Genomic DNA, 72,089 nt, shown 5'->3' on the forward strand with positions numbered 1-72,089 from the left:
TGCCTTCATCCCTCTCTGCTGGAAATTGTGAAGTGCCGGAATCTTCGAGATTTATTTTCTCTAATGTCACACTATCATCTCAGGATGAAGAAGCAAGGAGTCTTTCCTTAATTTGTTTCCAGGAAAATTAATTCAGTTCGAAGTATACGGATTAGTCATAGTTCTTAACACTATGCATGCTTTTTACCATTTTAAAGTCCTTTGGATATTTTACTCATTAATTACTAGGTGATTGAGAATGTTAAGTTGGAAAAGGGACTAGATATATCATTGCTCAAGCCATTTGCTTATCTGGTAGTCATCACCAATAGCTTATTATTCACAAACATAAACCCTCATCGATTTTTATTTGACATGCAGCAGGAAATTTAATGGAGTTTTTATACATTGATTTCAAGTGCTCTCTGCTTTCACCTAAAAAATAGATAAATGCATTCCCTAATGTTTTACCCTTAGTTCTATTTTTCCCTATAGTTTCTATATCCAATCTCATCCGCTGTCTCTCTGTAGAGCACCCCCCACTTTCTTTCCTCGAGGTGCATACTCTTGCTCTCTTTTCTAAGCTCCAATGGCCTTCTTTTGCCTCTATGACTTGTTTCCTAAATCCACTCTGCCCTGCTGGCTGACTTCTACCTCTGTGATTTTCTAGATAAATTCTGCTTATATTTGAGTTCTTGCCTCAGAATTCTTTTATAACCAAACTCATGGACCAGGGTCTAATTTCACTGGTAACATCTGGTGCCATTCACTGTTAGCAGTTAGTGTTCTTAAGTGATCCTACTCATACGATTATTCTGTACTAAGAATTGCTATTCTATTTAAATATGCAGCAACTCAGCCAATCATTAGGTTAAGGTTAATTTCTTCAATTTAGAAGTGTCTGCCAACTTATTTTGATGAATAATTTAAGGCACATATGTTTTACTCGGAGACTATTTCTTTCACTAGGTGTTTATACTAGGAAACTTCAGTGAATTAGATCAAGTGTTGAGCCTAATGGATCAATTTATGGTTTCTTTACTTTTTTAAGTATAATATTAATGTAGGCTTTTTAAACAAATGCAAAATATTCTTCAGTATATATATATATAACTTAACAACTGAAGCCCCAGTTCCCAGAAATAGCCACTATTCAAAGTGTTTGGTATGTTTATTTCTTAAAATTTGTTCTATAGGCACACATGTTTATTTTTTGTTGTTGCTGATGTTGTTCTCTGTCTCTGCCTCTGTCCCTCTGTCTCTTTCCTTACCCCTGCGTTTGTGTGTATGCATGTGTATATGCATGTATATATACACAAAATAATCTGTGTAAATATATTACATGTGCATGTGGATATATGGTAGGCAGAATAATGGGCCCCCAAAGGTGTCCACATCCTATTCCTCAGATCCTATAAATATGGTACTCTACATGACAAAAGGAACTTGGCAGATGCAACTAAGGTTAAGGATTCTGAGATGGGGACATTATCATGAATTATTCACTTGGGTCCAATAAAATCTCATGAATTCTAAAAAGTGGAAGAGGAATGCAGAAGAGTGAGTCAGATGAATGTGACATTAGAAGGACGTGACCTGCCCTCACTGGCTTTAACAACGAAGAAAGAGAGCCATAAGCCAAATAATGTCATGACCTCATGAAACTGGAAATTGGTCTCAGTTTACAGCCAGCATGAAAATGCAGACACCCAACATGCACCTGAAAGGCGATGAATTCTGCCAGTAAATGAATAAACAAGGAAACATTATCTCCTTTAGAGCCTCAAGTAAGGAAGGAAGCCCTGCTGACACCTAGATTTTAGCCTAAAGATACCCAAGTTTGACTTCCAAACTACCAAACCGTGAGATAAGCTATTTGTGTTGGTTAAGCCACTAAAGTTGTGGTAATCTGATAGGACAGTGATAGAAAACTAATACAGATATAAACATATTTTTATAGTTATGAACATAGTTTTACAACTTCATTAAAAACTAAATTCATGTGTATACCTGAAATTTATGTTATTAATTAAGGCTACCCAATAAATTTAACAAAAAATACATACGAATTACAAAGAAAAATCACTTGTGTGCACAGCATTGCACATCCTATAAAATAGAGGTAATATGCAAATTGACCTTCATTCCAACACACAAGATGGCCAGCAGGGGAGGGCAGTTGTGGGTGATCAGGCCAACAGAGGAGGGCAGTTAGGGGTGACTGAGATGACAGAGGAGGGCAGTTGGAGGGACCAGGCCTGCAGAAAAGGGCAATTAGGGGGAGGTATCAGACCTGCAGGGGAGGGAAGTTGCTGGTGATTGGGCCAGCAGGGGAGCAGTTATTCGTTGATCAGGCTGGCAAGGGAGTGGTTAGGGGGTGATCAGGCTGGCAGGCAGAAGCAGTTAGGGGTAGTCAGGCAGGGGGCCGGCAAGCAGTTGGGAGCCAGCAGTCCCAGATTGTAAAAGGCATCTCAGATTGGAGAGGGTGCAGGCTGGGCTGAGGGACACACACTCCTATGCACAAATTTTGGGCACCAGGCCTCTAGATACAGATATAATTTTGTAGAAGTTTTTAAAAATAGAGTAGCTCACACAAAGAGTAGTTTTATCAGATGCAGACAATTACCCTTTAAAAGGTTCTACCAATTAATATTTACACCAATAATATATGGGAGAGTTTATATTCCATATCCTTGCTAAAACTAGATATTTTTGTTATTTTAATGCCATGGCCTTTGCCTTTTCCAGGAATCAAAATTGCTTTTACAACTATCTAGTACCATTATTTATTTTTTATCTGAATCTCACATGTATTCTAATGTGACACTTTAGAGACGCACACATGATTGCATAAGAATGTCCTTTTGACCTTGTATATTTTCTTAGTGTCTATGATGAATTGGCAGTATAAAATTAATTATTAACTCAAAATAAGTTAATAATTATTAACACAAATAATTATTAACACAAAGCTTAAAATACTTAAGGACAGTTTTGAATAAAAGGTCTATAATCCCAAGTCCCAAAGTGTGGGCAAGCATGGGACTTGGTTGGAAAGTCTGTAAGGAGGAATCTCCGAAAGGTCGGGGGCTTCTAGGGAGACCTTGTTGAAGGTGACAAACCCTGCCTTGACTTTTCCAAACAAGTCTGAGCCCCCAGGGTGTTTCACTAGAATCTTTATATTTAGACTTCAAAATCTTTGCTTAAAGACTCTACAGACACATGTGTCTTCTCAAGGATGCTTACCCTACTGATAGTATCAAATAGTTAATTTTAGTTCAAACTGTTGTCACAATAAAAGCCTAAGGAGATAGGTGAATGGGGCTGTCTGGTTCCTTTAGCTGGGCAGTCCCTTAGCCTTCTCTTTCACAGAAACATGTGTCAGAGTCTGTCGCTCAGGGTCTGCTGGTCAGCTCCAGCACCAAAGCTTTGTGCTTGGACTCAGCTGATGGAGCAGCTAACTGTCCATGTTCAGTTGGCTACTTCATGTGCCACAATTTATGATGTTAAGACCTATACTTGCCCTGATGCCAGTGCCTCTGTCCAGTCTCTTCCTACTGTCAACCTAAGAAACATCTAAACCTGGAGAATTTATATGAGTTTATTTGAGCCAAACTGACAACAGTTGCCAGTAAGCAAAATCTCAATGGAGTGAGAAAATGCTCCAGGGAAATATAGTTTTGCAGTTCAATTTATACGTTAGAAACAAAGGATGGAAGAAAGAAATAGGAGAAAACTGTAGGGTTGTATAAAAAGCCAAATGGAGAGAGACATACTTCTTTTACATTGGTGGGTTACAGGATAGTTAAGGATTAACATTTACAACACATACAGAGGGTATGAGGGCAGCAAGATAACAATGAGAGGTTCTGTGGCCACGTGCTCTGGTGTTGGCAGCTGTGGCTTCAAGAGCTAGGGAAAAAATTGCTCTGGCATTTTAAAGGTGTATTATCTTAGATGCATAAGAATAATGAACAGAAGTCACTTAAGGTACAGGTTGGCCTTTTCTGAGGAAGGTATTGGTGTGGGACCTGATTACCTGCTATGGCCTGCCCAGTTATGAGTTTGTGATCAGACTGTCTTGTGTGGTTACTTTTGACCACTGAGCTTGCCAGGCCTGCCGTGTGGCCCCCTGAAGCTTGTCCGGTGTATTGCATAGCCCCTTTTTGTTCACACTGCCTGCACAACTTCAGGAAGTATTAGTTCCTGCCCCAAGTTCAGAAAGTATTAGTTCCTAAACAACTTTAAGAAAAGTTACCGGGGTACCTTGGGATGTTTTGTGAATACATAACAACTAATATTCAGTGAGTTAAACCAAAAGTATCAAATCATGCCTGACTCAGAGAAGTCTTTCATGAAGAATTTACTTAAAATTACACTTGCTTACCAAATGTTCTCAAATTCCTCCTAGATTATCCTTATTTTTTTTAATTATAAGATATATTTTTTTAAAAAATCATGGTACTTACCATCCATTTAAATTTAGTCAGATTTGCCTGAGACTTAAGTCTTTTTTCTTGTTTCCTTGAATCTTTTTAAGTCCCTCTTCTAAAACTATCTGTGCCTAATGGGTTGTTGCTATTTTATTGGTATTGTTGCTTTTGCTATTTGATTTTAAATTCTCTAATTTTGACATTTAAAAGTATAGCCTTTCTCTCTCTCTCTCTCTCTCTCTCTCTCTCTCTCTCTCTCTCTCTCTCTCTCTCTCTCTCTTTTATCTCTCCTCTCTCAGCCCTGCTACATATTAAAACCAAACAGTTTTCAATTTCTATGCATGGGGGATGATGGGCTATCTAGTCAACCCAGTTGTGTTCATGTGAAGAATTTATGCTTTTATTTTTCTCAAGCTACACTGACAGAGCAATCCTTGCCAAAATAGTGTATTTTGCATTGACAATCACTCCTTTATTCTGGCTACAAAGTCACATGGAGAATTTTCAAAGAGATTAAAATACTCCTCTCTAAAAACCTGGAAAGGAAAGTAGAAACATATTCATTCATTGGTAGGACTTTCTTCTAGAAGAGGGAGTATAGTATTTTCTGTAGCTCCACAAAGAGAGCTAGGACCAATGCATGAGACATTTAGGGAAACCCTTTTTTACTTAGTTTATGGACAATTTGCAGCAGTTTGTCCTCGCTTTGGGACTGTCAGTTGCCTATTCTTGGCTGTTTCAGAACAAAGTATTGTAACCAACTGTTTGGAGTGTTGAAGAGATTGATGTACTAAGAGAAATGATGTCCAGCTAAATTTTTACTATCTTTTTACACCGTAAATCCTGAGCTGCCATAACTCCAGCAAAGCATCAGTAGATGCAAGCCTGGTGTAATCAAAGGGGGGAGTTAATGAGCCTAAATCATGTAATTCCAGTCAGTAAAATTTTTCAGATCTACATGTTAGTATTGGTAGAGGGTGTCTCTAAATTTCCCAGAGAAGGAGATTAAGAGAAAAGAAATTTCAGTTCCAGAGGCAAAGAGGCCACAGGGAGAATGAGAAAGACAATAACTGTCTAGGGAGCTTGAACGTATCTAGGAGGGAATCAAAATTGAAAGAGAAATTTTGGAGAAGCCTACATATTCTCTCTTCCTTGTTGAGCCCAATCTAAAAATTCCTCATCTTATTTTATGAATAAAAAATAGCATTGATACTTACTTGAAAAATAGCTTTGACATTTCTTTCAATACTCTTCCTGAACAAAATGTAAGAATATAAAAATTAATGTTGCAGAATAAAGATATTTCATATCTTGCAGCAAACTCTAAACCTACAAAAGCCATTAAAATGTATGTATAAAACTCTATTTTAGAATAAATCTTCTTGAAAGCATATTTTATTCTTCTAATGAATCATAAAATAGTACTGAGATATAGTAGTTAACAGAATATATATGTATATTTCTCAACTATGAAGTTATTAATGGTAATTTGAAAAATTCTGTTTATATTCTTTCATATTTTTTTTACTTTAAAAGAAAATTAAACACCATACTCAATTTATTTTGAAAGGAGCAGCAACAGAAAAATGTTACCACCAAGTTATCTCTCTCTCTCACACACACACACACACACAAAGGCACACCAGTGCTTTGGTCCTTATTCAATCAATGAAAAATGAATTTCTCGCTAATAGATGCATTCAAATAATAAAAAATTTCAAGATTTTCTTCATGAAATGCACCAAATTAGGTGCTATTAAAATACAAAGGTGAATGAAAAGAAGCCTGCCTTACAGGAATACAAATGCTTTTGAGAATATAGATTGTCCTAATATATAAAAACCAGGGTCCATAATGACTGACCGAAGGCTCGACCAAACACTGGAAGTTAGTCCTGCAGTCAATGCTGAGTTGCTGTGGTGACTCAGCACTGACTGCTGAGGGAGCTGTAGATAAGGCCCGGAGAGAGGCCCAAAGAGAGAGGCAGAGTCTGATCCACAGCTTCCCTGGAAGCTGTTGATCAGCCGTTCCTTCTCTTTTTCTCTGAGCTTTGCCAGCAGCCAAACCTCTGTTTCTCTACAGGCCTCTGTGAGGGCTGTTGATCAGTCCTGCCTCTCTCATCAGGCCCAGAGATAGGCCCAGAGATGCTGACTGGCATAGAAGCCAACCAATCAGAACTAAATCTGGGTGAACTGGGGGGCGCCAATGGCTGCCTAGGAGATGGAGTTTATGACACGACTAGTATATAAACTGACCAATCTGATCCAAATTAGCTGACAGGGCAGGGCCGTTGGGGGCAAGATCAGGCCTGCAGGGTAGAGCAGTTGGGGGCAAGATCAGGCAGGCAAGGGAGGGCAGTTAGGGGTGACCAGGCAGGCAGAAGCAGTTAGGGGTGATCAGGCCAGCTGGAGAGAGCAGTTGGGGGAGATCAGGCCAGAGGGGAGGGCCATTGGGGGCGAGATCAGGCCAGCACAGGAGGGCAGTTGGGGGCAACCAGGCTGGCAGGGGAGGGAGGGCAGTTGGTAGCAAAATCAGGCCAGCAGGGGCAGGCAGGTCAGGGTGATCAGGCAGGCAGAGGCAATTGTGGGAGAGATCAGGCCAGAAGGGGAGAGAACTTGGTGGTGAGATCAGGCTGGCAGGGGAGGGCAGTTAGGGGTGATCAGGCAGGCAGGAAGAGGCAGTTAGGGGTGATCAGGCAGGCAGGAAGATAAAGGGGTTAGGGGCAATCAGGCAGGTAGGCAGAGGCAGTTAGGAGTGGCCAGGCAGGCAAGCAGGTGAGAGGTTAGGAGCCAGTGGTCCCAGATTGCAAGAGGGATGTCCCTGTGGGATCAGGCCTAAACCAGCAGTCGGACATCCACCAAGGGGTTCCCTAATTGGAGAAGGCACAGGCTGGGCTGAGGGAACTTCCCTCTGTGCATGAATTTTGTGCATTGGGCCACTATTATATGTATAATTGAAGTAATCCATGCAGTGCTAAGTGGGTAACTAATATAAACCACATAGTGTCTATATGTATCTCTCTTGATAGATGACAAATGTCTAGAAGACAGATTTCTTATGAATCAGCGTATTTGGAAAGTAGGTAACACCTAAATATTGTGAATAAATGAATAAGCAAATGAAACATCTATATTAATAAAAGCATAATATGCAAATTGACTGAACAGCTAAACTGTGGAATGACCTTCTAGATGACCACACTATGACACCCAGTAGTGCCAGGCCAGCCAAGGTGGGTGCAATATGATTGGTTGGGGGGCCCTGCCATCTTCCCATGATCACCCTGCAGAGGGAGGCCCAGGCTACCTGGGCACTGGCACTGTGGTGAGTGGGCAGGCCTCCTCCTGTGGAGTAATCAATTGCAGGGTTCTGGGACTGCAAGGGGGTGCAGGCTAGGCTGAGGAACCTGCACACCCCCTCAAGTGCACAAATTTCATGCATCAGGCTTCTAGTCTACACTAATTAAAAGAGTATGATGCAAATTGGCTGTACCTTCATGACACCCACCAGCCAATCAGGATTGAGTATGCAAATTAACCTGACGAAGATGGTGGGTTAATTTGTATATGCAGGTGCCTAGCGGACAGGGGCAGGATGCTTGTGTCATCGCCATGGAGACAATGCAGGCATTCCACACGGCCCCCAGCAGCTCCGGGCCTCTGGGCAGCATGGGAAGGTGGAAAGGTGGCTTAGGCCAAGATGAAGGTGATGCCAGCACCCAAGGGAAGAAAGGTCCATTCTTGACGAATCTTCATGCATCAGACCTCTAGTATTATCATAAAACTAACATACTGAGCAATATTAAACCAAAACCATCCTAAAACAATCAGAGTAATGGTTGGTAAATAAAAACCCCAGGTTAGATAAATGTATTTAGTTTTAATTCTGTAGATATATTTGAAGGATAGTGTTTCTCTCACATCCAAAGAATATTTTAAGGCTAATAATATTAATAATGAGTAGACAGTGCATCTACAATCTTCCTTCTCACACATCATTTTTTAATCAACCTGAGCATCTTGTAATTGGTGTAATGTTTACTAGGTACTTACTGTTCATAGCTTTATTTATTTAACACATTTATTGAACACTAAGGCTACTGGAACAAATGACCATAAACTTGGTAGCTTAAAAAATACAATTTCTTGAAGTTCTGGAGTTCAGAAGTCTGAATCAGTTTCACTGGGTGCAATCCCATTGTTGGCACAGTCACTCACATATAGGAGGATTAGGGGGGAATCTGTTTTCTTGCCTTTTCTAGCTTCTAAAGCTGCATTCTTTTAGTTGTAGCCCCTTCCCCAATCTTCACAGCCAGCAACAGAGTATTTTGCTTCAGTGGTCACCTTGCCTTCTAATCTGTCAAATCTCCCTCTGTCTGTGTTATAAATAAAAATAATAGTTAGGGCCCATCCAGAGAATCCCTATCTCAAAACCCTTAATCATACCTGCAAAGTCCCTTTTGCCATATCAAGTAGCATTCACAGGTTGAGAGGACTAGGACTTAGATATTTTGGGGGGCCATTATTCACCCCACTACAAACAGTACTGTGGCACATGTCAGTTGGTGCTGGAGGAAGGAGACTCAGAGACTCAGACATTTCTGTATCTGCACTCATAAGAGCTTGACATTATGGGGAACAGAAGAATGTATAAAGCACAAACCTGTTTTTTAATTGGATTCTCTAGCAAAGGAATGCATTAGCAGAGAATAAATGCATTTTTTCCCTATTTTTATTCTAACAAGAAAATTGCCAGTTACCTCTTAGAATAAGCAGGCACAAAACATCACCTTCCTTTTGAGAAAAAATAACTTTTTCTTTCTTATATAAAGACAGGATGAATGGGCTCATCTATCTTAGGAAAAAACAAGCCTTTTTTTTTTTTTTTTTCTTTATGTCAACAGAGGGTGTTTTTACAGCAGAGGAATCTTGTTTGGTTAAGGAATTTAAGGAATCTAATGTATCCTGCAAAGGAAGAAATTCAAATCCTAAATGCCTTAGGAAATGACCTAGTAAAATGTGGTATAACATGTAGGGCTTGGCTGGTTAAGGTGTGAAACTAGTGCTTGATTTCAACACATGAAACTTCCTTCCTTCCAAACACAGAGACTCTCTATCACCCTGTTTTCCCTCCCGGAAGTGCAGCATCTTCCTGCTTGCCCAGCTTTTAATGCAGGCATGCAGCCATCTGAGCCGCCACCATCTGTTGGATGCCTTCCAGTGCTCGCCCTGACAGGGATCAAACCCACAACCAACTGAACCACACCTGCCAGGGTGAATGATACGCTTTTTATTGAAACAACACTTGTCCTTGTACCTATCAACATCAAATACAGTTAACCAAAAGAATATCTACCACTTCTAATGCTAGGACCACTTTGATTTGTCTGGTGTTAAAGAATTTGATGGCTTATAACTGGCCCTGGGAGAAGACATTCACTGAATGATTGTTTTATTCCTTTGAACACTTAAAAACCTATATTCACCACCATTTATATTGGACACTGGAAGACTGAAGTGTGGTATTATTGTCAGATGCTGTCAGTTTTATGGCAAAGCTTTTGTACCCTTTTTATTACCTTTCCATAAACAGGTACATCCCATAGGCGAACTAAGCTGCAATGTGATAAGCTATGTATTTCAAGATCTTGGGTTCGGCCGAAGTATCTTGGTGAAGTCTAGCTCCTCTTTCTCTCCTCTGTTCTCTGCTGCGGTAAATCTTGTTCATTTCCTACTCAATATCCATTATTTGCTTCTTTCTTAGTAACGGAACTCTGACTAAATTGTGGGTAGGAGTTGTGGAGCACAGGTGAAAGGCCACACTTCTAAGAGTATTTGCAGCTGCATATGGCTGACTGACTCAATTACAGTCAATCACACGAAAGCATAAATGGTTGGATTGTACTTCCCAGAAAACTCATTATTTTAATAAGTAGCCAGAAGAGCCATCCTTGACCTTTTCAACATTTCCTGCTACCTCTTCCTTCTACTTGCTGACTAGGATTCAGACAAGATGTCTAGAGCATAGCAGCCATCCTTAAGTATAAGGTAGATATGAGGATGGAAAGCAGCATATTGAGAGAGGATGGAAGCCAACAATTAGGATTGTGGAGCAAAAAATAAGTAAAATGAATAAAAAATAAAATAAAACAAAACAAAATAAATAAAATAAAATAGAGGAGTCTGTGGCATTATCTTATGATCCTCAGACTCCTTTATACAAGAAAATAGCAAAGCTGAGTCTTATTTACAAAACTGTTGAGTATTCTGTTTTATGTAATTAAAGCTGATCCTAACTGGCATAATTTCTCACCTACTATGTATTTTGTATGTGTCTGAGGCTCATTAAAATGGAAACAAAGTAAGGTATGGTGGTAGGTATAAAAGTTTGCATGGGCCTGGGAAATAAGAGGATCTTTATTGCTAATGCCCAAAGAGAAAATGGTTCCGTTGTTCTAGTAGCAAGACAAGATTAACTCCAAAGATCTTATGAGCTGGGGACTATTAGAATAATCAGTGGTAATTAGGGAAAACTAAAGGCTATTATTGGGTTAATGCATGAGAATAGAATTTGATAAGAGAGAAGTATTTAAACTTTTTTGAAAAATGTTTTATTTTTTACTAATTCAATTTACTGGGGTGACATTGGTAAAGACCATCATATTGGTTTCAAGTGTACATTGCTATGATACATGATTTGTATATCGCATTATGTACCACCATCCATATGTAAACTCTTAAAATACATAATTATGTGTAAATTAATTTTCAAAAGCAAAGAAGCCAATTAAAAATTAGTTAAGACCTGACAACAGGCATTTCCCAGAAGCACAAATAGCACCTAAGCACAACCCAGATAGCAAAGGGGGGGGGGGGGGTCCAAATTAAAAGAGACTATTTTCAGGCAAAAGTTTTGAATCTAACCACAGCAGGTGTCATGGATAATTATGTGCCAGCTTAGCCCATGTGAAATGGATTTAAGTATACGTGAGTCTCAAAACCTCAGTGTGAGGTGAAAAAAGAAGAGTATGATTCCTTATATAAAATACACCACCAGGCCCTGACTGGATTGGCTCAGTGGATAGAACATCGGCCTGTGGACTCTAGGGTCCCAAGTTCAATTCCGGTTATGGGCATATGCCTTGGTTGCGGCCATATCCCTAGTGGAGGGTGTGCAGGATGCGGCTGTTGGATGTTTCTCTCTCATCAATGTTTCTGACTTTCTATCCCTCTCCCTTCCTCTCTGTAAAAAATCAATAATATATATATATATATATATATATATATATATATATATATATATATATATATATATATGTATATATATATTAAAAAAAATACACCACTAGGATAACTATATTTTTATGGAATCTTACATATATAACTCTTTTAAAGAGGATGATTAATACAAGATTCAGCATAATGGTATTTAATAATGATACCTGGCTATTCTTTTTATTATTCTTTAAAATGTGCAAATATGGGATAATTTATATTGTATACTTCACTATTAATAAGTCTTTAAAAAATTCAGTGAGATTTTAAGGAGAGCAAATTGAGTACATCAGTAAGTTCACTGTGCGTCAGGGTTTCCTTGTTACCATGTAACCAAACAAAATAGATAATTAATTCTCTTGGCTTCTGAGGCTGATGTAATATGGTACCTTCAGCTGTAACCACTATTTCAAAGGTTCTTTTTTTTTTTTTTTCCTCCACACCCTCCTCACTGTTCTCAATTACCTCTAAGTATTTTAATACAAAGGCGATGTTATATAATACTTTGCAAATTAAAAATGTCCACCTTTCTCTGCTTACTTTGGCCTTCCAAGTAAAGTTCCATTAAACACAACGCGGTTCCTTAACTTGAGAAGGTTGGAAATAACCCGTGACCTGGAGTTAAACACAAATACAAATGTGCAGCTCCTGTGATGCTATCAGAACCAGCTGACAGTTACTGGTGAGAGCCTCCCACTGGAGCCTCAGGGGACCAGGTCCTAAGAGAGGGGCGAGTCCTCTATCCGCGGAGAAAGAGGACAGGAGTCCAGCCTGACTGTGCTCCGACCTTTTCTCCATATTTAGTTAGTTCAGGACACACACTCACAAGCTCTCCCCTCTCATCCACTTCCCTCCCCATCCGCACAGCCAGAGCGGCCTTAGCCAGGGGAACCAGAGCTCCGCCCCCTCGACAAGCCCCGCCCCCGCAGTAAGCCCCGCCCCTCTCCAGGCCCCGCCCCCGGCTTCCGGAACGCTCCGCGCGCCGCTCGGAGGCGGGGCAGGTCGGCCAGCCCGGAGGCCGCAGGCACCTCCCGTCCACCTCCCTGCCACGGCCGCTGGGCCCGCGGAGCCGCCGCCCGGGCCGCACCCCCAGCCCCGGTGAGTGACCGGGGGAGTCGGGGCCCCGCACCCGCGGGTGCGGCGGGGAGCGGAGCTGGAGGGGGGGGGGGGGGAGTCCAGTGCGTGCGCCTGCGCGCTGGCTCGCCAGCCAATCTGCTCGCCGCTCGCGTGCTCCGCGGGGCCGGCGGGCGGCGGGAGCTGCGGGCCTCGGACCCGGGCCGCGGCGCTCGGCCGCTCGGACCCCGTGCTGCCGCCGGGGTTGGTGTCACTGCCTTCTCCCTTGCTTTCTCCCCACCCGGTCGGCGTCCTCTCCGCCACTTGGGAATGGAGCCTTCACCGGCCTCGGTTTTCCCTTCCTGTCCCGAGCGGTTGGGGGTTGGGGGTTGGGGGTCCGCCCCTCGTCCCCGGGTCCCCGGGGCGGCCGGGCCGGGGCGCGGGGCGGGGCGGGGCCGGGCGGCGGCGCGGGGAGCGCGGGCCCTTCCTGCTGTGCTTTCCGGCCGGGAGAGGAGCAGAGAGCGAGGGTGGTGAGGCCCCGCGGGGCGGCTTCTTCTTCACCTGTTCCAGGCCGGGCACTGCCCTCGCAGACGTCTGTTCTGCGGAGGCTCAGGTGCACCGGTGGTGGATTACTGTCGTTTTTCATTTCCCAGAAAGAGGACATTGGAATTCAGGCAGTTAGGATAGTTTGTTTTGGTTTGATTATTATTGCAAGACTCTCTACAGATAGCTGTTCAGGGGAAATGTAGAAGCGATTAAAACAAATAAAAAAGCAAGGGAGAATGCCGTTATATGAACTTTAAAAAATGGGTTATGTGTTAACGTATTTAGAGAGGAGTTGGAAATATTCATACGAGATAAAATTTAGAGACTGGCAATGCGAGGTCACGTTGCACATCATTTCCATGCTGTTACTCTGTTCCTGTTAAGCTGTATGTAAGCCCCTTGAGTGCAGTGACTATTGGGACTCTTCAGGCCCCACGCTGCAAACATTGGTCACGTGATGAAGAGTGTTTGATCAGAAAATAAGCTGTTTTGAGATTAAATGTGGGCTACAGATTTTGAGCAGGTAACAGTTAATCACTGTTTAATGAAAACAGGGTCACATGTCAGCAGTGTTACATTCTGTAAACTCGGTGTGTGTGATATGTGCTAGGAAGGTGGGTTGGCGTGAGGGTAGAGAAGCTTGAGTGAGTTGATTAACATCAGGCCTGTTATTTGCCATGTGCTAACTTTTAAAGATAACAAGGGCTCTGTGCACTAGTTACATCAGCTGTAAAATATCGTGAAAAGGGGTTTCTACTTCATAGATTGTTGTGAAGATGAAAACAAAAGGCTGAGAGTAGGCTTACCTGAATTTTTGTTAGCCAGAGGATACAAGTGTTTACTTAAAACCGACCTGCAGACCTGGGCAGGAAGCCTTGGCTCTGAAACTGACTTTGAAAGTTCCAGATCTGTCTTACAGTACTAGTGTATCTCTCGTGGCTTCCTAGAAAATATAATTAGAAGAAAACAATGCTAAAAGGAGAAAAGCACCAGCTGTCTGTGTAATAGATAATTAAAACGTGAAGTTTTTTGGCTTTTCTGAGTAGCAAGGCAACAGTAAATACTTTTTGAAATAATAGTTAAATTATACGACTTCTGGATCCCTTGGACCTCGCTAAACCTCCAAGTCAAAAACTAGCACTTCAGAGATTAAAAGCACAACACACCAATACAGAAACCATAAAGTTTAGAAAGAACCTGTGATGTAATGTAAACTGACCCTTGCAGATAACAGATTTTCAGTAGCCAATACCTGGAGTCAGTTCCTGCTTTGAGAAACTATACATCTATAATTAACTTCCAGGTTTTTGTTTTTGTTATTGTTTTTTCTCTCAAGTGACTTCTGAAACTTCTTTTGTGGAACCCAAATAAGTAGTTCCTCTTTACCAGTGGTCGGCAAACTCAGTCAACAGAGTCAAATATCAACAGTACAACGATTGCAATTTCTTTTGAGAGCCAAATTTTTTAAACTATATAGGTAGGTACATGGTTATTAACTTAATTAAGGTACTCCTAAGCTGGACTTTGCTAAGAACTCAAGGGGCCAAAGAGCCGTATGTGGCTCTCGGGCCGCAGTTTGCCGACCAATGCTCTATACCTTTCCTGTGAGATTATTGCACCTGTTAGGCATTCCAAGGATCATTGTGGTTTTGCTCTGTTGGACATAATTTTCATAATTTTCATTAAAATTGATTTTTTAAATTTTTGGATCTGTCTGTATAATCTTCCTGTATAATCAGCTCACTATTGACTATAAACATATTAGGTATATGTATATGTATAGTCAGTAGAATCTGTCTATACACATATTGCCCAAATATATACCAGTAGCAGAACAAAAGGGCCAGAAATTAAATTGTTTAAGCTGGACACTTAACAGTCGCTGACTATGTGTAAGATATATTGGGCTCTACTAGATTGTAGAGGTAAGGGTTCTATTATATTCCCTATGTAGTAAATAAATAACATGATGCAATACATTTTTTAAAATGCCAATTTAAAAAGCAGGTAACGCTATAATAACAGAATATGTGAGAGAGTGAGTGCTTTTCTCTCTGGAACCATTAGAGGTATCAAGAAGAAGAGGCAACATTTCAGCTTTGTCTTGAAGGATAAGTAGTATTTTAAAAGTTAGCCGTATAGACAATAGGCATTTAAAGAGAATAAATCATGTTTTGGTTTTCAATTTTTTGCCTGACACCAGCTTTGATAGCAGGCATTGTCATCATAAATGCTTGTATATTTATTCAGTGTAACGTAAGCCAGAAAGATTCTAAGAATTTTATAATGTTAACTTATTTTATCCTCACAAAAATCCTGAGTGATGTGATGACTCCTATAGATGAAAAAAAAAAGGGGGGGGGGTCACTTCCCTTGTATGGGTGAAATGGCTGAAAAGGATACACCTGGAATGAGAGCCTGGGCGTCGGAACTGTAGAGCCCATACTTTTAATCACGGTGACCTGCTGCCTTGCTTATGGTTGAGATGACTTACTGTTATCTGAGATATGAAGGTTGGGATAGAAGCAGTGGATCATCTATAATGATTGATAATTTTTTTTTTAAGTGAATGGAGAGAGAGAGAGAGAGAGAGAGAGACACACACAGACAGGGACAGACAGAGACAGACAGACACAAAGAGGGTCCAGTTTAAGAAATTACATTGACAGGCAAGAGGGGAAAAATCATTGACTTTCATAAATTGATTTTTTTGGTGTTTTATGTAGATCTCAGAAGTTTATATATTACAAATATTTAAAAAATCAAGTAGCCCTAACTGGTTTGGCCCAGTGGATAGAACATCAGCCTGTGGACTGAAGGGTCCCAGGTTCCATTCCGGTCAAGGGCATGTACCTCGGTTGCAGGCACATCCCTAGTGGGGGAGTGGTACAGGAGGCAGCTGATCAATGTTTCTCTCTCATCAATGTTTCTAACTCTCTCTCCCTTTCCCTTCCTCTGTAAACAATCAATAAAATATAGTATTTATAAAAATTAAAACTATGTTGCCTATATTTCTTTGCTTTTTATTTATTTTTAAATACAATCGGTATTTACCAATTGATTAAAACATTACCCTTTTATACTTTCTTTCACATACATTATCTCGCATGATTCACAGAACAGCTTTGTCGGAAAGCAAAACAGGCCATGTACTCCTTTGCAAGAAGAGATTAGTTACTTACTCAGGGTCACACAACTAAATCAACATGACTGATTCTTCCATTCCAAAATCAATATTCTTTCCATTATATATCCTGCCTCTCATGCATTTCACCACTGAGCTAGTCAACGTCTCAAAAGTCAATGTCTTGCTGATTTCTAAATTCAGTAGTTATTTCTCCATCCTCTGTGACTCATCAATATTCATTACCATTGATTATTTTCTTATAAAATATCTACCCCAAACTTTTCTTAAAAGGATTGCTTTCATTTTAGAAGACAGAGTAAGAAAACATAACTGTAGTTTCTCACCCAAAGGTGGTAATCATTATACCTATTTATCTTATTTTCTCCCTCAGTGTGTATCTTTAATTGAGATAATGTTATATTTATATTTTTTTCTACTTCATGGAAATTTAAGGAAACAAATCACAGATAACTAAAACTAGTTATATCATTCCTTTATTCTTATCTAGAGGGCTGCCACATTCCATAGGTAGGAATTTCCCTCCCTGGAGTCCCTCTCTCAGTGCAGAGCTTGGAAGAGTACCTACAAGAGTTGGCCCTTCCCGGAAATAAGCAGGTATTAGGTTAACAGCGTACATCCTCCAGTTTGCTTTCTTTATTTTTCCTTTTTAATTTTCAAACATGTTCAGACTTAGAAGTTTCAAAAATAATACAAAGAATTAAACAGTTCTCCTTTGCTTTTTTCTGAAGATTCATCAAATGGTACTATTTTACCACATTTGCTTTATCATTGTACACGTACACACTTACATAGTACATTGTGAACAATTACATACATGTAATTGTATGCAAGTGTGCACATATATGTGCACATATAAACATAGACCTTTGTGTGTGTCTAACATTTTGATGTTTCCTCATGCTTAGATCCAGATTAAATTTTGAGAAATACCACAGCAGTGATTCTGTGTCCTTAAGACATTCTCAGGAGATTTATGATATCTCCTTCCAAAATTAACTGAAGAACTTAATTTTTATCACTTGTCTAATAACATGGTATCTGCTAGGTTCTGTACTGTTAAGTTACTATTTTCCCTTTGTAGTTAATTAGATATCTTTTGGGGAGGTATACTGTTTCTCATCAAACTTTTTCTCCCTCATTTAATATCCATTGATAACTCCTGTCTCATAATTATTGTTATGATAGTTGCCAAATGGTGATATTCTAATTTCATTACTCCATCTAAATTTGTTAGTTGACTTTCTAAGATGAGTCTACTTTATTCCACTTACTTTTGCATTTTAAAAATATAGATTCAGAAGTCCTCACTTTATTTTAATGCCTTAGTTTATTCTTATTCGTTATTTTGATGCTGAAATTGTCCCAGATTTAGCCATTGGTTGCTCTGCAAAAGTACATTTTTTTGTGTGTGTGTACTTCCCTACTTTCTAGGTTTACCTTATAAATTTCCATCCACAGCTTTAAAATCAACATTTCTCCAAAGAACCTGGTTCTTTTAAGTAGAGCAGTGTTTCCCAACCTTCTCTCATGATGAGAATCACCTGGTGGAGTTGTTAAAACACAGATTCCTGAATCCCATCTAAGAAGTGCTAAACTAGAATTTTTGGGAACATATAGGTAAAATTGTATACTTAACTAGTGCTCTAAGACAGATTTTATATACAGAGCACTAAGTTAGGTATGCAATTTTACCTATATGTTCTCAAAAATTCTAGTTTAGCACTTCTTAGTTGGGATTCAGGAATCTGTGTTTTAACAACTCCACCAGGTGATTCTCATCATGAGAGAAGGTTGGGAAACACTGAAGTAGAGAAGGGTACTTAAAAACCAAAATTGGCATCAGATGTGTTAATTGCTGCTGACTGAGGGTCCCAGGTTCTATTCAGGTCAAGGCACATCCCCAGTAGGGGGTGTGTAAGAAGCTGATCTGTGTTTCTCACTCATCCACTCATAGATGTTTCTAGCTCTCTGTTTCTCTTTTTTCCTCTCTGTAAAAAATCAATAAAATATATATATTTTAAAAAAAAAGTAATGCTCATCTTAGTATTTCTTGCACATATGCATAGTAGAAGCATCAGTTTATAGACAGTTTTTGTGTGTGACAAATACTTGGGTTTTAGTTTAAATTTTACTTGTGTGTCTTTTCCATCATAGTTAATTTATTTTAACTTAATGCTTTAGAGTAACAAAAATGTGAATAAATAATAGAAAATCATATTTTATAAATATAATCAATGTAAACTTTCCATCAAATAACTAATAAATATTTGTGCATAAAAGACTTATTTTATCCATGTATACATATATAATATATACCTATGTACATAAACACACCCTATGCATGTGTATATATACACAATTAATAAAACATAAAGAATATACATGAAACCACTTTAGAAGTTGTAAGTTAACACTACAACCTCTGTTCAATGTGATTTTCAAAGTGATAAAGTAATATTTTTAAAACTCGGGAAGCTAAGTTGTGATCATTTAATTTTTTTATCTCATTCTATTCCATATAACAAATGTCATTTAAAATAGGTCATTACTCCCTTCTTGTTTAATAATTATTTTTTGTTGAAAAAAATAGTTTCTTGAAAATCTCACAAGTATTTCCTTTTTAAAACAATGAACCTTAACTTTATATTTAGAAAATTTTAGTCCCTATACATAGAATGTTTTAATTCAGTATTTGTAAACTCTTCCCAAATGATGAAAAATATATTTGTTTTGTTAAATAATATTTTCAAAATGTTTATCTGACAGAATATAATTATGGTATTTCCAAATACTGCATTTAGTTGAGCCATATATAGATTCTGTTGCAGACATAAGTATTTGATATAATTAAAACCCTAATGTACTGTTAAATTTTTTCAATGTAATGAACTTTGTGCATTTGAGTTTTCATTTTTTAATACATTGGAAAATATTAATAATACCATTTACTAATTACTGTTTTTCAATAAATTACAGCTAAACATTTGTTATTTTGGAGTTTAAAGTATGTCATCATGGCAAAGTTTCGAAGAAGGACTTGCATCATTTTGTCACTTTTTATTCTATTTATTTTTTCTGTGATGCTGGGTTTAAAAATGCTGAGACCAAATAAAGGCACTTTTGGAGCTCCTTTTGGACTTGATCTTCTTCCAGAAGTTCGTCGACAAATTCCTCGCTTGGGGAAAATTTTTGATTCTGAAATGAGTGACACAATCAACAGTGAAACAAATATCAAGCATTTAAAAAATGTTGAATTTACTGTGAAACCTCCCAAAGCCTCTGAACCTTTCCTGGAAGAACTGCAACCTCTGAATTATTATTTACATGTATTTTATTACACTTGGTATGGAAATCCACAATTTGATGGTAAATACATACATTGGAACCATTCAATGCTGAAGCACTGGGACCCTAGAATAAACAATAATTATCCACAAGGGACACACAAACCTCCAGATGATATTGGCTCCAGCTTTTACCCTGAGTTGGGAACTTACAGCTCTCGGGATCCTTCTATCATCGAAACTCACATGAAACAGATATACTCAGCTTCAATTGGTAATTATTTTATTGTGTGTGTATGAGTGTAAAATACATAATTTTTGTAGAAAATTAAGTTACTAACCACATTATTATAAGTGTAGAATTATAAACTCCAATTAAACTACATATGTTCTTAAACATACAGAAAACCACTTTTTTTTTTTTTTTAATCCTCACCCAAGGATATATTTTTTTAATTGATTTTTAGAGAGAGTAGAAGTGGGGGAGAGAGAGAGAAACATCAATGTGAGACAGATATTGATTGGTTGACCAGGGCCAGGGATAGAGCCTGCAACCCCAGGTACATGTCCTTGACCGGGAATTGAACCTACAATCCTGTGCAGTGGTTGGCTCACACTAACCACTGGACAACACTAACAAGGGCAGGAACTGACTTTTAACAAATTGGTTTAATTTTAAAATTTTGTAGGATTTCTGGGTATATTTTAATTTATAATGTACTGTTTTCAAATTACTAAATTTTTATTTTTGTAAGAGACCATGAATTTTCCCCTTTAAGTATACAGCTCAATGTTTTTCAGAGATGTGTACCTGTTTAAATACCACCCATCATGAAATAAAATACTGGATAGCCCAGAAAGTCTTGTCGTGATTCCCTTATTCAGCCCCACCATTCCACCCCAGAAATCTATGAATGTGATTTCTATAACTGTAGAGAAGTTGTGAGTGTTCTCTTACTGCATAAAATAGAATTATTCAGCATTTGTGTGTGTGGTCTTTTACTCAGACTGCTATTTTGAAATTTACCTATGTTAAAGATATCAGTACTTTATAATTGTTGAATAGTATTCCATTGTAATAATTACAGCAATTTAGCGATTTGTTTCTACATTCATCTTGATGGACATTTGGGCTATTTCTAGGTTTAGGCATATAGCATATGATTTGGTCTTTTTTCTCTGTTTTTTAAAACCAGTCTGACAATCTCTTCTTTTTAAAAAAAAATATACTTTATTGATTTCAAAGAAGAACGGAGAGAGAGAGAGAACCATCAATGATGAGAGAGAAACATTGATTGGCTGCCTCCTGCATGCCCACAACTGGAGATCGGGCCTACAACTCCAGCAAGTGACCTGGCCAGGAATCGAACTGTGGCCTCCTGGTTCATAGGTCTAGTCTCAGCCACTGAGCCACACCGGCTTGGCAATCTCTTCTTTTTTAATTTCTGTGTTTATTTCATTTACATTTAGGTATGGTTGTTTTAAAAGTTTCATCTTACTATTTCTTTATCCCATCTGTTCTGCTCCTTTCCCCCCTCTCTTCCTTCTCTTATATTGAATATGTTTTTGCTGTTTGATATTCTCCTTTGGCTTATTACATACAATCCATTTTATTTATTTTACGATTGTTGCAACATTTACCATACGCATCTTTAAGTGGGTGAGAAATCATTGGTAATTTTTATTCTTGTTCCCCCTTTTCTTCAACTTTCTATTCTCACTAATCTCTGGCACTCCAGTTATACATATTTGATAGAGACATATTATCCAACTAGTAAATAATATGAGAAAAATATTGGATGCCTAAAAATTCTTCAGGTCATTAATATATGTTTTATAAAAACTCCCCTGTTTTGTTTTCTTTTGCTTGTTAGCATCCCTAACACTAATGCCATAAGAAGAAATTAGATATTCTCACATTTTTGTAATTGTACAAAAGCTACAAACTCACTATCAATCATCTGTGTATGCAGACATGCAAGGACAAAACAATACAGAATTTTGTGAATCTACAATACATCAACTATGTGTAAGATGGCTTGTTTTTCTTTATTTTTTTTAACCATTTAAAACAAATTAAGTTTATAGTATATACTTAATAGCTCTAATTTTTATATTCCATGACATAAATTATGACAAAATAGGATTGGTAAATTCAGATAGCATTAATTAGTGCATGTGTATGTGTTCCTATCTATTTACAATTTACTTTTTGGGGGAAGAACTTTCAAATTACTTTTTCCTATTTTCTATAAAGAATTTGTATTACAGTCAGTTCTTTTTTATTTCAAGGTTGGTGTGTTTGTGGCTATAAAAGCCATGCTTGATTGACAGAAAAAGGAAAAAGGATATTCATGGCAGCTTTAGTTTTCTTAATGCAAACTGAACTGTGTACAATAAGGCTCTTTTTCCCTTTGATCAGATGCATGACTGCTTATATGTGAGCAATATGTAAATGGCATATTACTATATTATAGTTTAATTATGATTAAGAAAAGTTTCAATTCATATTTAGTTCTAAGCCTATCCAATGTTTATGAAGACCATGCCCCCTATTATCTTAATTATATAATACTACATAATATGTATGAACATGAGTCCTTTCAAATATAAACATTGTCAACAATACAATTTTAAATTTTTAAAATCTTCCCAGTTGTTGGCAATAATTATTTTTGTCAGATGTTCACCTTCCTCCACCATAAGCCCCTTCCATCTTGCTCCCACCCCTCCCCAGGTCTATCCCTGGGCTATGCTTATGTGCATATAAATTGATTGGTTAATCTCTTCCCGATTTATCTTAAATGTTGACAATTTCAGTATTGATGCAAATATATCTTTGGTAGATTTTCTGCAGGAGAAAATTAAAAAACAACTTGATAGTAAAAAAAAAAAAAAAAAAAAAAAAAAAAAGGACATTATAACCCATTAGTAAATAAAGAATTTATTTCCTTATTAGTTACATATTGAATTATAGTAATCCTTTTTAATTGAGGTGTAATTGCATTTAACATTTGGTAAATGTAAGGTTTATAAAATATTGATTTGATAACATTTACATTGCAATATGCTTGCCATTGTCATATTAGTTAACCTATCACATAATTATTATTTATTGTAGTGATAGGAACAATTAAGATCTAGTCTCCTAGCAAGTTTAATGGTTATAATAGTTTTGTTTATACTCACTGTATATTAGATCTCTGGGTTGTCTTATTTTTATAGTAGTTGCAAGTATGTGCCTTTAGCAACATATACCCCATTCCCCACTCTCCATCTGCTAGTAACCACCATTCCACTGTTTTTCTTTGAGCTTTCTTGTTGTTTTTTAGATTCCACATATAAGAGATATCTTACATTATTTGTTCTTCTATGTCTGACTAATCCAGAGCAATTGGATATGTTGTTTTGTGTACTTTTATCCATTATTTTTCCTCATTATATTTCATTTTGGTAATTTTTTGTGACTTGCCAGAATTATCTCTTTCCTCACTTCTCTTGAGTTTATTTATGAGTCTGTTGAAGATATTCTTCATCTCTTAATATGATCTTCATTTGCAGCATTTGTTTGATTCTTAAAATTTTTATCTCTACTATTTTCCACCTGAATTTACCTCTTGGCTATCTTTTCCTTTAGATTCTTGATCATAGTGGTTGGCAAACTCATTAGTCAACCGAGCCAAATATCAACAGTACAACGATTGAAACTTCTTTTGAGAGCCAAAATTTTAAAACTTAAACTATATAGGTAGCTACATTGTTATTAATTTAATTAGGGTAGGTGGTATTTTGTGGAAGAGCCACACTCAAGGAGCCAAAGAGCCGCATGTGGCTCGCAAGCTGCAGTTTGCCAACCACTGTTTTATCATGTAATCATAGTGATTTTATGCTTTCTGTTTAATGACTTCAGCATTTGTTTCTTGTCTGCATTTGGTTTCATTGATTGCTTTCTCTTGTCAGTGAGTTGTTTTCCTTGCTTATTTATGTGCCTTTTAATTTTTATGTGCTTTTTAATGTTCCATGTCATTCTGTATAGTGATAATAGTGTTTATGTCTGGGAATGGAAATGCCTTTCTTTCGGATAAATCTTTAGTTTGAAAAAATGTTTGAGATATTTTAAAGGGGCACTATATGTAAGTTTCCAATAATGTAGGAGAAGCTTTCATAAGTTCTGTGGAATCCAAATTTATTTACTATTGTACTGTTTTCTTGTTATTGTTTTTTGTAATTAATTTTAGGGGGAGCTTACTCTGTGTGATGCATGTTTTCATATATATCTTTTTTCCTTAATCCTCACCCCAGGATATGTGCTTTTTTAAAAATTGATTTTAGAGAGAAGGAGGGAGGGAGGGAGGGAGAGAGAGAGAGAGAGAGAGAGAGAGAGAGACTGACTCTGATGTGGGGGAGACCTTGATTGGCTGCTTCTCAAACGCACCTTGGCCAGGGATCAAACCTGCAGCTTGGATGCCCTGAATGGGAATCAAACCCACAACCTTTCCCTGTATAGGATGGCTGAGCCATACTAGCCAGGGCTGATTTATATTTTTTAAATGGATTTTTAGGTTAATCATTAATTCCCATTTTACACATATGAAAACTTAAGTAAAATTACTTACATAAAAATAAACACCTGTCAAACAACATAACTGGGACTTGATTCTCTAAGTCTATCAAAATCATATCTGGTGTTCTTAGCTATTACCTTGTTTCAATGCATTCTTCAACTTAACGGGGGGAAAATAGATGTCAGTTATATTGAAGGTCATCCTTTGATAAGTTCTTTGGAGGGATGACACGATTAATATGGCATGATCTGCATTTAACATACTAATATTCTAAGAATGGATTTCAGTGAGTATTACTTTCCATTAATCATTTGGAAAGATAGAAATACATAGTAATCAGTATTACTCATGAATGATACCTGGTTGAGGTGTTTTACAGGAATCTGGTGACTATGAAGGACTCATTTACCATTGTAAATGGTCCAGGTAACAATCATCATTTGCTTGGTACCCACAATACTACTTACGTAGAGCTCACGAGTGAGTCTTCTGCGCTATTCAGCAGGTTCTCAAACGTTTGTTCTATGTCTTTTGTTATCATTGATGAGATGCCATAGTGTTGCCAGTGGAAATGTGATACTTCCACAGAGTTGTGAAAAAAAAGCATTTTGGAGACTCAAGCATAGGAGGATGTGAATAGTGGCAGTAGTTTTGGAGTGGAAACCTAGGACTGCCAGGTGCCCAATGTCTCATCCAAACCAGGTGGCTGAGCTCCATCTCACTGTGGAAGTTGGGGGCCTGGTCAGCACAGGAACACAACCCACCAAGAGGGTCAGGATCCAGAACTGTACTGCCACCACCTTGGGCTCCAGTAGTCCAACATAGTCCCTGCTCCTGGCTGCCCTCTGGCCTGATCACCACCGTGCTTAACTTGTGTGGCTGCAATGGGAAGAGAAGGAGTGAAGGAACCAGCCCCTGGCATTTGTTAGTAAGCTTTGATCATATTACTCGGGGCTTGTGAAGGGATAAGCTTTCTTTCAAACTAACCAGTCTTCTGATTTTTTGTGGGCTTGTGCTGGGTCCTCCCCTTATATAATCCCTTTCCTTGGTCTTTGGGGTTCTGTGCCCTTATCCTATCCAGTCCTTTCCTCAGATTTTTCCAGGCTGTTATGTCGCATTTTGGCTCCTATTGCAGTGGTCTAATAGTTGTGCTTCCTCATCTGACTTCTACTGCACACGCTTCAGTATAAGAATCTCTTTTACGAATTCTCTTCCTCCCCCCCCCCCCCGCCCTCCCACCTTCGTATTCTATAGGAAGGTGCTGGTTGTTCCCTGAAAAGTTGGGCCTTCCTACCTGGTGGAAGGAGGGATGTTAATCCCCTTGGCAGGGCAATGCAGCTATCCCCTTCCAGACTTAAATCAGGCTCTCTTCGTTAAATGAAGACTTACTGTACAAAGATAAGATTGGATTATGAAGCACAGTATGGGCTAGCATTAGGCACATGAGGTGATAATGGATACAATAAAGAAATTGAAGTACAGTAACAGAATAAGGAAGAACAAGGAATATACTCCCCAAGTCTTAGCACCTTTATTCATAATTGTCCCAAACTTGAAGCAACCAAGATGTTGTTCAGTAGGTGAATAAAGTGTGGTACATTTCTACAATGGGATGCTATCCTATATAATAAAAGCCTAATATACTAAGGGTCCAGTTGTCCAGTTCAACCAAAGCATAATGTGCTAATGATATGCTAAGGCTGCTCAGTCACTTACTATGACGTGCATTCACCACCTGGGGACAGTTGACCAGTGGCTATGACATGCACTAACCACAAGGGGGCAGATGCTCTGAATGGTGGTTAGCTTGCTGCTGGAGTCCAGCCAATCGGGACTAAGACAGGCTGGACATGCACTAGAGTCCTCCTGAGGTCCCTCCCTGGCCCTGATTGTGCACCAGTGGGGTCCTTCAGCCTTGCCCTCTCACAATCCAGGACCCCTCAGGGGATGTCAGCCAGTTTCAGCCTGATCCCGCAGGCCAGGCAGAGGGACCCTACTGGTGCATGAATCCATGCTCTGGGGCTCTAGTTTCGCAATAAAAAGAATGAACAATAAATCCATAAAAACACATAAGTGAACCTTAAATGCATATTGCTAAGTGTGAGAAGTCAGTCTGAACAAAAGTTACTTTTTTATTTCACTTATATGACATTCTGGAAAAAGAAAAACTATAAAAACAATAACCAGATCAATTATTGGTCAGGGAGTTGAAGGGAGACAAGAGGGATAAATAGGTGGAGCATACAGTTTTGAGAGCAGTAAAACTAATCTAGGTGATACTGTAATAGTGGTCACACAGCATGTATTTATCAAAAGTCGTAGAACTGTAGAGCACAAGATTGAACGCTAGTGTAATCTGTGGACTATAGTTAACGATGTATCAATATTAGTTCATCAGTTTTAACAATTGTACCACACTAAAAAAAAGATGCTAATAATAACTATATGGGATCGAGAGGGGCTGGGTAGACAGGGAATTCATATATGGAATATTGTACTTTTTGTGCAGTTTTCCTGTAAAATTTGTTTTAAAATATAAAAGTCTGTTAATTCAAAGTTACTAATGCCTGATAGAGTTAATAAAATTTATTATACAAAGTAATCTAATAGTCGGAGGTAGTATCAAATGTAACAAAACAATGTTAAGGTCAGATATTTTTTGTTAAAACTTCAATTGTTATTGTGCCCCTGCCCCACTTTTTTTTTTTTTTTTTTTTTTAAAGAATACCTGCAGTCATTCTTGTTTCTATGTTCATTTTTTTTTTTTTTTTTTCTTTTTGGTCTTTTCTGTTAGGTGTATTAGCCCTTTCTTGGTACCCACCTGATTCCCATGATGAGAATGGAGTACCTACTGATGACTTGGTACCAACTATTTTGGATAAAGCACACAAATACAATCTAAAGGTACTTTATTTCATGTATTTTAAATTTTTGTTCAGATGTAATTGACATATGACATTATATTTGTTTCAGATGTTCATTATAATACAACATACTATATATTTGAAATGATCATCACAATAAGTCTAGTTAATATCCATTATATATAGTAATAATATCTTGTCTTGTGATGAGAAGTTATAAGATCTGTTTTCTTAGTAACTTTCACATATGCAATGCAGTTATAAACTATAGTTACTATGTTTTACTTTACATGCCAAAACTTAATAATTTTATGACTGGAAGTTTGTACCTTTCATCAACTTCAAACATTTTGCTCCACCCCCATCTCAGGAAACTATGATCTGTTCTCTGCAGCTCTGAGTTGTTGGTTGTGCGTGCGTGTGTGTGTGTGTGGAATTTAAAATTCCACATTTAAGTGAGATTGTGTGGTATTTGTCTTTCTCTGACAGACTTATTTTACTTAATATAATGCCATCAATATCCTTCCATGTTGTAACAAATTGCAAGATTTCCTTCTGTTTTTATAACTGAATACATATATCACATTTTCTTTATCCATTCATTGGCTAATGGACATTACATTGTTTCCATTTCTTGGCTGTTGTAAATAATGATGCATTGAGTATCCAGTGTTTTTTCCACTTAATGTTTCTATTTCCCTTGTACAGTAGTTCTATTTTTACTTTTCTGAAGAAACTCCTTACTGTTTACCATAGTGGTTGCACCAATTTATATTCCTTTTCTTCCATATCCTTGCAAACTCTTATTTCCACCCTTTTTGATAGTAATTCTAACAGATGTGAGATCTCTCTCTGTGGCTTTGATTTACATTTCCCTGATGATTAGTGATGTTAAAATATCTTTTCATTTATTTGTTGGGATATGGATTTTTTTCTTTGGGAGGTAGAGGGGAGTCTACCCATTTTTAAATCAGATTGATGTTTTTGTTTTTATTGCTATTGTGTTGTATGAGTTCTTTATATATTTTGAATATTAACCCCTTATAGATAAATTATTTGCAAATATTTTCTTCCATTTGGTAAGTTGCCTTTTATTTTGTTGATGGTTCCTTTGCTGTGCAGAAAGAAGCTTCTTAGGTTGATATAGTTCCATTTTTGTTTTTCTTAAGATACTTTATTTTTCGTGTTATTTTTCCAATGGATTGCACAGTAGCATATTTTTAAACTATACTTGTGAGTTTTCTTCTTATAATTGACTTCTAGTTTCATATCATTGTGATTCCAAAAGATGCTTGATATGATTTTAATCTTCTTAAAATTTTAAGACTTGTTTTGTGGCCTAACATTTGATGTATCCAAAATAATGTTCCATGTGCACTTGAGAATATTTTGATTTTTTTGGATTGAATTCTTTTAGTTCTGTTGTATCTGATATAACATGTCTTTATTAATTTTCTGTATGGGTGATTTATCCACTGATCCTTCTACTATTTTAATTTTGCCTACTTCAGTCTTTTAAGCTTGTTAATAATTGCTTTTTATATTTAGGTTTCCCTGTATTGTTTGAGTAAATATTTAGAAATGTTATATATAGTCTTTTGTTGGATTAACACCTTTATACAGGGTATGGAAAAAGTAAGTTTACAACCTGTCTGGTAATGGGTCATTGGTTAATGGTCAACCTATAAACAAAGAGATCAGGGTTAGATTCCTGGTCAGGGCACATGTCCAGTTTTCAAATTTGATTCCCAGTGGGGGGCATGCAAAAAGCAGCTGATCAATGATTCTCTCTGATCACTGATGTGGCTATCTCTATCTCCCTCTCTCTGAAATCAGTCTATACACTAGTATATAAAAGGCTAATTTGCTAAGTGTTGCTATGATGCACACTGACCACCAGAGGGCAGACGTTCAGCACAGGACTGCCATGACGCTGGTCAGACACAGACCCCACCCCACCTCCACCACCCTGGAGCAACAGCCCAACATATTGCAGCTGATGCTGCTGAGGCCAGCCTGCAAATGGTTGCTGTGGGCACTAGGTAATGATGTCAGGTAGCAACACCCAGCTTCCTCTCCCTAGCAACTAGTAACCTCCTTGCACTTCCTTCAGCCCAGGAACATAACTTGCTTTATAGCCAGATGGAAACATTTTACACTTTAATCAAATGTCTGTGAAGCATTTTCCCGTGCCTCATCTCATTTGATCCTCACAGCACTACTGGAGTAGGCAGATAGGAGACTGTGTGGAGTCCTATTTTATTTTCATTAGCTGGGAAACGGAGATTTAGAAAGCTTAGAAACTTGACCCGACTGAAAGAAGAAATGGTGGACCTTGAAAATGACTTCAAGTTTTCTCACTGCATAGTCAAACACTGCTGCAGTTAAATATTTTACCCTTTGTTCTCCCTGAGTGATCTATAATAATCTGCTTTGTATTGATATTTAAGATTCTTTAACTTTTGACTATTAATAATGTATCTTAGGGGAGTCTCTTTCAGTACATTTTATTTGGAACTCTCTGAGATTTCTGGACTAGATGCCTGTTCTTCCCCATATTAGGGAAGTTTTCTATCCCTTTTATTTAAGGATCCTTATAATGCAGATATTAGGCTTTTTTGATATTATCTCACAAATCCCTTAAGTTCTCTCATTTTCATTTTTTCTTTTGCTGTTCTGATTGGATGAGTACCACTGCCTTGTCATTGAGTTCATTGAGTCTTTCTCCTGCTTTTTCTAGTCTGCCACTGAAAGCTACCCCCCATTGTATATTTCAGCACAATTATTTTATTCTTTAACTCCATCATTTGTGTTTGACACTTTATTATATTTTCTGTTTATTGAAATTCTGTGTTCATGAATTATTCTCCTCACCTCGGTGAACATCTTAAAACAATTATTCTGAACTATTCATGTGGAAAATGTTTCTCGTTTCCTATTGCTGCATTACAAATTACCCCAAAACTCTGCAGTTTTAAACAACACATTTATCATCTTATACATCTTACAAATTAAAGAGTTCCCTTTAATCCACCTTGTCATCAATACTTGTTATATGTTGATTTATTGATGACAGTCATTCTGATAGGTGTGAGGTAATATCTCATTGTGGCTTTAATTTGCATTTCCCTGATTGGTGATGTTGAACATCTTTTCATATGTCAATTGGCCATGTGTATGTCCTCCTTAGAAAAATGTCTATTCAGGTCCTATGCCCATTTTTAATTGCATTTTTTATTTTGTTAGTATTAAGTTGTATGAATTCCTTATATATTTTGGATGTTAAACCCTTATCAGGATATTATTGGTGAATAGCTTACTCCATTGAGTAGATTGTCTTGTTTTATTGAGTTTCTTTTGTTATGCAAAACCTTTTAGTTTAGTGTTTTTTCCTTTGCCTTGCCCAAGGAGACATATACAAAAAAGTATTACTAAAAGCGATGTCAGAGTTTATTGCCTATGTTTATTGTTTTATGGTTTCAGATCTTAGATTTAGAACTTAAACTAAAAATAGATTATAGTTTATTTCTATCGTGTTTCCCGGAAAATAAAACATCCTCTGAAAATAAGACCTACTTACAGGTTTCCGAGTGAAATATAAGGCATCCCCCCAAAAATAAGGCCCCCCTAGGCTAAACATGAGAGATTTGGTCCACTGATTCTGAAAGAAATGGAGTCACAAGAAATTCACCAGGAAATTCAGGAATTGGATTGTGATGATGTTGCAGAAGATGACATGATTGTCATTGAATAAATGAGTAAATTCTTGATACTGTAGGATTCACAGTTTGTCTGGTTTGTGTTGACAACTACCATACTACTGTACCGTATACAGGTAATAAATTTCCTTTATTTTCATTTAACAATAAATGTGTACTGTATTCTTCATGGAAAAATAAGACATCCCCTGAAAATAAGACCTAGCACATCTTTGGGAGCAAAAATTAATATACTGTCTTATTTTCCGAGAAACAGGGAAGTGTGTGTGGAGTCCAAATGTGGTCTTTCTTTTCTATTTTTTTTTTTTTTAAAATATATGTTTCTGTTCAGTTTTTCTAGCATCCTTTATTGAAGAGACTGGCTTTATCCCACTGCATACTCCTGCCTCCTTTGTCATAGATTGATCTTTGGTAAGGGTTTATTTCTGGGCTTTCTGTTCTGTTCCATTGATCTTTGTATCTGTTTTTAAACCAGTGCCATGTTGTTTTGATTAATATAGCCTTGTAGTGTAGTTAGATATCAAATAGTGTGAACTTTCAACTGGTTCTTTTTTTCTCAAGATAGCTTTTATTGTTCATAGCTTTTTAAGATTGTTATAGGTTTGTGAAAAACGTCGTTGGTATTTTGATAGACTTTGAGTTAAATTTATAGATTGCTTTGGGTAGTAAGGGCATTTTAATGATAATTGTTCCTATCCATGAGCGTGGTATATGGTTTGATTTATTTGTACCTTCAATTTCTTAAGTGTCTTATTTTTTGAGTAATAGGTTTTTCACCTCCTTGGATAAATTTATTCTTAGGTATTTTAATTTCTTAATGCAATTATAAATGTTAATTTCTCTTTCTGATAAAGAAATCAATTGTATTTTTAATTTTGTTTTCTGTGACTGTAACAAATTAATTTATTAGTTCTAATAGTTATTTGTGGAATCTTTGTTTTTAATATATATACTTTATGCCATCCATCTGCAAATAATAGCAGTTTTAATACTTCCCTTCCAATTTGCATGGCTGTCTTATTTCACATCGTTTTATCTTGTGTACCCTAAAGTAGCTATTTTAGTTGTTCTTACTACCTTTGTCTTGCAGTCTTTTTATCAGCAATATAAATAATCAACTTCCTTTACTATATATTTACCTTTCCCAGTAAAATTCATACTTTCAGATATTCTCTTATTATCGATATTTCTTTTCAGCTTAACGTCTAACTCATCCTTGTAAGGTTGGTTTTGTGGTGTTGAACTCCATTAACTTGTCTGGAAAACTCTTATTTCTCCAATTCTGAATGATATCTTTGCTGGGCTGAGTATTCTTGTTCGGAAACTGTGGGGGGTTTTTTTTGTTTTGTTTTTCTTTCAGCTCTTTGAATATGTTATATCACTCCCTTCTGGCCTGCAGAGTTTCTGCTGAAAATTGTATAAATTCCCTTCTGTATATCAAGTTGCTTTTGTTTTTGTCTTACTGCTTTTAAAATTATCTTCTTATCTGACTTTTTAATTGACATGTCTTGCTATGAGTCTCTTTGGGTTCATTTCATTTGGAACCCTCTAGGCTTTTTTGATCTGGAAGTGCTGTCTTCCCCAGGTTAGGGAAGTTTGCAGCTCCTCTGTTTTTGTTTTTCCTGGAACTCTTGCAGTGCAAATTCTAGTCAGCTTGATTTTTTAGATAAGTTTCTTAATCTAGATTGCTTAACTTTCTTTTTATTCCTGTTACTCTTACTGGGTGGGTGGCTTTTTCTGTCCTGCCTTTACTAATTTTGTCTTCTAATATATTTATTTCTCAGCTTACTTGTATTCTTTGGCTATCTGTGTTTGGTACTTTCTTATTGAAGTTCTCACTGTGACCACTCATTCTTCTCCCAAGCCTTGTTTATAAGCAACTTTATAGTCATTAATTTGAACTCCTTACTCGTACCTCCCCAAGGTTCTATTTTTATCTGGTGCATATTTCTGTATTTCTTTAACTGCTTAACTCTGTGTTTGTTTCTTTGCATAAGATGAATCAGCCATCTCTCCCAGTCTTGAGGGTTTTACTTTGTTTAGGACAGTGGTGGGGAATGTCCAGCCCTGTCAAGGCATTAGGGGTGAGTTAATTAAATGTTTGATGAAATATAGCAGGCTAATTTCTAAGTTGGTAATTTTATATGGGCTGTGAAATGAAGTTACCAACATCTAAATGGCTCTTGGCAGAAAAAAATGTTCCCTGCCCCTGGTTTAGAGATTAACCTGATTACTTGACTTGATCTAGACATTGGTTGTCTCTAAAATCTTTTTTCTAATTGTTTCTATCTTGCCCTTCCTCTCTGAAATCATCAGTGATGAGAATCATCAATCTGCTGCCTCCTACATGCTCCACACTAGGGATGGAGCCTGCAACCCAGGCATGTGTCCTGACTGGGAATCAAATTGCGGCCTCCAGGTTCATAGGTCAATCATTGTTCAACCACTGAGCCATCCAGGCCAGGCTAAAACCTTTTTTGATTATCTAAGCAGCCTATTTTATTTTTTTTTTATTTTTATTAAGGTATTATACATATCCTACCATTGCCCCCCCTCCACTCCCATACATGTCCTTTCTCCCCAGAGTTTTTTGTCCATTGGTTATGCTTATATGCATGCATACAAGTCTTTCGGTTGATCTTTTATCTCCCCCTACCCTCCTCGCTGTAACTTGACAGTCAGTCTGTTGCTTTACTGACTCTGTATCTCTGTATCTATCTTTTTGTTCATCAGTTTATAATGATCCATAATAGTTCAGAGTGTACAAAGACCAGTTGATTCCTTATAGGAGAGTGTCTCAACATCTAGATTCAGGCTTTTGTAAGCCAGACTCTTGGGCAGCAGCTGTTGAAGAATGCAAATATATGCATTCTGTGGGACCATAATTGTAAGCCCCATCAGCCACCAGAGCCAGGCTATTTAGAGGTGTCCTCCGAGTGGCTGTCTTAAAAATTGGTGTTCTAGTCAAGTGCAAGCTCCTTTCCGAGAAATACTGGTGAGCTGTAGTGGGGTAGAGAGAGAGCACCGAGATGCATTTCCTGAGAGCATTCCTGAAGCCCCTACATGTGTGCCAGACTTGTCCCAGGCAAGTAGGCCTGTTTCACAGTAAGGATAGGGATATGTTTCAGTCTTCTGTCTCTGCAGTGCCTGGTGGTAGCCTGCCAAGACCTGTCTCACTGATGTCATATTCCCTTGGTACCCAGGAACACAAGCCCCTTGGCTACCAGAGCCAGGCAATTAAGGATTATTCCCCGGACTGTAGCCACAAATCCAGGTCGCCCGACACATGTAAGAGCTTACCCTCCAAGAGATGCTGGTACTCTGGAATGTGGCAGAGTGAATGTGAAGGTAATTCCTGGCCTGTAACATCTCAGGAAAGGTTTTCAGTCACTCTTAGATGTGTGCTAAATGAGATGCCTGCTTCTCAGCCTACAGCTGTGATGATAAGGTAATAGGCCTCTTTCACAGAAATGCTGAGCCTATGGCTCTTTTGTGCCCTAGGGGTAGTAGCTGTTTGAGACTCTTCATGTGTTACAGTCCTGTGGGACCCACAGCATAAGTCAGCTGGCCTCTAGAGCCAGGTGACGAAGTTGTATCCCCTGGTAACAGCTGCAAAAATCAGGCCACCACCGGAGAATATAAGCTCTGTTCTAGAAGATAATGGTGAGCTTGTGTAAATGCAGTCATTGTCCTCTGTTCCCTGAGAGCACCGCAGTGGCCTTATATATGTGTGTACCCATCAGGCCAGATCTTCTGAACAAGCAAATGGGCCTCTTTCTTAGAAACACTGGGGATGTACCTTACCCATCTAGCTGTTGCAATGCCCTGGGAGTGGTAGACTAGCAAGATGGCTACATCACCTCTCTGGCCTCTAGAGCCAGTCAATCAGGGGTAATAGCCCTGAGTGGTAGCTACAAAACATAGGGCACCAGACCTGTGTAGAAGATCCTATCTGGGAGATAGCACTTTGGAGTACTTCTGGCTGGATCCACTGTGAAGACAATATCCACCTAAAAAGAAAAGGAAGGAGAATAAAGGTAGCATCTAGCAGCTTTAGCAAGACAGAGGGCACAAGGAAAGATGGTGCCCATCAGCCTCCCTTCTCCAAGAGCAGTGGTCGGCAAACTCATTAGTCAACAAAACCAAATATCAACAGTACAATGATTGAAATTTCTTTTGAGAGCCAAATTTTTTAAACTTAAACTATATAGGTAGGCACATTGTTATTAATTAGGGTACTCCTGACCTTTGCTAAAAATTCAAGAGGCCAGAGAGACGGAGCCGCAGTTTGCCGACCACTGTTCAAGAATATCCATCAGGACCCTTTCTCTCACATAAAGTCTGGGTACTTTTCCAAGGATTGCTTCTGCACTGAGCACCATTGCACTGGGCAGTTGAGCCTGTGCATAAGCCCTTTTAATAGCTATTTCTCAGTTCTCCATAGTCCCTTGGTGACAAGCCCCATTGGTCGTTAATTATAGATGCTTTGCTTGTCTCTCAGATGCTGGTATTAAAAGTTAGGTTGCCAGATGTTGGGTATGAACCCTTTGCTTCTCAATGAGAAGCTCCTGGTTTCCAGTTTTCTGCCAATTGTGGGTCACTGTTCCATGGAAGAGGTTGTGAGATTATGTCTCAGCCTTTCCTACCTGCTCCAATGTGGGTTTCCTTTTGATTGGCAGATAAAGGAGTTGCTCCACCAGTTTTTAGGTGTTTGTTTTTGTCAAAGGAAATTGTTCAACATGTAACTATATATTTGGTGTGTCATTTAAGAGAAAAACTGAATACTGTGAGTATATAAGGAAAGTACCATAGCATAATAAAGACTGTATATAACAAACCTACAGTTAACATTATACTTCGTGATGAAAAATTGAAAGCTTTTTCTGTAAGATCACCAATAATACAAGGATGCCCACTCTCACCACTTTTATTCAACATAGTACCATCAGTCCTAGACAGAGCAATTAGGTAAGGAAAATAAAGAAAAGGCATCCAGATTGGAAAGAGAAGTAAAACCATCAATATTTGTATATGGCATGATTTTATATAGAGAAAAACTTAAAGACTTCACCTCAAAAAGACTACTAGGGATAGTAAGTGAATACAGTAATGTTGCAAGGTATAAAATCAATATACAAAAATCTGTTGCACTTCCATATACTAACAATGAAGCATCTGAAGCATCTGAAAGAGATAAATACCTACCAATAAACTTAACACAGGAGAGGTAATACCTGCACACTGAACACTACAAACCATTGTTGAAAGAAACTGAAGAATTCCCCAAATGGGAAGATAGTCTAGACCAGTGTTTCCCAACCTTCTCTCATGATGAGAATCACCTGGTGGAGTTGTTAAAACACAGATTCCTGAATCCCAACTAAGAAGTGCTAAACTAGAATTTTTGGGAACATATAGGTAAAATTGCATACCTAACTTAGTGCTCTGTATATAACATCTGTGTTAGAGCACTAGTTAAGTATACAATTTTACCCATATGTTCCCAAAAATTCTAGTTTAGCACTTCTTAGTTGGGATTCAGGAATCTGTGTTTTAACAACTCCACCAGGTGATTCTCATCATGAGAGAAGGTTGGGAAACACTGGTCTAGACTAACATTGTTAAAATTCCCATATTTCCTAAAGCAATCTACAGATTCCATGCAATCCCAATGGCATTTTTCACAGAAATCGAACAAAATATCCTAAAAATTTTATGGAACCACAAAAGACCCCAAAATAGCCAAAGCAATCCTCAGGAAGAAAAAAAAAGAGGCATCACACTCTAATTTCAAACTATACCACAATGCTCTATACAAGTAATTTAAACAGTATGGTATTGGCAGAAAGACAGACCTATATACTAATGGAAAAGAGTTGAAAACAGAGAAATAGATCCACAAATATAAGGACAACAAATTTGGAACAAAGAGGACAAGAATATACAATGGAGAAAGACTTTTCCATAAGTAGTACTGAGAAAACTGGACAACCGTGTGCAAAAAAAAAAAAAAAAAAAAAAAAGAACACTATCTTTCACCATACACAAAATTTACCTTTAAATGGATTAAAAACTTGTATGTAAGATCTTGAGACAATAAAATACCTAGAAGAAAAGTAGGCACTAAATTTAGTGGAGTTTTTGTGTGAATTTGGCTCCAAAGGCTGGGAAATAAAAACAAATAGCACTACATCAAACTGAAAAGCTTTTGTGCTAAGGAAACCGCCAACAAAGCAACCAGTCAAATGGGAGAAGGGGTTAATATCCAAATAAAAATCTCATACCAGCACCACCACCACAACAAAACAGATTAAAGACTGAGCAGAGGGTCTGAATAGACACTTTTCCAGGGAAGACATTCAGATGGCCAATAGGCACATGAAGAGATATTCAACTTGGCCAATTAGGAAAGTGTAATTCAAAACCACAATGAGATGTCACCTAACACCTGTTAAAAAGACAAATAAATATTGGAGAGGATGTGGAGGAAAGGGAACCCTGGTACACTGCTGGTGGTAGTGTAAGTTGGGCAGCCACTATGGCAAACAGTATGAAGATTTTTTTAAAAATGAGTAAAGCTATCAAGTAATCCAGCAATTCCTCTTTTGGGTATTCATCTGAAATGAAAACACTAATTTAAAAAGATATATGCACCCCTATGTTCATTGCAATAATATTTACAGTAGCCAAGATATGAAAAGAAGTACTTGTATTGACAGATGAGGTAAATATAGACAGTGGAATATTACTCAGCCATAAAAAAGATGAATATTGCCATTGGTGATGACATGGACGGGTCTCAAGAGTATGATACTAAGTAAAATCAGTCGGAGAAAAAGACAAAGTAATGTAGGACAAAAAAACAAAATGTAGAAACAAAACAAAAACTCAAGAGATTCAGACAACAGATTGATGTTACCAGAGGGGAAGAGGGGCAGAGGTAAGGCAAAATGGGGTCAAATGTGTGGTGAAATTGGAAACTAGACTTTTTGTGGGGATCACATGACAGATGTTGAAGTATAATGTTGAATTATAATTTGAACACCTGAAATTTTTATTAATGTTACCTTAATTTTTTAAAAACTGAACTGAGTCTTCTGTGCACAGTATTTTAAAAATATTTTTGGTTACTGCTTCTATTACAATAGAGATATATTATATAAATCATGTCAACAATAATGAGCATTCTGAAAATTATTGCCCTTTATAGTACAAGTGAATGTCAATAGTATAAGTTAAATATACATTATTTTGTAAAATTCTACTTTAGTTATATAGAAGAATTTGTCATTTAAAGGCATTTGCTGTTGATTCCATTTAGGTAAATGCACACATAATGATCACATCTGAAAAAATGAATCCAGATTTTTCTTGACTATGGTTTGCTTGTTTTGGGGTACTTTTTGTTATTGTTTTTGCACCTTTCTTAAAATAATAGTTATGTCTGAATATAGAATGTATCCCGATTTATTATTTCTTTAAATATTTATTGATTTGAGCAAGAGAAACATCAATTTGTTTTTCTACTTACTTACACATTTATTGGGTGATTCTTGTATGTGCCCTGACCTTGGGATCCAGCCCACAGTATTGGTGTATTTGGATGAAGCTCTAACCAAATGAACTACCGAGCCAAGCCCTCTCTATTTATTCTTTATCAGGAATTACCATACAAGAAGTATTCCATAGTGGTTGAAGTCAGATCCCCCTCAATGCCTCCAGCTGGCTGGGTGTGACTAGTTACAACACCTTTCTTAAATCTGCCTCTCTTAGCAAATGAAGATAGTAATTGTAACTACCTTATAGCATCGTCAGAATTAACTGAGATAAAATGTATAAAATTCTTAGCATATTATTTAATAGAAAAAGCTCTTAGTATTATAATTAAAATTCTCTGGTAACTTCTATATTCAATAACTTCATTTTTTAAAATTAAGGTTATTAAATCATGGGATTAATTTAAAACGATATTTTTTTATATTTACATTATAGATGATTTTTTCTTTAATCAATATTTTTGTTTTAGGTCGCTTTTCACATTGAACCATATATCAATCGAGATGTTGAAAACATGTACAGAAATGTCAAATACATTATAGACAAGTGAGTTTCTCCTGTGTTTATAAATTAATTTTGTAGTGCATATTGAAGTCATTTTGAGGAACATTTGAGGTCCCTTACAGTTCACTTTCTATATGAATAATTAAAGATTTCTCTTTAGTATTTTATATATATTTTAGGCTATTTGTGATTTCTTCATACTGACATTTTAAAATTATTCTTTAAATTTTATGGATATGGAGTTTTGTCTTTTTAAAAAAAGGTTCAGATTAGAAGGTTCAGATTATGAACTGCTTTTATATGAGTAGACTAACATCTAATATTTTCATTTATACTTTGTTTATAAGAATTCATTAATTCAGTTTCACTTTGTTCATGAGTACTATTGAAAATAGTCTGACAGATGCCATACTCAAAGAAGCTTGTCAGCAACAGTTGGCCATTAGTATTGATACAAAAAAAAGCAGTCTATATATTCATGTAGAAAATGTACTTTTTATTGTGTTCCTCATCATTTGTAGACCTCAATATAAGAGTTAATTTATTGTTTAGTAATGTCTTGACAGCTAGTATTTCCTTTCCTAATGAATAAAATTAAAATGCATTTTTAGTAATTACACTTATATAACTGACTTCCCAAAGATGGTGAAAAATGTGTGTAAACTGATTACCTTGATTTTCATACATAATTATTATCTATGGCAAATGAAATGCGAATGTGCATTTCACTTTTACCTATGTTTGTATTCTAGATACGGAAATCATCCGGCCTTTTACAGGTACAAGACTAAGACCGGCAATTCTCTTCCTATGTTTTATGTCTATGACTCCTATATTACAGGCCCTGAACAATGGGCCAGCCTGTTAACCACCTCAGGGTCTCGGAGCATTCGCAATTCTCCTTATGATGCACTGTTCATTGCTCTTCTAGTAGAAGACAAGCATAAATATGATATCCTCCAAAGTGGTTTTAATGGAATTTACACGTATTTTGCCACAAATGGCTTTACTTATGGCTCATCATATGAGAATTGGGCTAAAATAAAATTGTTTTGTGATCATTTCCAACTGCTATTTATCCCAAGTGTGGGCCCCGGATACATAGACACCAGCATCCGTCCATGGAACACTCAGAACACTCGGAACCGAATCAATGGGAAGTATTACGAGACCGCTCTGAATTTGGCCCTCCAAGCGCACCCTAGTGTAATTTCTATCACATCTTTCAATGAGTGGCATGAAGGAACTCAGATTGAAAGAGCTGTGCCCAAACGAACCAGTAAAAGAGTGTACCTGGATTACCGGCCTCACAAACCAAGTCTTTACCTGGAACTGACTCGCAAGTGGTCTGAAAAATACAGTAAGGAAAGAGCAAAGTATGCATTAGAGCACCAGCAGCCTGTTTCTTAATCTTAATGCACTGTTTTATGTTTAGTAAGTATAGAAAACACCTACTTTCAGTAAATGTCTCTTTTTTTGAGATAAGGGACGAAAACTGTCAAAATCAGTATGCACTGTTACTCTTCTTTTATAAAAATAATTTGTACTTTTTTAAAGGTAGCAATGTTACCCTCACCACCGTTCACAATGCTGTACTGAGACAACTCTTGAGAGAAAATTGTGCAAAAACATTCCCTGTGCCATCTTCTGCTAAATTTCTGACTAAAATTGACATGCTGCTTTCATGGCTGTTTAATTTTTATTTACAATAGGTAAATGCTTATTACATAAAATAATTTGCACACAGTTCTTTCTATCCTACTGTATTCTGGGCCCAAAGAAATAGGATTGTATATTTGTTACTGTACGTGTTTCATCTCTAAGTTGTTTCAATGGTTCAATAAACTTTATGGTATTAGTGTATAGATTCTGGATAACTCTAATAATCTTACAAAAATAAAATCATATATCTTAAACTTTACTACGAACCATATTGCATTAGGAAGGCCTGCTTTTTGCAGCACAATATGTATTATCATTAGCAGATTTTTGGTTACCGAGAGCATGCTAGATGTTTTACATGTGTAATGTTTCTGCTTTATAATGCTGAATTCCAGATTTTAGAAGTTATAGAAAGTTTTTTTTTTTTATAAAAGTTAATGATTGCTTCGAATTCGTGCACCAGTGGGATTCCTCAGCCTGGCTTTCAGGATTGAACTGAAACTGGCTCTCTGACATCCGCCAAGGGGGTCCCAGATTGCTTGAGGGTGCAAGTCAGTCTGAGGGACCCCAGCAGTGCACCATCAGGGCTGGGGAGGGACAGGGAGGTTGGCCAGCTGGGAAGAGACTGTGGGAGGGCGGCAGAGTGTGTCTGGCCCATCTTGCTCAGTCCCAATCAGCCGGACCCCAGCAGCAAGCTAACCTACTGGTTGGAGTGTCTTCCCCCTGATGGTCAGTGCATGTCATAGTGACTGGTCAACAGGTCGACTGTCCCCTGATGATCAGTGCAGGTCATAGCGGTTGAACAGCCTTAGCATATCATTAGAATATTATACTTTTAGCATATCATTAGAATATTATACTTTAAACGACTGACTGGACAACCAGACACTTAGCATATTAGGCTTTAAGATAGATATAATGTCCAAAATGTTATCGTTTTTAGAAATAACATTTTAGTCTTTAACTTCTTATTCTATTATTCATATTTTTTCAATTTAATCAGAAATGTACTGTTAGATAAGAAAAAAAGTTGATACTACTTTTAGATTGCCTCCTTTATGAAATTAAGCTACTTTTACCAAGTAATTGGTAAACATTTGTAATTGAGAACATTTACTTAGCTTATTTTAGTTTTTAGGGACATAGAAATGAAAATTTCTTTATATGTTAAATTCATTCCTGAAGTTTGGCATTTAAGATTTAATGATGGAAAAAATATTGTTTCAAAGACAATAGTTTAATTATTTTTAATAATATTCCAATTATATGTACTATCATGGTTCCTATCAGGTAAAATACTTGTGGTCAATTGTTTGTCATATTACGACAAAATAAACATCTGTATGCTAAAAATTATTTCCTTATTTTAAAAACTAGAAAATAAAATATATTCTATTATTATTGTTAATATTTATAACTAGAACTGTAGTAAAAAGTCTAATATATATGTTACTACGCGAATATTTATTGACTGAAGAGAAGCAATAGGGTAATATTAAACAATGCATATAAATCTTTAAAGTATAAAGAGTGTCAAACAAATTGGCAGTGGAATTTATCATAAAATGGTCCATCATAGGATGAAATTTTGTTTTTACTTCAAAACTGCTGATTAAAAATATTTTTATAACTTAAAATTTGCCATTTCTCAAAAAATGATCAGGCCACAGGAAATTATTGTAATAGTAAAAATCCACTTTCTATAGGAAGTCACAAGAAAAAAGTCACTATATGATTGATATAACCAAGCATCTTCATAGGAATACTCATGGATATAGCCTGTGGATATTTTTTCTTATATCCAGTTAACCACTATATATTATAAATATAAACTCTATGTCATAACTAATAATATTTTATAACATTCCATGTTTTATTAAAGATTGGTTAGAGAAATAGCTACTACAGAGGAATTTTTGTCATTGCTTATATTGTATATTTGAATTCACTATGGTAGGATTTAAATTTTTTTAAATAATTCTAAGATTAAGGGAGAGTGTATAAACATGGTCAACATATCCTCAACACGATGTCACCACTTCCTATTCTGCTCGTAGGGCAGAAATAGGTAACTTACTAGAGCACAGTTTAACTCTGACCTTTGGTGTAGTTCCTAACACATTACCCTACTGGCCAGTAACAAGCAGTCAGACTTCAAAGTAAGGTAAAACAGATTCTGACTCATTACAGAAAGTTATTAATCCGAGAAGAATGTTTGGAATCTGATCACAAAGTGGTTTAATACTTTATACTAGAGGCCCAGTGCAGGACATTCATGCACTTGGGTTAGGGGGAGAGTCCCTCAGCCTGGCCTGTGCCCTTGAGCAGTCCAGGAGCCCTCTTGAGATGTCCGACTGACAGCTTAGTGCTGCTGTGGAGGGGGGAGAGGCTCTCACCACAGCAGCTGTGCTCACAGCTGTCAGCCCGGCTTGTGGCTGAGCCGCGCTACCCTTGTGGAGCACATGGACCACCAGGGGGCAGCTCCTGTGTTAAGCGTCTGCCCCTGGTGGTCAGTGTGCATCATAGTGACAGGTCATTAAGCCATTCGGTCAATTTGCATATTACCCTTTTATTATTTAGGATGAATATATTGTTTTTCTCCTTTTTAAAACAAAAGTTATAAGGAGGAATTATCTCTGGTAGTTTTGTTATTATTGGGGAGGAATGCTTTCAAACTCTCAGGTATTCATTGCAGCTGCCTTTGCCATTTGACTAGTAACAGTTTAGATTACAAGTAAAGAAGAGTAAAGAACGATTTCCTAATTTTAAAACTATAGGTTTTAATCCAATGAACTAAAATAACTGTTGAAAGAAAAAGCAGTGTAATATATGCAATGCATGAATCCTACTGAATTATTTTATGGTTTAATCCAATTGTTTTGACTGTAGAAACCAAATATTTCTTTCATTGCTCCCCTTAAGGACCTGTACTGTCAAAACTATTATTGTTTATATAGTTGCATGTTAACTTTTTTTGTTTTCAGAGTATGTAATTAAAAGATGACTATTTTGTTATATGGAGTAATTTTCATCTAATAAAGCATAAATGAAATATGTATTTCTTACATATAAAAATGGATTCCTTTGTTGTTTTTTCAATGTCTGATCAACAAATGAAAAGGTAGTATTCATCACACTATAATTCTCTATTTGAGATATGTAGCATTTACAAAGTAGATACCTTTAATTGTACATACTTTTGGAATCTGTGCATCTGAGTTGCACACACCAAAAAAAACTTTCTTTTTCAATTTGGGAGCTTTGTTACTTTATCCTTTGGGCATAATGACATATTAGCTCTGACATCCTTTAGAAAATTGATTTGCCATCCAAAACAGCAAAAATAACAAGCTACCTGGAAAACATACTTAAGTTCATAACTTTGTGCTTTTTAAAACTAATCAGTTAATTTAAATCCTGCTACTGCTCTTAACTCTATAGTGCATACAGAAATGGTGCTTGAAAATCTATACCTAAATTTTGAATTAAGGTCAACACCCTCATGTCTCATAGTACAGAGCTACTTTTCAAACTAATCAGTTAATCAATTTAAATCCTGCTAGTGCTCTTAAACTCTCAAGTGCGTACAGAAACAGTGCTTGAAAATCTATACCTAAATTTTGAGTTAAGGTCAACACCCTCATGTCTCATAGTACAGAGCTACTTTATTTACAACCAGCAAAATTTAAGTTATTTCTCTAAATATCTACAATTTCAAAATTAAAAAAAAAATGATCTAGCCACAAGCAAAAGAGTTTTTTTGCTCAGATAGTCCTCTTTTTAAAAATGTACTTCAAATTAAATTTTATACTGACTTTGTTATATATCCAATAAAGGCTAAATGTTATTGTATGCCTGATACATAGTTATTGATTTTGAAAATTCAGTTACTATTTTGACTTAAAGAGACTCATTTATTCTTAGTCAAATAAAAAAAACTTAGTAATTGTGCTATTCTATTCCAGCTGTCAATGAAGGGAACATTTTTTAATGTGATTAGCTTTTGTTGTTAAATGGTTAGTATTTAATTGCTGACATCAAAGACAAAATAGCCTGTCTAGCTTGGTTCAGTGGTTGAGCATCGACCTGTGAACCAAGAGATTACGGTTCGATTCTTGGTCAGGGCATATTCTCAGGTTGCAGGCTCCATCCACAATAGGGGGTGTGCAGGAGGCAGCTGATCAATGATTCCCTCTCATCATTGATATTTCTATATCTCCCTCTTCTTTCCTCTCTGAAATCAATAAAAATATATTTTTAAAAAAGAAAATAATTTCAGACCTAATCAGATAGTCTTAGATCTAAAATTTACTAAACTTAAAACAGTGGCACTTTTCTTATTAAATGTTTTAGATTTCATTTTTTAAAAGCATCGTGTATATTGAATTTTAAGTTTTCTATTTATATGCAAATTAACAATACATTTAAACAAAGATAAGAGGCTTTTTAGAAGCTACCCCATTGAAATAACTATTTCATGACACAAAGCAGTGATATATCATGGTAAGATAATTCTATATATAATTCAACTTATGGTATATGATTGTATCCTTTTGTGCTTTTGTATTTGACTTTTTGAAAAAATAGGATAGAAATATGAGCAAAGATCATTGTAAACAACACAATAAAATGACAAACTTCAGCTACTCAATAACATTTAAGATATATCTATGCATAAAAGTATTTTTGAGACGACTTTACAAAAACCATTATCAAATCACCATATTAACTTGACAATTATCTAATATAATGTAGTCTTGACCCTGATCTTGAAAATAGCAAATGCAAAATAGAAAAATATATAAAAGAAATTCAATTGTAATGCATGCAGTAAACTTAAGCAACTTATATGTTTGAACACAAGTCACCTAGGAGTATCATGCCACCATTTTTTTTGTTTGTATATACTAAACATATTGAATAGTTTTGTTCTACATATAGTTTTTTAATTATCCAGACTTAGTTTAGCCATGTTGCAGACTATTAAGCCATTAATATTGAAATGGTGCAGTTGAATCTCTGACTATATGAAAAAATTTAACTGCAAATCCCATTGCTATATTCTTGAAAATTTGCTATGTTGCTATATTTTTTAAATTAAAATGTATTCTTAAAAATTATGCTCTTTTTAGGTGTTTTGTATGAAAAATATTTAATGGCAATGATATGAATAGGAGCTGAGCTCATATTCTATTTTTCCTCATATGAGTATTGTGTTTATAGTTTAAGACTTAATTTCCAAATAAAATATTTTTAATATACATTATTTTCTCATTTCACTTTTTTTAAACTTGAGTCATTCTTAATTAGACTTTAGGTCATGTCTTCTTTTATTAGAATATGTGCACTTGATGCTTTTCTAAAAGGACGTCAAAATTTTTTCACAAAAAATAATTACAAAACTAATATATAAATTATGAATGATGGGATTTTTTAAATGCATATATGACTGACTACATGTTTGGTATTGACCCTTTGAGTAGTTACTGCAAGATACCATATTGTTCTTATTGCCAGAAAAGAAGCACCTCCTTTCTTATGTGATGAAAACTTTGCTGGTAGGTTTTAAAAAAATAAACTTCTCAAAGAGGCATTTACCTAGGGTCAAAATGCAAAAATCTACAGGAACCTATCAGGTCATATAAATAAATGCATCAGGTTTAAGACTTCCAGAGAGTCCTAAGGACAGTGGATAACTCACCTACAAGGAGTAGTTGCTGATCAGTTCCTGTCCATGTCACCCTTTGTAGCTATGGGTCACTAAAATGAGGATGTATATATATTTGTGTATCTATGTAAATTTTTCTAATTAGAACGTGTTGGCAAATATTGCAAAGTTTTAAAAAATAATTACTGATTGGATTCATTTCATGGGTTATTAATTTTTGACCTCTGATATAAAGAATGTCAAACTTTTAATGAAAATATCCTCAAACTTTAATACTAAAGAGGATTTAATATGACTAGTCATTGTGATGATTATTGGATAAATAATACAATCATTTATTCTAAGTAGCCTATATAATAAAAGCCCAAAATGCAAATTGACTGAACTGCAGAACTGGTCATTATGACACACACTGACCACCACGAGGCAGTGCTAAGGATGTCCAACTGACAGGGAGAAGGCCTAAACCATCAGTCGGACATCCCCTGAGGGCTTCTGGACTGCAAGAGGGCGCAGGCGGGGCTGAGAGACCTCCCCAAGTGCACGAATCTCATGCGCCAGGCCTCTAGTATAACAATAAAGGCAAGTCAGTGAAAGTGAATTCCTGAGGGTTCTGATTATGTGATAGCTTTCCTCAGGTCTGATCTGATGCAAAATCAGAAATCAAAGCACTCCAAAGGGAGAGTTTGGTTCATATCCCAGCCAATCTTCTCTATTAATCCTGCCAATTTGGCTTTTGAATAGTGATTTGACTTAATTTATATTCACTGAGGGAAACTGGGATGCTTTTATTCTGTTGCTTATTAGATTTGAATCCATTTTGAAGCCTGGCAAGAAAAATAAATTAATAAATAAATATATAAAGTAACTGGGTTTGATTCTAGCCCCTTTACTGCAACCTACTTTCTACCCTTTGGTGACCTGCTTATCTACTTTGTTTCAAAAATGATATTAGTGACTTGTTAGAATATAAAACATGTGACATTAGATAGTCTCAGTGAAAAGTAGATCATGAATAAGAATACACTTATTGAACCCAGCATTAAATGCAAACTGAATATTATGGCAAATAAACTGCTATACTGCTAGTTAAGCTTTTGATTAGACAACATGAAAAGATATCTAATTGTCTACACATTGTGTAATGTCCACAGTACAAGATATAAACACATTTCTTTATAAAAATATAGCTGCCTTGGTATGAAGAAAGTAATAGATTAGTGGTCACCAAGGTTTAAGGGTTGGGGATGGGGTTGATTATAAAAGAGCAGCACAAGATAATTTGGGGGGTGAGCGATCTTCTATATCTTTATCAAGGTAATGATTACCTGACTCTCCATTTGCCAAGTTCAAAGAGCTATACAATCCCTCACCCACCCAATGCACATGCACACAAAACAGATTAAAATTTCTGTATATGAAGAATTTTAAAAACCTACAATGTGGTACTACTTAGTAGACACTCATAAAAATGGCTAAAATTAAAATGACTAGCAATGTTAAAACTTTCTGGTGGTATAAAATATTTCACCTTTCAAAAATCATTTGGCAGTTTCTTATAAACTTAAGCATATCTTTACCACATGACCAACAATTTCACTTCCAGCAGAATAGCTCATCTTCCTTGTACCCTCTTCCCTATCTCAATTCAGAACATTATCATTCAACCACTCAAACAGAAACATGGGGTCATTCTTGGCCTTAACACATTCTCATGCCCTGACTCCCATCAAACATTATGTACCGATTCATTTCCCCCTAGATGTCTCCTAAATATGTATGCTATACTCTGTTTGCACTGACTATACCCAGTTCATCATTGTTTTTCACTTGGCCCATTTCATATTTTCAACTAGTTTATATACTTACAGTATTGACTGTTTCCAGTCAATCTCTAGAATCAGAGTCAAGGTTATTTTCCCAGTTGCCTACCAAATAAAGCACAAACTTCTTCAGAAGGCATATAAAATGTTCCATTACTGTTCTATGCCTACAGTGATAGTCTCATTTCCTGGTTCTTTATTTTTTGTTAAATTTTCTTCTACAATAATATTGTACTTCAGAAGGGTCACCAAACACAACTTATTTCATAACCACATGAAGATAGTGTGTGTGTGTGTGTGTGTGTGTGTGTGTGTGATATCTTTTGCATTGTCCCTCCTAGCTTTATTTACTCCTACTAGAAAGAGAAGGCGAGTAGGACAAAAAAAGCAAAATAAAAAGGAAATAATATTTCTTATAAGTAATGTGTATCAAGCACCATGCTAAGTGTTATATGTTATTTTATGTAATATACATGCAACATTCTGAGGGAGCCTTTATTTATTTTATAGTTAAACTATACATAAGGAAGTTGCCATGTCCCACAGCTGAGTAGAGATAGACCTGAACAAACTGTCATTTTACTATAGGGTCCATTTATTTAGAAGTTTTTCCCCACACTCACACAGATTAGGCACTCAGAGTACTCATTTAGCACTTACTACTTTTTTTTTTTTATTATTAAGATAGCTTTTATACATGAGCATCTTTATATCTGCTATAAGCACCTTGAGGGTAGAGAATATCTTTAACTTTAAAAAAAAATTTTTATTAATTTTGAGAGAGAGAGAGGAAGGGAGAGGGAGAGAGAGAGAGAAACATTGATGAAAGAGAAACATCAACACTGTGATCGCTGCCTCCTGCACATCCCCCACCAGGAATCAAACCTACAACCCAGCCATGTGCCTTGACCAGGAATCACACTGGTGACCTCTAGGTGCATGGGTCAACACTCAACCACTGAACTGGTCTAACTCTATTGTTGTCATGGACGCAACACTCAATGTAATGAAATGCAGCATTTCCTGGAGCTGTGAAGCCTGAACTCAGTATGTCCTTTCCACATTATACCCCTGTGCCTGACACAGTAGGGGCAAATTAAATGCTTATTGAACTTAACATAGAGTCATATGAACACTGCATATACAAAACAACATGTTACTTAGAAGTTTTTAACATTATTTTATTCCTTGGAGGCTACTTGTAAGAAGATTGTAGATATGTTCTATGATTGATGGTTGTAGCCAAATAATATTGGTGTGTATATATGTGTGTGTGTGTGTGTGTGTGTGTGCTGGAAACCAAATCAGTTTCACTAAAAAAGAGATGTTGACAGGAAGCCAGAAAGGCTGGTCAACAACCTTCATTGCTCTAACCTTTAGTTTGAGATTTTGTTAGCTGAAGCAGAATCTACCTTGTCCGTGAAAGTTTCTGTTATTTCCTGCCTAAGGGCTACATGTAAATTTCTGTTTATGTTGCTTAAGATGTCTTCCCCAAAGCCTCAATAAAAGGGGATGGCAGGGCCAGAGCAGTAGTAGTTCTCCCACTAGAGTTGGACTACCGCCTGGCCCCCCAAATCGCCAAATTGAATTTCTTCAAGTCTCCTTTTCATTTGTGTGCGGCCCTTCTCCAGAACCCGAACCCTGAATTGGAACTCTTTCTATGCGGGCCGTGAAAGAGAGTCCTATATGTGTGTGTGTGTGTGTGTGTGTGTGTGTGTGTGTGTGTAATTTCCTTTTATATTTATTAACTAAAACATTAAAAATAAAATTGTAATTCTATTTCATAAGTTGTTTTTTGGTTAATGAGCCTTTTACACAAAGTCAGTTTCAGGGAAGTTCTGTTAAGCAAACAAAGAAAAACTATATTGTTCCCTAAAAGTAATATAGTTTCTGTTGACTTAATGTCTTAGTGGTAGAAATTCTGGAAGAGTCCCAGTTAAACAGACTTCTAATAAGTCATTTATTCTAACCAGTATTATATTTGAAATAATCATAGCTTCTGAGCTATTTGCATAATCCCTGTGCTCTTTTCATTAAATGTTTTGCTAAATTTAACATTGCTATTAAAACAGAACATGCACTAGAAAATTCTGAAAACTACATATTGATGTGCTTTTCAAACAATAAGATGTAGAAAATCATATGCTGCTGAATATTAACCTCCATTTCTCTATTATTCCTAATTCCTCATAGATCAATAATTTTCCCCCAAAATTCACATTTTATTTTTGTTGAAATAAATGATACAAAATTGACTTTTTTTTTTTTTTTTTTTTTTTTTTACCAAAAATAACATCACTATTTTCTGTATTAGTCCTAGATAACCACAGACCTGTAGGTTTTCCAGGTCTGCTTATAAACTAGAGTGGGATGTAGACTCACTTTCTTCTGGGAAAAGACAGAATAAAACAGACAAATCAGTTGTCATTGTCTGTGGCCTCTGATCCTGTCTTGGCCAAGAAATGGAAGTGTTCGATATATACCTGCTAAACAGCTTATGAAGATACAGGCTCAACAAAGGAATGTAAAGAGCAACAACCAGTTGTGGAACAACAATGGCAGGCTCTTCTATTCAATCTTTAACTTGTTCCTTTAAGATCACGGAGCAAAGACAAAATCTACACTGAAATACTTGTTTGGCAAGCTCACATGCTTATTTCACTGTCTGGTAATTGCCTTCACTATCCATTACAGATTTTTAATAGCTTACTTAAAACTTGTGGCTTCACTGTAAGATTTTATATAATGTATCCCTCCCACACCTCCTCAAAATTTATTTCTTCAAAGAGCTTCTCACACACACACAAAAAAAGTTTGTTCTTCAAAGTAGGAGAGTTCAAACAGAGGTCATTTTAAACAGGCATATTATCAATGCTAATATGCTAAAAATATTCGGTGATTAAGTGGCCCACATATACATTACAGCTTTTCTGTAACATGTTTTCAAATTTTTTCAATATCAAATGTAAGAGAAAACCTACCTTAAAGTCTCTAAGGTATTTTTAATGGTTCAGAAACCACCAATAAATAAATTTTAAGACAGTAGAATCAATTATTCTTACTATTTATGACCAAGTCCCACAAATGCCACCCAGAATACTTAATAATTGATTAAAGTATGAGGACTGAATTGGATAAGCAGTTATCTTAGGAAACCACATACTGGAGAAGCCCTACAAATCCTGAAGAGATTCTTTAGAGTCAAAGGTACACTCATTCTTATATTTCATTCCTTTTTCCTGTTTTCTCAAACCTCCACTTTTTCCTCTTCTGGCTAAACAATTAATGTTCCTGCTTCCTACTTAAAGTAGAAGCAACTGAAGATGATACCCAATGAGCCATATCCTTATATAACCTCTGCCCCTAACGTATAGACAGGATCTTCTAACAGAATGTGACAAAGGTGAAGGGACTTTGAGGTTGTCATTAAGATCGCTAAGCAGTTGATTAAATTAATCCAAAGGCAGATGATGAAATAAAATGAATGCACTATTTTCATGCCCAAAGAGTTCACAATTTTGAAATGAAAATCTCTTTTCATAACATCTGTTTTGATTGTTCGTTTCTGCTTGCCCAGTGTCCCTTCCCTCTTTCTGATAAAAATTCTGTCCTGTTAAGAAGCACTCTCTTCCCTTAGTTTTGGTGACATCACCCACTTCTGGTTTTCCTTCTAACAGTGACTGCTGTTTCATTCTACTTTGCTTCATCCTACCGCATTTCTTAACCACTGGAGGTTACAGTGCTCTAGGCTCTGTCTTGTACCTCTTCTCTTCCCTACCCACATTCCCTTACCAGGAAGTCTTGTAGACATGGCTTTGAGTCTCTCAGACATGCACAAAACCTCTAAAACAACATCTGTAGCATGTAACTCTCAAACTATATCTATACCTCTAAGCTCATATCAAATTGGCACTTGGATTTCTAATAGGTAACTAAAATTTAACTTTTTCAAAATTGAACTCTTAATGTCTTTCCTTCTACAAATATTTGCTTTCTGAGGAAGTGGCTTCAGTATACTTTCTGTTCCAAATCATTGCAATCCATCTTGATTCATGTTTTTATTTCAGATCCCACGACCATTCCTTTGTTGAGAAACTGCCTATTCTACCTTCAACGTGTGTTCTAAATATCAACCTTTCTCATTCCACTCACTGGGACCACTTTGGTTCTAGCTACCACTTTTGCTTCCCTGCCTGTAGCTTCTCACCTTGTTTCTTCTATTGTTGGAAACTTGCAGTCTATCCTTTTGTTCAGTAGAGTGATCCTTTTCAATATGTTAAGTTACATCGTGCTATTTCATTTCTAAATCCATCCAATGACTTCCCTCAACCCTAAGAATAAAATTAAAACTATTTATCATATACATCGAAGCCTGAAGGATCTGGCCTTGCTTCTGCCCTCCTGCTTCCTCCATCATTCCCTTGCTCACTCCCCCCAGACACACAGGCTTCTGTGCTGTCACTACAGAACTCTGTGTAGATCATTCCTCAGGTTCCTCCTTACTTTTCCGTTGCTGTTTCCTCTTTCACAATGATCCTCCCATCTATTTGCAAAGATCACTGCTTACCCTCATTTCATTTATGTCTCTGGCCAAAAGTCTCCAAACACATTCCCCAGTATGCTAAACAGCAGCCATATCACTCTGTTCCTTTGCACTACTTCACTTTTCTCCAGGGCTCTTTTACCTGAAAACAATATAACAGCCTTTCTTTTTACAGCCTGTCATCTCTTCTGGAACACAAGCTCCTTGTGGTGGGTCCTTTGTTAGTCACTGCTATATCAGATGGCAGACAAGTTCGTGGGTACATGAAATAAGCTGAGAGGAGCAAATCATAGAAACACCAAGATATCATCATTTGTTGAGTTACAGTAAAGGCAGGTTTCTATTACATTTTTGTTGATGAAGAATTTGCTGTTATGCAATAGATTCATCATCTCTGTACTAGAATGTATTTGTAGCTGTTTATGTTCTTTTGATGAACTTACCACATTTCAGATAGTCTCATTTTCTTCTTCTGGGAAATAGGAGATCTTGTTTCCATTATTCTTGTCCCTGTCTACCACGATTCACCTAAAAAAACAAATAAACAAACAAACAATAACAACCTAAATTTTAACTCAGTAAACTATCATAGCTGTATTTATCTACAGTAGTTTGTTAAGAAATTTTCATCAATAGATCATTTTCTACTCCAACATTTTTACTGAGAAAAATAATGAGTTAGGACATTTTGTAAGATTCATTACCTAATCAGTAATCCTCTAGGTAGCTTTGATCTTTTCCAGATGGTGAGAACATTAAAATGATCTTTCAAAAAACCTTTTAAAGACATTTCCATTATCCTAGCTAGAAATACCTTCTACCTCCTTCCAATGTATGTGCCAATGTACCCATGAATGTTTTTGTGGCTCTCACAAAGCTTTTCTTTTCTCTCCCTTTTCTTTTTTCATTATAAATATTACAAAAGATTCCTACTCACTCATTCTCAGTCTTAATTTGTTTCACATATTTCTCACACACCTGCTCATCTGCTCAGTTTATAATACACGGCCTATTTGTCATGTAGTGCCTAACAATGGTGTTAAGCTTCTGCAGAGATGAGTCAATGCCAACCATGTACAAGCCCATTATGCATAATCACAAAACCATCTCTTCTTAGTGCTTTTCCTTTTAAATGGCTTTCTCAAATTCTGGCTAAAAAATGAAGTTGAGAGTCTCCTACTAAAAATGCTTTGTTTTCAATGTGCTTGCACCTCTGACAAAATCAAACTTGATCGTGCAATTATGGTAAACTATACACACACAAGTACAACTTTAGGATGGGCTTTTTAAATTGGCAGAAAACAATCACTCTGTGCCTTCAAATGAGCGTTTCTTCCATTACTTCATTCCTCATCTCCATTTTAGAATGTGTAGTTTTATGCTTCTTGCATTTGAGATTAAAATCTGGCTCTATTAGTTTCCCTTAAAACTGCAAGTAGTTTCCATGGAAACACAGCATGGCTTTTCGAATGCCAGTTTCTCAAACTAGCACTAGCAGTTTAGGAAGGATCCTTTATTGAAGTATGGCAATCTCTCCCACCTCTGTGAAGTGCACAAGGAGTATTGGAACAAGAAGAGATAATCAGGGACAAGCTATCCGGTTACATAGTATTTCCACACCTAAAAATATGACGCGAAGACCCATCGATTAAAAATCAGTGTTTTAAGAGAGCATAGTTCTCCTCCTGCATGCTAATAAAAAAGCAGTGGCAGAGAAACAAACACAGGAAACATCTTGATTTTCTTTTTCATAGAATATACTAGATAGCTGTGTCCTGCCTCTTCCGCTGCTTTCAAGTCTCCTTCACTAAGCAGAGCTTCCTCCCCCCACTGGGAACTCCTGGGCCTGGACAAGCACGGGGGTAACATATGGAAAACGGGCATTGAGAAAGCAGAAAAAAATATGGGCAGTAGCCTGTGTATTGAAGACACTGAGCAGGCCTGTGAAGCAGGAAGGATGGCGAGTGATGGGCTAGGCCTGGGCTCCTGACTTCCCCAGATAATACCACAGAGAAGGTCAAACACATGGTTCATGTACACATGGCTTTCCTTTCATGAGCACAGCCCGATGATCCCCACTGGGCTCCAGGCCATGAAGTGAGCCTCTCTTCTCCATCTGCTGACTATACTGTTGTCTCCACAGACCAGCCACACTCCTTGCCACTTCACACATCTACCACATCCTCGCCACAGTGTTCTGGCAATGACAAGAAGTAAACCAGTGATATGTTTGGCTCTAGCCACCAGATTGCCCCTTCAGGCCTCCAAGAGGAACTCTTAAAGATACAAAAGGGTTGTTTGGGGCTTTCCTCTGGATCACTTCCAAAACAAGCAAGGAAGAAAGAATTCAGCATGTTCCTGTCACTGCAGCCAGAATTCTGCTGACCAAATTGAGCAGAAGTCCGAAGCCATGAGTCCAAATAACTATGACCAAAAAAGGCTTTGAAAAATAAATTATTTTAAGAGTTTCTTTGAATATTCCTGAAGTCTGAAATTTACCTGCCTGGTTATTTGGTTATTGTGTGTGAGTGTGTGTGTGTGTGTGTGTGTGTGTGTGTGTGTGTGTGTTGTGTGTGTGTTGTGTGTGTGTTGTGTGTGTGGGTGTATGTGTTTTTGTTTTATTTTTTGTTTTTGTTTTTTCTTCCTTTAAAAGGAAATGAACTCATCCATAACTTATACAGTTTTCCTTTTGGGCACTGGTTGGTTGAAATTTGGTTCCATTTACTATAACAGTTACCCAGAGAGTGGCCACTGCTCCCCTTCCCTTTCCTCCCCCTCCTTCTCCTTCTCCCTTCTCCCTTTCCCTTTCCATTCCTCAATCCCAATACTTCCCCCTCATCTTTTCAAATCTTTTTTGTCACCTGAATATTTTTTAATTTGTTTGTTTTATGTTTATAAAAGTTGAGCATGAAGAAGTTAAAAATAGTCATTCTGAAGTTATTTGTTGTGTGTGTCATTGTCTAATCTCTGTCTTTGCCAAGGTATCTTTTCATTCTCTTTTAGTGTTCATTTTTGGCTTTGTCTTTCATATTAAATGCATTCCCTAAATTACCCTTGGCTGTACACTCATATTTCAGAGTGGGCAATAAAAAGCTGATAGAAACATCTGGGTAGGACTTGTGTATGTTTAATGTGGGATGTTCATCTGAACCAGTTATTGAGAAACATCCTGTCAGCATCATTAGGCCTTTCCTCGTGATTGATGCAGGATACTTCTTTTAGTTTCCTGTCTAGCTGCTAGCATTCTGGGGGCAAATGAAGAAGAATGTTTGGGAACTCTGTAAATCAGTATTTGCACTTTTATTTACCCCTGCTTTTCTTATGGACCCCAACTTTCCTCTTGATCTTCTGCCTCCAGTCTCAAAACCCTTAGTTTGATCCAATCTATAAACTTCACGTACTCTCTGGATGGAGGAAGAAACACTACTCAGTTGCAAGAGTGGGAAGGGCATGTTGAGGTCTACCAGCACCTTAAAGAGATTCTCAATCAGCCTTTACAGCCTTACTTTCTGACTGATTTCCAGAAGCATCTATTAAAATGAATTCTGGAGGCTTCTGAAGTCTCTACAGTACAAATAAAGTAGCCGTTTCTCTGCCTTCTACACCATTGGAGTAGGGCTCAGTTTTCTTGGCTCTACCAAGTCAGCAGCTCCTTGTGCCTCTGCTTTCCAGCTTCCAGATTTTGTTGCTGTTGTGTTTTCGCCCATTCTCATTGTTCTTGTCATTTTCTACCGTATAAACATGTTTGTATCATTTAATGGTATTTTAGAAGAAGGAGCAGAACATAACGCATACATTCTACATGCAATCAGTTGGGATTTTATTCATTATTTTGCTGCTACTATATATGAACCTAGAAAGCTGAAATCCTTAATGTCATACCTGGTAAAAAGCCTGTGTAGATCATATACTCTCTCATTTCACAGATGAGAAACCTAACCTCGGGGAGGTTAACTGGCAAGTCGATAATGTATCAGATAGATTTGAGATTTGGACACAGACCTTTTGACATTGAAATTTCAGCTCTCACAGCCTCAGAATGTTAAAGCAATACTAGGTCTTAGAATTGATCTCATCAAAACCCTCCTATTATAAGCCAAATACCAGAGAAGTTAAAAGACTTATACCTGGTCATACTGCCAGGAAAAAATAATAGATCTTTTGACAAATCAATCCCTATTGTTACAAATGCTTTTTAAAATATTTTTTTCAAAGTTAGCAAAGATGGATTTAGAAGAGAGTAGACATGGTCAAGGTTCTGGAAATTAAATGAAAAGTAAATGACATCTGTGTTTTGAAATTCTCCTTGAGCCTCCACATTTAGTTAGACTGGTGCAGTCAATATTGGTGTTAGCCCTTAGCAAAGTTCTGGTCCGGTTTAGTCTCATTGTAAGTAGACTAGTAAGAAATAATTGGATAATTCAGAACCCACACAAATCATATGATGGTGAGGTATCTTAACATGAAAGGTTTTCACATAGTAAATGTTGATTGAGATATGTAACCTGAGCTACTTGAAGCAATGATAAAATAACTTGATAGGAATGTTCAATCATTGTAATACTAGAATTCTTCAACTTGAAGCTAAGAAATAAAAACAAAACAAAAATATAAACTTTCTATCTTTTTACCAAGCCCCCAACCCAGGCATGTCCCTGGACCAGTAATCAAACCTACAACGTTTCAGTACATGGAAGAATGCCCAACCAACTGAGCCACACTGGCCAGGGCAGGCATTATTATTTATAATCGTCTCCAAACTCCAAATTAGGGAAACTGTCTGGACCATTTCTATGGTCTGAATGTTTGTGTCCTGTCTCCACACCCCAAATTCATATGTTCAAAACCTAATACCCAAAGATGATGGCATTAGGAGGTGAGGTCTTTAGGGGGTGCCTGGGTCATATGTGTGGAGCCCTTATGAACAGGTTAGTGTTTTTATTAGTCCTCAGAGAGCTCCTCTGCCCCCTGTGCCATGTGAAGACACAGTAAGTCTGTGACCAGCAAATAGGCCCTCACCTAACCATGCCAGTCCTCTGACCTCAAACTTCCAGCCTCCAGAGATATAGCAATAAATGCCTGGTGTTTATCAGCTGCCCAATCTATGTCCTTTTGTTTTAGCAGCTGGAACCAAGAAAGTCATTGTAATAGTGGTGATTATGATGAGACAGTAGCATAAGTTTGTTACTAGAGGTCTCTTACCAGTGTATCAGACACTGGACTGTAGATATAATATGTATGGTGGGTTTATATCCTGAACTATTAATTAATCTAATTGTTTTCTCTAATTCCCTACCCCTCTTCTTTCACACTTGTAACTCCAAGAGCATTTCCCCTCCATATATCTTACACTAAAGCGAAAAGAAAGGTTGGGGAAAAACACATATGCCAACCGAAGGGTGGAAACAGTTTTCTTCTCAGAGGCAGACTTTTCGTTAGATAAAACAGGACTTTGGACAGGAGTGGGACAAAAGGACTAACTGCAATTTTTGGAGAGACATCCGAGATGAAGCTGTGGTGGTTCATGAAATCCCTCCAGCCCATAAATCTCTCAGCAGTGAACAACCTGACCTTCCATAGTTTGAAGCTAAAAGTTCCCCATTGAAGAGACAGTAGGAACATCCTCATGAAAATGGGGCTCATGGAAGAACCTCTCCCCGACCAAAGCAGAGCTAAATTAAACCAGCCGAGCATTACCCTGTGACTGCCGGCAACGCAGGCTCACTCTGATCACACACACGTCAAGAAACTGAGGTTCAGTAACTTTGAAAGAGCAGCTCTCCAGTCATTTTTGGAGCTGGGACACAAGTGCATGGAGCCTGGCATCAGAGCTTTCGTTTCTCATAATATTCTACTACTTCCAAGTACCCACGGCAACATAATTCAGGATGAGGAGACCCAGAAGACAAGGTTGGGATTTTTTCCCTTTTTCTTCCTCTCCATTACATTCTCACTTTCCTCATACAGAGATCTGGATCAAGGGCATTTCTAACAAAAAGAAAACAATAATGAGGGGGGGAACCAAAGCACCTCACCAATTCCTCTGCTGCTTGGGCTTTAGAATGTCAGGATCTCTTGCAGGTGTTCACATTTCAGATGAATTGAATACGAGTTAGATAAATAGGCGTTTAATTGACAAAAAATGAAATTCAACCCCAGGGAGAGTATGTCAACCTTAGAATCAGGTGTATAATCCATCTAGTTTTTTAAATGTCAACCTCGCCCACCCACCTGCATTTCTGATAACTGTGCTGTGGTTTCCAAGGAGCTGCCTGTAAATCTGGCCTCCTGGTATCAATTGCTGCAGTGAGATTTGCACAAGAACAATGGAATTTTAGTTTATAAAATGAAGTTACACTATCTTTTTTTTTTTTTTTTTTTTTTTTTAGCACAAAACCCATGTAACTGTGAGATTGGTGATTAATTTTGATGCCACACTAAACACAGTTTCTAAAAGAAAAAAACATCATGTTTGTCTTTAAAGGAAAAACTTTTCTACTAAAGATACAATTAAGAAAATGAAAGAAAAGCAATAGATGGAGAGACAATATTTGCAAACCACATATAATAAAGGACATCTAAAATATACATAGAACTCTTAAAATAATTAAGTTAAATTATTAAATAATGGGCACAAGAACTGAACAAATACCTCATCAAAGAAGATGTAGCAAACAAGCATATGAAAAGATGCCCAACATCATATGTCATCAGAGAAATGCAAATTAAAATGACAATGAGATGCCATGATATACATACGAGGGGCCCAGTGCACAAATTTGTACACCTTGAAAGGAACTGTGGGCCATAAGGCTATGGTGGGCACAGGGGCGGGTCTCGGTCTATCTTCCCCACCCTCTCCTGGCCTCTCTTGCCACAGCCCCCGGTCCTATTTGCCTGCAGCCCTGCTCCCGCCACTGCCACTCCCATGACAGAGCTGGCCCCACTCGCACCCACTGATGGTGCAGAAAGATTGGGGCCAGCGAGTGGGACCGGTGCCCTCAGAGGTTATTGGGGCTGCCAGCCGCCGCTTGCTCCCACTGACAGTGCCCAGCAATCAGAACTGGTGCCAAGCGCCAGCTGCAGGTGCGAGCAGAGCCATTGCCAGCAGTGTGTGCGAGAGGCAGCTGTCGGCCCCAATCACCCCTCAGGAGTGGGGGGAGGAGGGGAGCCCTGAGGGGAAATTAGGGCTGGCAGCAGTTGCTGGGGCCTGCTGACTGCACTGAGCATTCTGGGCCCCACTTGTGGTCAGCACACATCATAGCGACCAGTTATTCAGTTGTTTGGTTGTTCTGCTGTTTGGTCTATTTGCATATTAAGGTTTTATAGAGAGAGATTAGAAGGGCTAAAATCAAATGCTGGTTAGGACATAAAGCAACAGAAACTCCCAGTCATTACAGAAGGGAATGCAAAATGGTACAGCCACTTTGGGAGGCAGTCTGTCAGTTTCTTACAAAGTTGAACATAATCTTAACATGTAATTCAGCAATCAAGCTATTAGATATTTACCCAAATGATTTAAAAACATATGTACACACAAAATCCCATGCACACATTTTTATAGCAGCTACATTCATAATCACCCAAAACTGGATACAAACAAGATCTCCAAATGCATAATCAAGCTGTTTTACATCTATGCAATGAAATACTGTTCAGCAATAAAAAGGAATAAAGTGCCAAGTCACACAAACAGATGGATGGTTCCTAAGTACATATTGCTAAAGGAAAGAAGCCAATCTGAAAAGACTACATACATATACTTTCAATTATATGACAGTCTGAAATGGCAAAAGTATAGAAACAATAAGTAGATCAGTGGCTCCAGGGATTGATGGTGGAAAGGGAGAAATGAATCACTGAAATACAGGGAATGGGAATTTGAGGGAGACCTAGCTTTCAGAAAGATATTCTAATAATGGATAAATTAAGCTACATCTTTCTCAGAACCCGTAGAACTTATAGCACAAAGAGTGGAGCTTAATATGTGCTGATTTTAAGAAACCAATTTAAATTATTTCAAAGGACACCACAGATAGAATGCAGAGTAGGCCACAATGACCTAAATGTACGAAACCACCTCACTGATGGGATGAAAAGGAAGCTGCTGACTGAATAACTTGAGAAATATGTGGAGTTTCTAAGATAAAAGGCAAAAGGAATAGCACAGAAGCATTCTACCCTAGTTGACAAGATTGTTTCACAATGCAGAACTGGTTAACAGTTCTGATGACATTTAACATGTACTGTGGGCCCTCTGTAGCCATGCATTCTGCATCCACCACAGATAAGAAATATTGGGGGGAAATCACAGAAGGGTTAAAAAGCAAAACTTGAATCTGCTCTATGCTGAATCCATCCGGTAAATTGTAGGCATACCCTGCTGTAGCCTGTATGAAATATAGGTTAACTGCAAGCACTTATGCCATCTTCTATAAGGAATTTGAGCGTTTGAAGATTTGTGTATGGCAGGGGATGGGGGATCCTGAAACCTATGCTCCAGGGATACTGCGAGACAGCACTCTGCAAAATACTGGACCAGTATTCTTACAAACTTTCAAGGTCACGAAAACTAAGAAAACTCTCAGATACTATCACAGCTAAGGAGGCATGATGTCTAAATGCAATGTGAGATCTGGGGTGGAATACTGGAGCAGAAAAAAAGGTAATAGGCAAAAAGCAAGAAAATCTGAATAAATTAGTTATTTATGTGAATAAATGAGACATGCTAATAATAAAGGATACTGGGCATGAAGTATGTGGGAATTCTCTACTATCTTCACAATCTTTCCATAAGTCTAAAAGTAATCTAAAATTAAAAAAAAAAAAATACGGCGGAAACCGGTTTGGCTCAGTGGATAGAGAGTCGGTCTGTGGACTGAAAGGTCCCGAGTTCGATTCCGGTCAAGGGCATGTATCAATACATTGGTTGTGGGCGCATCCCCAGTAGGGGGTGTGTGGGAGGCAGCTGGTTTATGTTTTTCTCTCATCGACATTTCTAGCTATCTATCCCTCTCCCTTCCTCTCTGTGGAAAATCAATAAAATAAATAAAAAATATACATACACCCACATACACACACACACTCTGAGTGGCCAGATTATTATGATCTCTGAACGCATAATAATCTGGCCACTCAGTGTATATCCTATATAATAAAATGCTAATATTCAAATTGTCCCCTCAACCAGTAGTTTGGAGGCCGGCCAACTGCCCATGTCCCCTCCCCCTGGCCAGGCTGGCTGGACCCCACCCATTCACAAATTCATGCATTGGGCCTCTAATACACACACACACACACACACACACACACACACACACACACACACACACTGCATGGCCAGATTACTGTGTGTTCAAAGATCATAATAATCTGGCCACTCAGGGTATATATATTTAAGAAAGTATATGTCCTAAGTATATAGCTCAATGCATTTAAACTTTGTATATCTAGCTCCCAGATCAAGAAATAAAACATTACCAACACCACCAAAACCCCTCACATCCCCCAGATCCCCATCCTCAGACATGGCCGCTGCTCCCCAAGGGCAAACTCACTCCTAACCCTCTAACAACATAGATTAGTTTTGCTTGTCACAGAGCTTAATGTATAGATGGAGTCATGCAGTAGGAAGAAATCCTTTTTTAAATGACAAATTGGTTTGAGTCACTTGAGGTTGCTAGGGAATGTATTTGCCCTTGATGTGCATTCAAAGGTATAAAGTTAAGGTGCTTGTTCAGAGTTGCAAAGCTTTATAGCTGACTTCAGATATAATTTAAACTATTTGGGAATGAAATAATTAGGGAGAGTGGAAGAATAAAATACAGGAAATTTCATATTTTCTTTGTAAGATCCCTCCTCCCCCAGCTTCTTAATTATACAGAGTTTGCATTGTCTAACATATTTCAACTTTTTCTAGTTAATAGTTACTATAATAAATGTTGCTTGCTGGAATTTCAGATTATAAGCAAATGGCAATTGCATTTTCAACAGTTTATTCCCATCTTTTCATATAGTCTGCAATGTAGGCATTTTATGTTCCTGAATAACACCCCGGTGAAAGATCCTTCTTGATTTGTCCTAACTACCAGTTTGTTAAATCTTTGGGACATAGAGTTCTATTTTACTTTAGTCTGCCATATACCTGGTCATCTAACAAGGCTTTAAAATGCATATACCAGGCCTAACCAACCCACTGAATCTTTTTTTTTTGGGGGGGGGGGGGAGATAAGGACTGCACAATTTGTAATTATATCATATCACCATAGATTCTTTCACCTACTCAAGTTCAAGGACTTCTTCCTTGGTGCAAGACATGGCATCACTGGTGAAATTTCTTCATTGTATTTTCATAAAATACTACATGAAATCATTTTAAACAAGTGTGGGTGTGTAAGTATATATCTGGAATTTTAAAATTCATTCACTATAACTCAGAGTCATAAAATCTATCTTATTTTCTATTAATGATTTCATCTTGCTACTCAATGCCAATTTCAAAAGACTGGGAAAGAAAAACTTTAAAATTAAATTTATATTATCCATTGATTTTTTTTAGAATTGTGTTTTTCATTTACACAAAGCCTCTTATGGAGGCCTGGCCAATCTTTTTATGAGTTAATCTCAGGAAATGCTGGCATTTATCCACCTTGCCCTTTCTTTCTGGTAATCTGTCATGCCAGTATGTGTGCTTCTCCATAAAGCTTAGACACTGCCTCCTAGACATGATCCTTAGCCATTTCTCAGCCACCACTGGCCATGGCCAGTTTTTTTCAGAAGCCATATGGAAGGAGAAGTTTTAACATTCCCCTTTCTACATGAAGGCATTTAATCTTTACAACAACGTTATGAGATTGGTCCTTTCGTCACTTCCATTGGACTGAAACACAGTGAGTTCAAGAAAGCTGCCCATGGTAGTTATATTATCACATGGTAATATACCTAGTGAGCAATGGGGCTAATATACAAAATCAGTCAGACTCTAAAATCCCATGCTCTTCCTAATGCTGTACTGTTTCTCATTCATTTACTCCACAGAGATTTATTGAATACCACCAGATCTGCACAGATCACTAGGGAGAAAGCAATGCATGCAAAAGACAGGGGCCCTGATCATAGGCCTGGGGCACAGCAACACAATGGAAACTGCCCAACAAATAAACATATAATGTCAGAATGCAAACGGTGCTATGAAAGAAATGGACCAGTATAGTATCATTAGATGCGGCTGTCAGGGAAGATTATATATATATATGTGTGTGTGTGTGTGTATTTTTTTACAGAGAAGAAGGGAGAGGGAGAGAGAGTTAGAAACATCTATCAGCTGCCTCTTGAACACACCCTACTGATATTGCCAACAACCAAGGTACGTGCCCTTGACCAGAATCGAACCTGGGACCCTTCAGTCCGCAGGCCAATGCTTTATCCACTGAGCCAAACCGGTCAGGACTTAAGGAGATAACATTGAGCTCATTCTGAAGGATAATAAGAATCAGACAAATGAAATGAGAGAAGGGCACTCCAGATGGATAAAAGTAGGGTGAAGCTCCAAAGTGAGCCAGGATGGGCATGTCAGAGAAAACAGGACTATGCGACTGGTATAGTAATCAACTGAGTACAATGAAAGGTGGGATAGGCAGGTGAGAGTCAGATTGTGCAGGTGGATATCTTCCAGATGACATTTCCCATGATGATTAATGGAAAGCAACCATTTCTTCCTTCTCTATCACAGTAGAGAAGGTGTATCTGTTTCTAACATTCCCTGTTCTAAGCAGGATGATTACATGACCTGATATGCCTTAAAAATTACATGACCTGATATGCCAAATATTTTGGCTGCTGTGTGGGAAATTAACTTTAAGAAAGTAAAATGGGGACAGGAAGAATATTATGCCTTATAATTCTTTAACATGAAAGCTGTTGATTTTGTGGAGATTTGTGAAACTGATCAACAATAGATAAGCAGGATTTTTTGCTAGTGCAGAACATTATGAACCAAAGGCAAAGGAAAATTATGACACTAGTGTCTTTGTTAATGAAATACTTTTCATTTTTATATTAATTTGGCTATTTTCTAAGTTATTTTATTTTTTGATGTCATATAGATAGCTTCAGATGATTTCCCCAAGATGCCTGATCTTCATCCTATCTAATAAAGAGGGAATATGCTAATTGACCCTCACATCATCACAAAAAATGGCAAGGCCCACAACCAATATGAAAGGAATATGCTAACTGGCTCCCACCTCTGAGGGTTCCTGGACTGTGAGAGTGTGCAGGCTGGGCTGAGGGACTCCCCCGTGCCCGGCCCCCACTCCAGTGCATGAATTTTCATGCACCAGGCCTCTAATACGACTATAAAATGCCTGAAAGTTCCTCATAAATCTATGGCTATAATTTTCCAGAAGAGATTTCTTTCAAAATTCAGGTTGGCAGAGTTTGCATCTCTTTTGAGGATTTTGTTTTAAACAGCCTGAGTTTGATTTGTATCATTGACCATGTTTACGGTGCACATTTCACAAGAAAGGTACTTACCTGGTTTTGCAGACAACATGCATATGTATTTTCTATGTCATCTAATTTTATGGAATTTAAAAGTTATGTCTTCAAGAAATGTTTGAAAACCTGGTAGTGGAAAAAGCTAGGGTAGGCATCATGCCTATGAAGATGAATAGCACAGAGTTTCCACTTTAAAGACTTTTATAGCCAAGTATAAGGAGGCATAATTAGAGCAACGTAAATGCCCTACTGTGATAGAGAAGAAAGAAATGGTTGCTTTCCATTAATCATCAGGGAAAATGTCATATGGAAGGCATCTACCCGGAAACAGAGACTGAGACTGCTGCTAGTGGTCAGGTTGTTTACTTTCAGAAATAATCCCAGGGAAGAGTAGCAAGAGATAAGGCAGAGGGAAATCGGTGAGGAAGAAGAGCCAACTCCGGAGGATATTCTAAAATTGGCCACCACTGAAGACAACTTAGCTTGACTCTGCCTGAACCTTTTGTGAAGCCGTAAAGGTTGTATCCCAGAACTGCCTGCCTGAAGAATTTAATAAGTGATTCTCTTTCCAATGATCAATAGTTGCCCATTGGGTCATTAACTCCATTATTCTTCTGGATTGCACATAGTAGCCAAATTGGTTCCAACAGGTGTTCTGTGTCAGAGAGACTTGGAACAGAAAGTAGAAGATAACTGGTACAGTTTAGGGGAGGTGCCCTCAGGGTGCATCTGTGAGAAACTGGTTGCTATGGCAATGGCTGAAGTAAGGGTAGGTTAAGAGAATATAAGAGGACAAGAGTGGGAGATAAGACATTCTTAATACAGAAAACTAACTTGAGGTAGCATTTGAGCAAGAACTCAGAGATGGACCAGGGTTTTGTATATAAAGATTAAGAATATATAGTAAGGTGGGGAAATTTTTTAGAAATGTACTCTAGGCAGAGAAAATCTGGCGAACAAATATATGGATTTGGGAGTGCACAGAATGTAAAGATATTATGACAGATAACAGTAGATATATCCCTAGGGTTAAAGAGTGAATGGACCATCATTGTCCTGTGGATGGAAGTCCTGGCTGGATCTGCTCACATGCTAGCCCCTGGGTCCAGGACAGCACTGTGGAAGTCAGATGCATTATTATAGCTGAAGAATCATTCCCCACAGGAAGGTGTTGTGCTTGAAATACGGGGTGGGTATAAAAAGTAGGTTTACAGTTGTATGTGAAACAGAGTCTATTCTTGTATCATTATTTACTAATTGTTATCTTTAATAAGAACAAATGTAGACTTTCTTTTGTCTCACCCTCTATATTCACAAATTCTTTGTTACTCCTCCCTTTGAGAAATGGAGCTTAATTCCATTTCCCTTAAGTGTGGGCTGGACTTAATAAACTTGCTTCTGGCAAACAGAATATGGTGAAAGTGACAGTCACAGCCAGTCACAGTTCTGAGACTAGGTTATAAGAGGTATGCAGCTTTCTCCATTCCAGGAGTGTTCTCTCTCTTTCTCTCTCTTGCTCTCGCGCGCTCTCTCTGTCAGAAAAATACTACAGCTTTTCTGCGACTCATATGGATAGGCCCTTATAGTGAGGAATCAAGGCCTCTAACCAACAGCCATGTGAGTGAGTTTAGAGGCAAATCCATCAGCCCAGCAAAATCTTCAGTTGACTACCATCTAACCTGAAATCTTGATTGTAGTTTAATAAGGAACTCTGAGCCAGAACTACTCAGTGAGCCACTCCCCAATCCTCAATACACAGAAGTAGTGTAATAATAAATACTATTTAAGCACTAAATTTGGGGTAATTTGTTACATAGCTATTGATAACAAATACAGAAAGGATGCTGAACAGATAGAAAAATGCACGACCAGAACAAGTTAAAAGGGCCAAATTTATGATAGGATTAATGGACAAGGAAAGAAAATAAAAACATATGGAGACTAGATTTCTATGAGAACAGTAAGAAAAGCAAACCATTGGAGAGGAGACATAGAATCCTACCACACCCAAAAAAATGGAGTGCTATTTTTTTTTTTTTCATCATCCCAGAGTTACACGTTCTCAAGGATAATTAATGTTACATAAGGGGGTCAATTCCAGTTTTTGCCTGAGCAATATATGAAAAATAGAAAAATGATAGGATGTTGGCCCTGCTTGCTTGATATTCCTAATTTAAAAGAAGTTAATGGAAAGTTCAGAATAAATTGGTAGATAATAGATTCCAAGTTCAAATTGATGCCACTGTAATTCTATAGTTTCCTAAGAGTAATAAATCCAAACATTTAAAATATATTAATACAGCCAAAACCGGTTTGGCTCAGTGGATAGAGCGTCAGCCTTCGGATTCCGGTCAAGGGCATGTACCTTGGTTGCGGGCACATCCCCAGTAGGGGGTGTGCAAGAGGCAACTGATCGATGATTCTCTCTCATCGATGTTTCTAACTCTATCCCTCTCTCTTCCTCTCTGTAAAAAATCAATAAAATATATTAAAAATATATAAATAAAATATATCAATACTTTTTTTCTATTTTTCTGTAATGTGTTCATAATTGTTTCCATCAACTAGGAGCATTGTTTATACATGTAACACTTGATGCAGCAGGAATGAAAGAATACTGAGTTAATGCTGTATACAGTTTATAATACCCAAAATAATATTTTGGTGAAAACAGCTATCTAGATATATAAGCTTCTCTCTATTTGAAGGTCATATGTCTTGCTTTCCTAAGGTAGGCAAAACAGTTACAGGGCCAAAGCTCCTTTCTTCTCTTTGTATTCAATACCCAAATGTTAAGGGGAGTGTTTTGAGAAACTTCCAGACTCCTAGGGTAGGGTTTGAAAACATTGTGGCAAGTGGCATTATTCCGTGGGATTTGTGATGGAGGCAGAAAATCTCTGGGAAAATGCTCCGAATCCAATGTGCCAAAGTGGTGTAGACATACTGGCTCAGACGTGGTGGCCAGAAACAGATAAAAAGATAAGATTCTGAGAAGTAGTCATAGTCCCTTCCTTGTGTACTAAGGCCATGAGAGCTCCTTCCTAAGCACCCGACGAAGGGATGCAAACGTTATTTAGAGGGACAGGAGTTTTAAAACAGAGCTATCTCAGACCTGTGAGATCTAGAACAAATACCTGTAGCCAGTCTTCAGAGGTGGCTGCCAGCACCTGGCACACACAGAGTAACATGTGAGCAGTCATACTTCAGACAGTCACAGGCCAGACTGCTGACTAACCCAAAACCCTCCACATCCATGATTCTGGAGGAGAATGGGGGACCATGTGGGTCCACAGCCTGAGTCTCTTCTGCTGACATGAGATAGCATAAGTCTTTCCCTTTCTCAGAAGGGAGGAGATAGAAATCTGAAAGAAAACATTTATCCCAAAGAGCTGGAATTACATAAAGAGTGGTTTAATGGTAGGATTTTCTTTCTTTCAGCTGCCCAGCGAGGGTGGAGGCTTCTGAGCAGGAACAAATAGGACAGAGAGAAGGAAGGATCTATGCACTGTTTGTTCCTCTAACTTACAGGGGAGCTGAATCCATAACCTGCTGAATTTACCTCCTTGTGAGTGTGATGTTATGTTCCAAATTTTTCTGATTCCAGGAAACCACAGATAAAAATATGTTCATCTGTTTTAGTTGCACTATTTTGTAAAAGAAATAGAATAGGCAATATGGACACAATGTACTTTCTGAACTTGGATCCTACTACTATCATTATGTAGATGTGGCTTTGTGAGTTTTCAGACTTGCGTGCTGTGTTGTGATTTTATACCATTTAGTGTATCGATATTGCAAGAACATAAGATGCTCTTTTTCTTAATAGGAGAAATCTGCAACTTTTTCCAGTTTAAAATGTGTTCTCATGAGTGAGTAGCATTCTTTACCATTTTCTAAATGCATGCCCATTGAGATAATTTATTTCTATGACAACAATTTCCATGCATTGAAGCATTTTGTATTTTCAGTTAGCTTCATTTTTTGAAACATAGATAAATGAATTTTAATCCTTTTTTAAAGTTTTTTTGTAATAGCTATTAAAGAATTCCTTGGAAACAAATTAACTTTCCTAAAACTGTATATTCAACCTATTAAATATGCATCAAAAGTTTATAATGAACACCACTCAGATAATTCAAGGATGAGTCACTGTTACATAATTAAACTAACACTAAGGGGCACTGAGAGAGACAGAAAAAAATAGATGATTACTTCTGTAATGTCAGTTGCCTGATTTTAGTGCCTTTTCCACCCATTCTTCAGTGAAATTAAACTACTTTTCTTAATTTACCAAATCCTGGAAACCCACAGTGTTAGCCTTGTTTCTTCTGAAGCACAAGCACATTCCATTCCTACCCTTTCTCCAGCATTCCACGAAACACTTTTCTGAATACAATTTTCCTAGTTTCAAACTCACATTCCTTTATTTATTCCTATTAAATCTACTCAATGCCATGATTACTTGTATTAACTTCTTTTCTATCCTTCCCATCAATCTTCATTTGTTTGACCACTAAGACGGAGCTGCAACAACTTTTTTTTTTAATTGTGGTAAGAACACTTAACACAAGGTTAATCCCATCCCCCCAAATTATATTATCTTTAACTAGGGGCCCAGTGCATGAATTCATGCACTTGGGTGGGGGGTCCTTCAGCCTGGTCTGTGCCCTCCCGCAGTCCGGGACCCCTCGCTCCTTACTCCCTACCTGCAGCAGAGGCTGGAGAGGGTCCTGCCACAGCCTCTGAGCTCGCTGTGGGAGTGCACTGACCACCAGAGGGCAACTCCTGCAATGAATGTCTGCTCCTGGTAGTCAGTGTGCATCATAGAGATCAGTTATTCAGCCATTTGGTCCATTTGCATAGTAGGATTTTATTATATAGGATACCAAGAAATGTAGACCTACTTTTGCCCCATCCTGTATATTCACAAATCCTTTGGTACCCCTCCCTCTGAGTGCATGCTTTCACTGATATGACACTTAATGTAGTAACTATCAGGTGAGATCGGAAGGCGATGGTCAACCTGTGAAAAGAGATTGTCAAAATATATTTAAACTATTTATTGGCTGAAAAGTAGCCTCCTTTATTTCTGTGTGTATAGAAATAGTCTAGATAAAAATGATCTGATCTTAGTTTATTTTATAGCTTCCAGAGCTGGTCAATAGGATGGTGGATTTTACAGATTCTTAGAATTTTGTTTTTTAATAGGTCACTCATAGGTGCTTCTGTTTCAATAATCACATTATTGAATTCAAACAAAGTTAAAAATTGAAAAAGATGGGAAGTAATTATGGCTGTGAAATGATGCACACAGAATCAGACATGTTGCGATTCCTAAATTCAGAAATCTTGATTAAAATTGTACTAACACAAGGGTGTAACTGACATAAAAATCACTATGACATTATGCATCTTAAGGTATGGTGTTTATAATTTTCTCAATCATGTACATTGTATTGTCTAAATGCATCAATGTTTAAATCATTCTTTTAAGATTCCCAAAGGTTCCCAAAGGAAACCTTAAAAGAAAAAAGTAAATATTAAAATGCTAGCAACACAGTAGAAAACCAAAGTATTACCATGCCAGCCGAACAGAAGATGATTATTTGAAAATGTAGGTCTCTGAAGAGAAGAGGCACGTTAAACTTAATCTGTGCTCTAGTCACAGAAGAGCACAATGATCACGCCTGGTCTGTTGTTGTTGGCCTTAAGTTTATAATGTTTTGTAGTGCCTTAAAATCACCCCTACTTATCTTCCTCTTCCTTTTTGAATGCAAGAATACTTAAATAGATTTTCGGGGGCCTCCCCAAAAGAAGATAAATAAAACCTCCATTTTGACTCCTCATGAGACTATCTTATTTTGAATCAAGTATTTATCCTACAATGTGGGGGATTGTGACACCTACTTGTATGGAATATTTTCATGAATCAGAAATGCAGGAGTTACTCTAGAAAGAGCAATTGTAGTACTTACTTAAATGTGTATGTGTCCTCAAAAAGGTTAAGCCCTTTGTTTTTATGGGAAGACGTGGGGTCACAGGAAGGGTGCGAGTCTGGGAGTCACAGCAATGGATGCAATTCCTGGTTTCATTAGTTGTTAGTTTCATGTTCTAACTTTAGCATTCTTGTTTATTAAAAACTAGAGGCCTGAGGCACAAAATTGTGCAAAAGTAGGCCTTCCTTCCCCCAGCTGCAAGATTTCCCCAGCCTCGTCCGGAAGGACAGAAGGACATCTGGTCTAATTAGCATATTATGCTTTTATTAGTATAGATTACATTAAAATCCAGACCATAGGGTTATAGAAGGGTGAAAATAATAACTTTAGTACAAGATCAATTTTCATCCCTTACTCTTCTGAATTAGGGCCATACCTAAACCATAAGTTGACAATCAGCTGACCTGAGCTAATCATAATGCAAATGCATGTGTCACAGAGAGAGGTGCTGTATTCAGTATATAGACACGAAATAGAAAAAGAATCATAGTTCCAGGGTAGCCAATTGTTTGTTCTTTTTCAACACAGCTCTACTCATGCTCATAGACTTCTGGAAAGTTTACACAACAACGGTATTTCCCAGAGTGCACTGTGGGAAGGAAATTCCTTCACCATGATAGGGAGCCCGGCCACATCCTCCTTGCCCTCTTGACAACTTGCTTCATTCATGTGTGGGGAGAATAGAGCTGTTATCTAATTTATTGTATGTCCTTGCATGCCTCTAAATTAATATTTCTGCCAAATTTTTAACTAATTTAAAATTGTCAATACATGACATGCCAGAAGTTATTATTTGCAGTCCTAAAGGACATGTTAATTAAAGAGGCCAAAGAGCCTTCTCCTGAAACTAATCCTTGTATTGGTTTAAAAAGATTAAGAAAATAAAGTGACCTGGAATCCAACACATGTAGATTGAATATGGAAAATCAGTGTGTGGGGAAATGAAGACAGTAATACCCTGTTTCCCCGAAAA

General features: G+C 37.4%; 1 protein-coding gene and 1 long non-coding RNA gene across 4 annotated transcripts; one reads left to right on the forward strand and one right to left on the reverse strand.

Moving 5' to 3' along the window:
• Nucleotides 1-12,649: 12,649 nt before the first annotated feature.
• MANEA (mannosidase endo-alpha) lies at nucleotides 12,650-43,663 on the forward strand. Of its 3 annotated transcripts, XM_084890802.1 has the most exons (5): nucleotides 12,650-12,784; nucleotides 19,410-19,991; nucleotides 27,077-27,186; nucleotides 38,892-38,968; nucleotides 39,679-43,663. In XM_084890802.1, the coding sequence occupies exons 2-5, from the start codon at nucleotides 19,448-19,450 to the stop codon at nucleotides 40,334-40,336; spliced, it is 1,389 nt and encodes a 462-aa protein (XP_084746928.1). In that variant the 5' UTR covers nucleotides 12,650-12,784; nucleotides 19,410-19,447; the 3' UTR covers nucleotides 40,337-43,663. The 3 variants fall into 3 exon arrangements, 2 of the variants coding, with proteins under 2 accessions (XP_084746928.1, XP_084746929.1); XR_014795600.1 differs by lacking the exon at nucleotides 27,077-27,186 and having other exon boundaries at nucleotides 39,679-39,813; XM_084890803.1 differs by lacking the exons at nucleotides 12,650-12,784; nucleotides 27,077-27,186 and having other exon boundaries at nucleotides 19,862-19,991.
• On the reverse strand, nucleotides 40,654-45,697 carry LOC311625981. The gene is made up of 2 exons (XR_014795601.1): nucleotides 44,113-45,697; nucleotides 40,654-43,975 (listed from the first exon to the last, which is right to left on the reverse strand). It is a non-coding gene; the product is annotated as an uncharacterized lncRNA (long non-coding RNA).
• Nucleotides 45,698-72,089: the final 26,392 nt, after the last annotated feature.

Source organism: Pipistrellus hanaki (genome assembly GCF_964339955.1).
Source record: "Pipistrellus hanaki genome assembly, chromosome: 7".
NCBI classification, from domain to species: Eukaryota; Metazoa; Chordata; class Mammalia; order Chiroptera; family Vespertilionidae; genus Pipistrellus; species Pipistrellus hanaki.

Coding starts and splice junctions, on each gene's coding strand:
- MANEA (XM_084890802.1), top strand. CDS start 19,448: ATGGCAAAGTTTCGAAGAAGGACTTGCATCATTTTGTCACTTTTTATT. Junction 27,187..38,891: donor CACACAAATACAATCTAAAG/GTACTTTATTTC, acceptor TTTTTGTTTTAG/GTCGCTTTTCACATTGAACC. Junction 38,969..39,678: donor GTCAAATACATTATAGACAA/GTGAGTTTCTCC, acceptor TTTGTATTCTAG/ATACGGAAATCATCCGGCCT.